This window comes from Lipotes vexillifer, unplaced genomic scaffold (genome assembly GCF_000442215.2).
Source record: "Lipotes vexillifer unplaced genomic scaffold, Lipotes_vexillifer_v1.1 scaffold91, whole genome shotgun sequence".
NCBI classification, from domain to species: Eukaryota; Metazoa; Chordata; class Mammalia; order Artiodactyla; family Lipotidae; genus Lipotes; species Lipotes vexillifer.
In genome coordinates this window covers 984,119-1,056,207 of record NW_006777583.1, presented here as the reverse complement: position 1 = coordinate 1,056,207, position 72,089 = coordinate 984,119, and the positions used below count along the sequence as shown (strand labels likewise).

The 72,089-nt window shown below is 37.3% G+C and overlaps 1 protein-coding gene and 1 non-coding gene across 2 annotated transcripts; one reads left to right on the top strand and one right to left on the bottom strand.

Moving 5' to 3' along the window:
* Window positions 1-21,796: 21,796 nt before the first annotated feature.
* On the bottom strand, window positions 21,797-60,017 carry WDR36 (WD repeat domain 36). Its single transcript, XM_007451189.1, has 23 exons — window positions 59,637-60,017; window positions 58,329-58,356; window positions 56,592-56,692; window positions 55,029-55,146; window positions 53,082-53,214; window positions 51,548-51,602; window positions 50,146-50,278; window positions 49,406-49,581; window positions 48,969-49,089; window positions 48,398-48,463; window positions 47,342-47,428; window positions 45,990-46,135; window positions 40,916-41,030; window positions 40,250-40,415; window positions 39,355-39,463; window positions 37,276-37,355; window positions 31,177-31,284; window positions 28,383-28,480; window positions 27,804-27,949; window positions 25,448-25,567; window positions 25,179-25,260; window positions 23,245-23,432; window positions 21,797-22,117 (listed from the first exon to the last, which is right to left on the bottom strand). Exons 1-23 carry the CDS (start codon window positions 59,796-59,798, stop codon window positions 21,968-21,970), a joined length of 2,688 nt encoding a protein of 895 aa, XP_007451251.1. The 5' UTR covers window positions 59,799-60,017; the 3' UTR covers window positions 21,797-21,967.
* Window positions 34,979-35,051, top strand: TRNAG-CCC (transfer RNA glycine (anticodon CCC)). The gene has a single exon. It is a non-coding gene; the product is annotated as a tRNA-Gly (tRNA).
* Window positions 60,018-72,089: the final 12,072 nt, after the last annotated feature.

The window sequence follows — 72,089 nt, the reverse complement described above, 5'->3', positions numbered from 1 at the left end:
ATATATACAGGTCTTGTTTTTTTAATCCATTCAGCCAGTCTGTGTCTTTTGGTTGCAGCATTTAAACCATTTACATTTAAGGTAATTATTGATATATATGTGCCTATTACCATTTTCTTAATTGTTTTGCATTTGTTTTTGTGGGTCTTTTTCTTCTCTTGTGTTTCCCGCCTAGAGAAGTTCCTTTAGCATTTGTTGTAAAGCTGGTTTGCTGGTGGTGAATTCTCTTAACTTTTGCTTGTCTGTAAAGCTTTTGGTTTCTGTGTCAAATCTGGATTGTTAAAGTCCCCCAGTATTATTGTGTTACTGTCGATTTCCCCTTTTATGGCTGCTAGTTTTTGCCTTATGTATTGAGGTGCTCCTATGTTGGGTGCATAAATATTTACAATTGTTATATCTTCTTCTTGGATCGATCCCTTAATCATTATGTAGTGTCCTTCTTTGTCTCTTCTGATAGTCCTTATTTTAAAGTCTATTTTGTCTGATATGAGAATTGCTACTCCAGCTTTCTTTTGGTTTCCATTTGCATGGAATATCTTTTTCCATCCCCTTACTTTCAGTCTGTATGTGTCTCTAGGTCTGAAGTGGGTCTCTTGTAGACAGCATATATATGGGTCTTGTTTTTGTATCCATTCAGCCAATCTGTGTCTTTTGGTGGGAGCATTTAGTCCATTTACATTTAAGGTAATTATCGATATGTATGTTCCTATTCCCATTTTCTAAATTGTTTTGGGTTCGTTATTATAGGACTTTTCCTTCTCTTGTGTTTTTGTCTAGAGAAGTTCCTTTAGCATTTGTTGTAAAGCTGGTTTGGTGGTGCTGAACTCTCTCAGCTTTTGCTTGTCTGTAAAGGTTTTGATTTCTCCATCAAATCTGAATGAGATCCTTGCTGGAAAGAGTAATCTTGTTTGTAGGTTTTTCCCTTTCATCACTTTAAATATATCCTGCCACTCCCTTCTGGCCTGTGAGTTTCTGCTGAAAAATCAGCTGATAACCTTATGGGAATTCCCTTGTATGTTATTTTTCTCTTTTCCCTTGCTGCTTTTAATATTTTTTCTTTGAATTTAATTTTTGACAGTTTGATTAATATGTGTCTCGGCATGTTTCTCCTTGGGTTTATCCTGTATCAGACCCTCTGCGCTTCCTGGACTTGGGTGGCTATTTCCTTTCCCATGTTAGGGAAGTTTTCAACTGTAATCTCTTCAAATATATTCTCAGACCCTTTCTCTTTCTCCTTTTCTTCTGGGATCCCTATAACTTGAATGCTGGTGTATTTAATGTTGTCCCAGAGGTCTCTGAGACTGTCCTCAGTTCTTTTCATCATCCATTTCTTTTTGATCTCATTCTCTATGACAAAATTTAATATCCTCAAATAAAGGGGAAAACTCACATTACATCTGGCATTATCTTTACAATGCTCCTTTCTACATTGTGGTATGAAAAGGGGGAAATGTCTAGCTTTGAATTTAGCTTAATGCAGCTCACTGAAATAAGTATATAAAACAATTTTAACAGAAGCCTAGCACACAGAACATATATTAACATATCTATACCTTTATTTGCCTTCTCAGACATATTTCACTATGCAATAATTCTCTTATTTTCAAACAGGCAACACTGAATTTCTCTATGTATTTCCTTGTAAATCTGTACCAATTTTATACACAATTGGCTGTACTCCAACTTTCTCAACTGTATTCTATGAAAGGTACAGGAAGGTCTTGGATGAAATATAACTGAACTTTTACAATTTAGTAAATTGTTAAGAGTTATTTAAGACCTTCTTCACTGTTTTGAATCATAATACAATTTCTGATTGTATCCCTGCTATCATTTCCTGATCCCATAAAAAGAAACAATGGAACAGCCAAGCTATTTCATCTTTACATAGATACCAGGTTATTACTGCTTCCTCAGAATTTTTTTTCCTACAAATAATTGTAACTCTCAGAGTTACTAGCACTAGACAGTTGACAGAACACATTTCACTACAAAATGGCATAGGACAGTTTTATGTCCTAGTTCCATTTATCTTTAGTGAAAATGATCAGATACACTTTTGGATGAACCAGCTCCATAGCTTCCAGCCATGGCTAAGAGGTATACAAATGCTCTGTTCTATGTTTATGTCATAGAAAGCAGGTGTGGTTTCAAGAATAAACAGAAAATTTCTGGTCAATTGTTGTAAGAGCTAAATGTTAATGATTCGCAATAAAACCATGATTTATATCAGATACTCCTTAGTATTCATATGGGCAATAAAAGTAGAGGCTAACACCCAGGTAAACTACATGCTATGGTCCAGGCAGTAAAGAGCTCTGTTAAAACAGGTCAATTAATTTAGCAATCTGAAGGCACATTTTGCAATTTACTCATCTAAAGGTAAAGATTTATGTCCATAGTCAATCACTGTATATATGCTGTCATAGTCAATCTGGGTTGCTATTAATAGAGTATCACAGACAGGGTGGCTTAAACAACAGACATTTATTCCCCATAATTCTAGAGGCTGGGAAGTCCAAGGTAGAGCCAGTAGATCTGATATCTGGTGAAGGCCCTCTTCCTGTTTTACAGATAGCTGTCTGCCTTCTCCTTGTATCCTCCATAGCAGAGAGGCGAGAGGAAACTAGCTCTCTCATGTCTCTTCTTATAAGGGCACTAATCTCATTATGAGGGTTCTACTGCTACGATCTAATTATTTCCTAAAGGCTCCATCTCCTAATACCATCACATTGGAGGTGGGGTGGGGGGTGGGGTTAGGATTTCAACACATGAATTGGGGAATACACAAATATTCAGTCCATAACAGATGCTGTAGGGCATGGATTAGTTTTAGGAATGTTGTTTGTGGTGGTGAAGGTGCCCAGTTAGTGACAACTGCCTTCAGCTGGCCATGTTCCAGGCCAGAGTGTCTTCTTCTCTTCTTTATTGAATGAGTGCTTGTTTTTTTAGGATTTTTGGTGTCCTGATAAAGAACAACTCTTAAGAAAAAAGTATCCACACTTGCACATAAGGCAAAAAGATTACTTCATGCCTTTTGAAAGCCATACTAGAGCACTGTCTAAGAAGCCATGTTGTCTAACAAGTGTCATCTGATGATATAAGGGAAGATGACTTGGACATATTTACTTTTGATTAAGGCCCTGACTCTGTAAAGCTATTTATTTACTTGGAGAACATAAGTACATTTTTTTTTTGTCCAGTAGAGATGCAAGTAATTTCTTTTCAGAAGAACAGATATCCCAAAGTTTGAAATGTACTGCTCTACAGAACAGTAACTAGTTTTGTATCTGAGGAATTGATCTTAGCTGTCTTTTACTTTCTTTCAGTCTTTTATATCCTCTTTGAACCAGCTTTACTTTCCTGATATTTCCATCATTAATGAGTGAAATATATCTTTCACATATGCTCATCATATATCTGTATGAGTTACATGTTTTAAAATTTTATCACACTCCTCTTCCCCACCCTACTGCAAATTAGGAAACAGATGAAAGTTTAGCAAAGCTGATATACTTAAAGATAACATACTCAAAATATGTACTTTCTTTACTAGAAAATTTGACTGTAGAACATGGCTTTAGAGCTGGAGCCAAATAGTTCTGTCATATTTCACTCTAATTTAACTCACTTGTTCATGCATTTCCTGGCAGAACTGGACAGCTTCAGCCCTCTCACTGTCTCCACTCTCCAATGGCAGGCCACTTTTACCCTGTGGCAGACTGTAGACAGTAACATTCTCTAAAGGAAGAGGAATGGAAAGAAGAGCTGAGCTGAATGTGCACAATTTCTCCTCCCATATCCATCAAACAGATAAGTCACTCATCCTTCCCTGGGGAGGAGTTAATGAGTAGGAGGGAAGAGGCCAGAATGAAGATTAAATGTTAGATCCCTGCTGCTACAATTCAGCATGTCTGATTATCCTACCCCCCAGTCTGGAGAAAAGCACAAGCCAAGTCTTTGCCATAATAAATCTAGTGTTTTCAACATACGTATTTAGCATCTTAACTACATACCAAGCAATAACACAGAATGCTTTTATATTGGGCCCTCATATAGAGGTATCAATCAGTTCAAATAATGTCAAAATAAGTAAGTTTTATTCAACTTTAACTTCTCGCAAAGCTCAGAGTTGGTATGCAAGCATGTGTTAAATGAACAAATGAGGCGTAGGGTTCGATTTCAGCAGATCAGGGGAAGTTGAAATTTTGCCTAAAAGCAAAACTGAGTCTATTCAAACAGCAAACCACATGTCTGTACCATGCAGCTAATGAATTAGTTCCTTGAAAGAATGGTGGCTAATCATCTTGGGGGTAAAAATAACATCTGAAGTATACTGATTTGGTCCTTCCTTGTGCCTCTGAATTGCATCCAAATTATCCCAAATCAATCAGAATCAGCATCATTAATGTCCTTCAATAAAGAAGATACCACATATTCCCATGGAAGAGAATTCCATGTCCCTCAAATCTTACAGCTAAGAATATTCAGAAGTCCATCTGAAATCCTCTCTGCTCTAAAACAAACTCAATCCTATTTTTTCTCCAGAAAAGGAATGAACTTTTGTTAGAGAAACCTCCCCTTTGCAAAATTTATGCCCTCCTTTCACAGTTTTGCATGAAATCTACTCCAGTTAATCTGAATCCTTTTTTTTTTTTTGCGGTACGTGGGCCTCTCACTGTTGTGGCCTCTCCTGTTGCGGAGCACAGGCTCCGGACACGCAGGCTCCGGACACGCAGGCTCAGCGGCCATGGCTCACGGGTCCAGCCACTCCGCAGCATGTGGGATCTTCCCAGACCGGGGCACGAACCCGTGTCCCCTGCATCGGCAGGTGGACTCTCAACCACTGCGCCACCAGGGAAGCCCCAAACCAGATGATTTATTTGGAGTAATCAAGTGAGGTAAATAATTATAAACTCTGAGGTGACAGTCTTTCTAAACCCCCTCAGAAATCTGCATGACACATATGTAAAATGATGACTCTGATTTCCTTTTGAGAAAAACACTTCCTCATAAACATAATTGAGTCTTTAGTAAGCTATTCCACCATTTTATCAGGCTACTTGCTTCTGGAGTATCACAGTTACTATAGAAAATATCAAAATATTTGTAAGCACTAGGGAAGAATAAGAGAGCCAATCATTTGGATGATTCTTAATTACTACTTAGGTTCCCCATGCCCTTTTAACTTTAGAAGTTTATGACTCTTGACTGCATGGCAGTATTGAGATATAGTCCTTTAGAAGTATTGAGAGGGAGAAAGGGTAGGGAGGGGTTGCTTACCTAATAGATCCTTGGTGCTGCAAGGGCAGAGAAATATATCATCATCACATTAGGTGATTGTCAGAGGAGAAAGTGGGACATGTTAGCAGATTCAAGATACTTTTAAAATGATAGACTGACAGATTCCGAGACTGCATTATCTATTAGCTTCTGTCAAGGATTTTATGCACGTGAGACCTGAGGTCACTGACAGTATATGATGATTCTAGCGTTCTCCACACTGATATCAATCAATAAAACACATAAAAAGCATTATGATGCATCACTCTGGATGAATAAAATAGCTAAAATAATGTTCAAGGGCTACTGCATCTACACCTAGACAAGAACTGCCCTGGGCTTAATCCATTTGGCTAATTAGTATGCTGGGCTCTTCTATCCAGACAACATATGTAAATTTTGGTCAGCTGCACAACTTGAGAGCAATGACTCTGAGTGGGTAAAAGTGAAAGTATTTGTGTCCCATGTGAATATCACCAAAGGGCATCCACTACAGAGGGAGCTTTCAGTAATCCAGTGGACAAGACACATACTGTGGATGTCAGCTGGCCTCTTTCCCCAGCCACCCTAGTGTTTGTTTAAAGTGCCCATGTTACAAAATGGCCATGGAGGAAGGGATGAAAGCAATGTATAGGCTTTAAAACATGCATAGGCTGATATGACTACTGCTACTGTTGAGTGCTTTGCTTTTGCACAGCAGAGACTAATGCTGAGCCCTTAATATGCCTGTACTTCCTGAGAGAACCAGCCAGCCATACAGTGGCAGGTTAATTATATTGGATTTCTTCCATCACGGAGGGGACAACAATTTGTTCTCACTACAATAGACTCATATTCCAGATACGCATTTGTGTTCCTTGCTTTTAATACTTCTGCCAGCACCACCATGTATGAACTTACAGAGTGCCTTTGTCACCACCATGGCATTCCCACAATATTTTTTCAGGTCAAGAAACTCATGCCATAGCAAAAGAAGTACACCAAAGGGCTCATGCTTATGACATTCACTGATCTTACCATGACCCTGAAACTTCAGAAGAACGTGACCTGATAGACTACTGGAATAGTTTAGTGAAGACTCAGTTATGATGCTAGTTTAGAGACAATGCCCTAAAATAGGATGGATATTATCTTGCAGAAGGCAGTGTATGTTTTGATTCTACAACCAATATATGGTGCTGATTCTCCCATAATCAAAATATCTGAATCTGAGAATTAAGTGGTTGTGAAAACGTGGGAGTGACTGACCTATTACAGTGAATAACCCTCTCTCGGGGTGCTTGGTTCCCTTCCCCTCAACTTTCAGCATTTCTGGTTTGGAAGTCTTGGCTCCTAAGGGAAGAATGCTTCCACCAGGGAACAAATCAAACTGAATTGGAAGTTGAGACTCTACTTACCTTCTAGGCTCCTTGTGCCACTGAACAAACAGGCAAAAGGAGACAAAGGAGAGGGTCTACTGTCTGGGTGATTTTTCATGATTACCACAGGGAAATTACATTGCTACTATTTCCCTGCGGGTAGGGAAGACTGGGATTCTCTCCAGAGTCCTGTCAGGCTCCACCAATAAGAGGCTGCTGAAGAAAGACTACAAGACGAGAAGCTGGAGTTGGAAGAAGAGACATTCTCTTTCTTGTTTGCTTTCTGCTCTATTCAGCAGACCTCTAGCAACACTCTTTGATCCAGAAGCAGCAGTTTATTCCAGAAGCAATGGCTGATTCCAGGTTGCAGTTTTTCCAGACTACTAGGGCCTCACAGCCTCACAGTATTCACTCAGAGTCAACAGCACCAGTTGGCCAAAGCAGCCTCCTTAGAGATCTGTTCTATCTCCTTTTGGCACCTCCTCCAAGTTCCTGAGGCACAAGTAACCAGCCAGGCTGCACCACTGTCCTCAGCATTCTGAGTTCCAGATCCAGGGCACCAGTAGTATTTGGACAGGATGCGTGCCTCAGAGATCCTACTAATCCCTGCTACTCAGAAGCCCCTTCTAAATTTTAACAATTCCAACCTTTCCTCCCTGTTTCTCTGATCCTACAAATGGATAGTTTCTGAATAGACTCTGACTGAACTGCTTGTCAGTAGCTTCTCCTTTAGTATAAACAGACCTAAGGAAGCATCTAATAATGAAGAGTATTTTCTAAAGTCTGTTTTCATCAAAACCTTTCAGATATTAAGTGTCAACCTTTGCATCAGATCCCCATGCTGTATGCTTTTTCATACTTTTCATATATAATTTTCATTGCTGGGAAAAAAATGAACTAAGTTAGTTAAAAATATGTGTTCATGTGTTTAAATTAAACAGTATTTTTAGAAATAAGTAGACAATCTGAGGATAAAGTCCTGCACAAAATAAATAAACAAGGGGAAAAAAAGTCAAGGACTGATAAAATACACACAGATAAACTAGTGTTGACAAATGGTGTCTACAAGGCATAATGGAAGGAAAATCTCTGGTTCTTTGCATGTGACAAAAGCGTAATGTCGCTGGCCTACAATGAACAGAATATCAAGAATAAGTAAGGATAACTCCAAGGAAAGACAGTGCAGATGTCAACAAAGACTAAGATACCAGACCATCCAATACATTATAAAGACATGGTGTACAAAGAGGCAGATGTACACAGCTAACTGGGGCCTCGGGTGCAAAGACCACCTCAAGGGAAGCATTAGGTAGGCATCTGGGTGAAATCAGAAGGAACAAAGGAAGAGGGGCTTACAATTGTGAGAAAATTTGTAAATCTAGTCCTGTATGTTTGAGAACTTTTGGGGCATTACAGACCTGCTGTTTCTCTCTCTGGAAAAAGGTGGAGGCTCACTCAGTGATGCCATTGTGACTCAGACAGGGATTGGGATCATGTATTAACCTATTTCTCAGACTGCTCCCCAAACTAGGAAGGTTAGGCCTCTCAGAAGCCAGAATAGAATAGGGAATCAACTCTCAAAATAACCTTATGAGGTAGAATTCTTTTTATCCTCTCTTTACAGATGAGGAAATTGAGAGTCAAAGAAGCTAAGATCTCCCAGCTGGCAAGTGGCAGAGCTCTGCTTAGAAGCCAGGTGCTTCTGACTCCAAAGTCTTCTAATGTCATACTTTGTGCCCAACTGTAAGTTCGAAGTGGAGACAGTTTAGTGACTGCAGAATGGCCCAAATATGCTATTTGGGCATAAGGATTATTTTTTGCTAAAGACTCGAAAAGCAGTAGGTGTAAGAAAGGTGCTTTGACCTCAGCTTTTATTCTTGAAAACAGAAGAGAAAACTCCCATGTGAAAGATGTCCTCCCTGTACTAGGGGAAAGAAACATTATCACCAGAGACTGGGAGTCAAGGCTGAGAGAATTCTGTATAAGCACACCTTATTAAAATACTTCTCATCTTCCTTTAGCCTCCCCATATATTTAATTACTTTCCCACAATTGCCTCTCTTCGTTCAACCTAGTATAAAAGCATTTAGGTTTTGTCACTTCTTTGGGTCTTCATTTCCTTATGAGGATTCCCATGGCACATGAATCTTATATGGAATAAATCTGTATGCTTTTCTCCTGTTAATTGGTTTGTGTCAATTTAGTTCTCAGGCCCAGCCAGAAACCCTAAGAGTGGAGTACTAACTACAACTGGCAATTCAGTTTTCCACAGCCAACAACTTTCTGGTCACTGAAAAAGTGCCAAATGATATAGGGTTTTTAAGCAGGCACTTTTGTGGCTGCTGTTTTTGAAGGAAGGAGAGGAAGAGATATATTTTTAAGTTGCTATAATTAGGCTTAATGAGAAAAACATGGATTACTCTATATTCTATGTTATTTACATTTGTCTTCTTTAAAAATGTAGCATTTCATTTAAAAATGTAGCATTAGTTAACTGTTTCTGGAAAGTGGCGTGACATGTTTTCTCTCCTTAAAACATGTCATTTCTCTGTCACTTCGTCTAATGGAAAGTAAAATTTATAGATATGTCTTTATTTTTAAAAGTAAACATTCTTTTTTCTGAATGTAGCATATTTTCATGCAGATGATACTGAGATGGCTTTCAGTTCAATATAAACCCCTGGAAAATGTTCTAAAATCTTCCCTAGCATCTTCTTTCTGATATTAAGTTACTTAACATTTTTAGATGAGAAAAAGAGATAGAATCAGCTGTTTGCCATCCCTTGATTGAAAAGTCCTTTCGATCCTTAATTTTCACAAGGTGTTGCTGCTTACAGATGAGGTGCTGAGAAGACTGACTCATCAGCACTTTGACCACACATCCTGGACTAGACCTGAGTAAGACTGCTTTAGTTAGTGCTGAATGAACATGGGACTCTGGGAATCAGCAGAGGGCACTCTGATTCAGGCAAGGTGGGGCGATGTTATCATGGGTCTATGCATATGCCCCAAACTCATCAAAACATATACATTACCTGCAATTTTTTATATCAATTATACTTCAAAAAATACACACAACTATGTGAGCAGCTACTATGCTCATAATGACTTAGCAGAGTGAGGACCTGAGGGGGGTGGGGCAGCTGAGAGCAACGAGACCAGCCGGCACCACCCCTTGAGTTGAAAGGAAGTCTGGAATTTAGGCTGCTATTAAAAAGCAAATTTATACAGGAGAATACTGTCAGACCTTGTCACAAATGTCACCTTTGGCTTTAAATCTTCCCTTCTAGATTGTTTTCTAAGAGCCACATTGCTGCCAATTCTAGAAGTGTTGTGTTCATCACTCATAGCTACTCAGAAATGGTGAGCCAGGCTCACAAGGCAGAATAAGCGGGACTATTTGGACCATTTTCATCCCTTAATATCCATTCCCTTTCATTTCATACTAAAATATTTGACCACTGTTAAACTATACACCAAATTTCATTTAAATCATATTTAACTCATAACTCAATAAGAACAATCTCCAGAAGAGAATGAATGATGTAGTTTTTGTTTGTTTTTGGTTATTATGAACCAAAGACAGTGTCTATTGCCAATGTAACAGCAATGTCTGCCATTTCTTCCCTTCTAATAGTACCCCAATTTCATATTTAGATAGTGCCCATTGCTCTCTTTCCCAGCCCTTGGAGATAAATCATGTTTGGTCTAAGTTAATCATTTCTCTTTATCAGTGACTGGCCAAGTGGTAGTCATGTGAGCCAGTTCTGTCCAGTGATACTTAGGGAGAATCTATTTGGGTGGTGATTAGGGGTCTTTCCTATTAAAAGAACAAAGTCTCAAAAGAATAAATAATTTTGCTGATCTCCCTTCTTTCATGCTTGGGAAGGTTTGATAGGCCTGATGTCTACAGTTGTTGGCAGCCATCCTGAGACCACAAAATGACAGATATGAGGAATTATGTTCCTGTCATAAAAATGAAGCAGGGAAAGCAGGAGAACAAAACAAAGCAACACAAAAAACCCCCTAAACAAACAAAACCCTATGCCTTTTACAGCATCACTGAATAATTGAACCAATGTGAAAAACTACCTACCTCTAGACTTCTTGATGTATGAGAAAAATAATTCCCCATTTGTTCTAATCATGGTTAGTTGGGATTTTGTTACTTAATCCTCAAATCATTTATAACTGATAGAGAATTGTTTCTCCATTTAAGGGAAAGGGTGAGTGTGTTTTTATTTGTATGAAAGATAGTATTTTATTATTGTTGCTGCTGTTATTGTTGCTGGGAAGAAGGGTGTGTGTTGGACAGCCAAGGGAAGAACTATAGGGATATCTAGCCTACTTTTTCACTCCAAATACCTCCTGAACATTCTTCCCACTTAAAGTCCCTGGATCCCCAACACAGAATCCAGAACCTCACTCTCTTGGCCTCCCTTGTGGCTTGGATACAGGCATGAGCCTTAGACTGTTCCAATTGGATGTGTCCACATAATATGAATTGTAAGTCTTTGCCATGGAGGAGGTACTGTACAGAATCTGTTCCACTGAGAGTGGTGGCCAAGATCCCCAGCCTTCAGAGGTACCAGAGACACCCAGCACCCAGGGCTGGCCATGCAAGTGACTTGGGGTGATCTGGACATTGCTCTTAACTGCAAAGGCCACAAAAGATTTGGAAAGATTCCTAATGTTCTTTTTTTTTAAATTTATTTTTATTGTAGTTACTTTACCCTAATGTTCTTTAACATTTTTTTCTGCTGAAAATAGCTAAAATTGATTCTAAACACCTGGATTGATACATTTCATTATCTTAACAATTTTAGCACTCTTGATTTGTCACTTCATTGTCTTAGCCTAAAGTTTGCCATCTAGTCCTCACGGAACTCAACAGACCACTGATTCCAACTAAATATGACGTTGAATGGGATCTCAAAACCTGACAGCTGCCCTGGCCCCACTGGCCCTCTCAGAGAATCTAAGAGCAGTACTGATTCATATTCCATATCTTGGAATATCAGGTTTTAAGGCATTTTCAGATATGAGCATAAGGTATTGCATAGTTTATGCTAGCACCTTTCGGTGAGGTTATGTATTTCTTTAGCCAATTAATAAGGGCAGTAATTCTCAGCATTTTTGGTCTCAGGACTTCTTTACTCTTAAAACTTATTAAGGGCCTCACCAAGCTTTAGTTATATAGATTATACCTATTAATATTCCTGTATTTGAAATACCGAGATCAGAAAGAGGCAACTAACTTCTGAGTCTTATTACTAAAATGGTTTTTTGTAATATTTTGCTGACCCCCTAAAAGGATTTCAGGAACCCCCAGGCAACTGTATCACACTATGAAAACCATGGAATTAGGTATTTATTGTACACCTGTTGTGTGCACAACACTGAAATGGACTTTATACCGAATTTGGAAGTTCAGCTGAAGGTGACAGCACAAACAGAGGCAGATCTATGAGAACATGACCACCATGTTAACAGAAGAGGAGGAAACCAACCAGGCAGAGCAATTTGAAGATAACAGAAAACAATGAGAGACACCTTCCCATATGATCTAAATTTACCCTAAGTGTCTCTGGACAATGCTCGTTGTTCAGGGGTTTTGCTATATAAGAACTATAAGAAAAAGGCCTTTTGTTTCAAATAAAGAATAATTTTTTAAGGCTTAGTATTTTTTAAAGATAAACTTGGATTCAAGCGATACAAGGTGTGGTATATTTGTTGTGAGACTGTTACTTCCCAGCAGGAAGGAGAATGGTAATTTCCTTCTGTGGGCTCTGGTAAAGGGTAAAGTGATAAGCTAATGTGATACTGTGTCTCTATTAGACATTTAGTTCATGAGGAACCAAGTGGGTTATTTCTTTCTGCTTACCGCTGAAGAACAGTGAAACTCTCAGCCCCAATATTCCTCAAGCTTTCTGGGAAACTTCAGGCACACACCACACCGTTTATTTAGGTGTGGATCTCTTTTGCCAGTTGACCTTCCCACCACTTCCTGGAAGAACTCCAGGCTCAGCCCAGCGCCAGGTGAGTCATGGATACTTCCATGGGTCTCCTACATCCCAGCTCATGTCAACCAAGTGCCGAGAGAAGACGGGAACTGGAGAGTATCACCTCCTCTCAAAGAGCCAATGCTAGGGACTTGCATCCCCAGGCAAGTGTCATCAGCTCAAGTTTGAAGGTCTGGGTGAAGGTCCAGTAATTAGGGCAGCAAGCACAGTTGTAGCTCCAGTGGTGCTTTCTGGGAGGAAATGCAATTCTGGCCAGCCACATAGAATATATGTGCATAACAGGATGTATGTACATTTGGGTGGATGGATGTTAAGCTATATACATAAACAAATTTTATTTGAAAAACTAAATGAAAAGAGTAAAAAATAAAGTAAAATAGAGTAAAAGAAACCAAACAAACACCTAAATATAAAGAGTACTGAAATGTAAGCATACAACACCCAAAATCAACATTTTTATCTGATTTTGTCTAATTTTAAGTAAAAATACATAAAATATTGCAGAAAAGTTCGTTTCCTTTGTACTTAGTTCAAGGACCATTGGTCTCCACACTCGCCCAGAGGTAACAAAGAGCATGTGGCCACCCCTGACTTTCCACTGCCTCTTTCATCTCCCCTTGGTCTCTGAATTCTTGTCTCTCTCTACTCCACCACTGCCCTGGCCACCCACCTCTCTTTTTTTTAAGTTTTTTTTTTTTTTTTTGCGGTACGCGGGTCTCTCAATGCCGTGGCCTCTCCCACCGCGGAGCACAGGCTCCGGGCGCACAGGCTCAGCGGCCATGGCTCACGGGCCCAGCCGCTCCACGGCATGTGGGATCCTCCCGGACCGGGGCACGAACCCGTGTCCCCTGCATCGGTAGGCGGACTCCCAACCACTGCGCCACCAGGGAAGCCCCACCCACCTCTCTATGAGCTCTCCTGACAGTTGTCCTCTTCTCCACGCAGCCTGCCCGGGCTCACAGAGGCAGATGTTCGCCTCCTGTGTGGCTCATGTCTTGGAGTTTGGGGTCAAGTTGCCTTATTTGCGTCGGTATCTCCATCACCTTGTCCAACCCCACATAGGACTGTGAATGAACCACTGAGGAAAGGGAATGGGATGGATTGAGGGAAGCACACGGTCCCCACGTGTACCTATAATTTCCTCACCCGTTACAGTTCCCGCCCTTCACCTCACCTTGTCACCGCAGCAACAGGCATCCTGTCTCCACCTTCCCTTCGGGTCATACTGTGTCCAGTGTGCCAAGAGCGAACACTGGCACCCAGCCGCCTGGGGAGTGGCCCTCAGATCCATGAGCCCAATCTAACAAGTGGGGCCGGGCCGATGCCTCGCTTCCGCTTCCTCAAATCTGGCCGACTGGTACCAACCCGTTGTCTCCAGAGAACGAAGAGGTGGCGTCTTCTGAGAAAAAACGTAGGTGTTTTTTTCCCCCTTAATTATTTAATCTCATTATATGTATTGCTTTTCTAAGTTATAACCAAATCCTTTGTTAAAAAAGAACCGCAGCGAAACAGCAAGCAGGTGTTTCCTCACGTCGTACTCTCTCTCACGTAGGTATATTGCACGCTTAGAAGCTGCTTGAGACCTTCTGTCGTCAGGCACGCACGCACGCACGCACGCACGCACTCACACGGGGCCTGCGCTTTGTAACAAACTCCGGGCAGTCGCTGGTTTTGCGAAGTGCGGAGGCTTAGAAACGGTCTCTTTTGTCTTTGCACTAAAAGAGAGCAAAGGAAAATGGCCAACCAAGAGATTTTGAAAGAATGGTGAGTTAAAACTCAGCCCCACAAGGACCAGAGTCCTTGTATGTTGTTTTCTGAAGTAGTTCAAGAGCATAAAACAGCACCTGAGACAAGAGTAGGTGTTAAGTGAGTAGCATTTGATGAGGCAGAATGAGTAAGTCAGTGACTGAAGGAAGGAGCGAAACACTGTGCTGGGTGGGGAGGCTGTCACATTTTCGTATGTTATACTGCTTAAGAGACCCAATCAACAGGGCAAGGTGAATCCAGGCCGGAAAATCCTCGCACCTGCCACTAATTCGGCCACTGTGCTTGCATAATATTTACTCTAGACAGCAAGGTGTGGCTAGGAGTGAGGAAACAAAGCCAGAGTTGTGGGATAGAGGCCAGACTTGGAAAGTTCGGGTAGGGAAAAAGAGCCAAAATAAGTTGTAACTGGTTAGTCAGAGACAGTGGAAAAAATTAAAATGGTAACAAAACCTTTTGATTTGAAATATACATTCCTGGCTGTAATAGAAAATAAATGATATTGTTAAAAATTATTTGTCTAGGATTTGTGCCATTCTTATTTTTTCCCATGAACATTAAATCATTGTTATCTGCATGTCTGTGTAGATAAATCACTTTAAAAAAAATGGAGATGAAAACTAATGAATATTTTATGTACTCCTTTAGAGATATTTAGTAGAATTCAGCTGTAACTGGAAATTAGCATAATTGGAATTGGAAATTCAGCCTACAGTACAGACACTGAAAAAAATCCCACAGAATTCTGAATTTCATCCTAAACCATCATGCCACTGGATTCAGGGGTTGGGGGAAACAAATTTACCAAATAAAAGGTATCTCAGTGTCTTTCACATTAGTTTAGACTCTTTTGAATACACATTTTGTGAAATTTTATTTTCAAATTATCCACTAAGGCTTGCTTTCTTCTCAGTGGTTCAATCCACTCCCTTCTCCTTTCCAAGATGGCATGTGGATAAAAACCTTCTGTGTTGCCAGATCCTTTGCCTCTCCCTCCACCCACCACTGTCATCCCATTTAGCCTGTGCCTTAGGTGCACCCTGGGCGAGGATGGTGCAGTTACACTCTGCTATGGGGTCTTGGCTCACCGTGTCACAGTGGCTCTGCAGCCAGCCTGTGGACACTATACCCTCAGCTCTCCCTCGTTCCTCTCATGAACAGATGGAAAGTTCAGAGCTCTCCAAATGTCACCCACAGTCATGGAAAACTGTGATCTGTTACAGGCCTCTCTCCCTCTGCCTAAATATATCACCATACAGTCACCCTTAACTATGGTTCAAAGTTTAAGTAGGCTCATTGAAATTCTGTTTCAGGATTTGTTTAAAGATAATCACTTTCTAATTAGTTTAAGTGGAAAATATGTAAATTCAGAGCTGCTGGCAGCTGTATGTTTTCAAGTTTTGATCACTTATATTCCCAGCACAAATAAGATGCTGGCACATACTAAGTTCTCAATAAATATCTGATGAATCAGGGAATGAAGAAAGATCTTGACTGAACAGTTAACCATAATGAGAATAAAAAGGAGAGATGGAGAAAGGGACTAATTCCTATGGAACCCATGGATCCATCAATAGGTAAAGCCAATTTTTATCCCTGGACTTTGCAGATACTCATGTATTTGAGTTACGTTTTGGTCACTTGCAACCTAGTAATTAATAAAAAGGCATAATCCTAATATAATTTACACTAATAAATTTGAAAATCTAGATTAAAGTCATGATTTGTTAGGAAAATATAGTTTACCAACATTGGCTTGAGAAGAGACAGGAAGTCCAAATAGTTCAGTAACCACAGAAAAAATTAAGTAGGTAAAAATCACCATATAATAAAGACTTTATGCGAGGCTTTTTTCCCTTTTGACTAGACAAGTTTAAAAAAATATATCAAGGATAGCTGAATTCCATGAAGCAAACAAATGCACCAGTTTCATCTCACTTATAAAAAGTTCTATTCCAGAAATAAAAATGACTCAGTTAGAAATCTTTGAATAAAATTCACCAATTACAACAATTAGATGATTTTCCAATATATGCTGAAAAAAATCACTTGATAAAATTCTATACCTCTAGTTTAAATTTTTTAAAGTAGCAAATTAATAATAAAGTAGAACTTAACCAAGGATAGCTACCAGAAATTCAGAGCATACATTATCCTTAATGATGCAACACTAAAAGCATTTCCACTCAAGCCAGTAACAACACAAAAATCTCTGCTAAGCACTGCTAGTATCCAACATTCTGTGCCAGATTGCTAAAGCAATCCTAACTAAAAACAAGTGAAATATGAATACTGGATAGAAAATAAAGGCTAATCAATTGAAGAAGATGGGATTCTCTTGGATTTTCTAAGACTATACTGACAAACTTTTTTTTTTTTTTTTTGCGGTACGCGGGCCTCTCACTGTTGTGTCCTCTCCTGTTGTGGAGCACAGGCTCTGGACGTGCAGGCTCAGCGGCCATGGCTCACGGGCCCACCCGCTCCGAGGCATGTGGGATTTTCCCAGACCGGGGCACGAACCCACGTCCACTGCACTTGCAGGCGGACTCTCAACCACTGTGCCACCAGGGAAGCCCTATACTTACAAACTTTTAAGAGTTCTGCAGTGTCATAAAAGATCAACACATAAAAAGCAAATTGCTTTTACCATGACAGCAATAACCAACTATAAAATATATTAGGAAAAGCATATTTTACTATAACAACAAAAATAAAATCCCCAGAAAAGAATCTGTCAAAAAAATGTATTATTATATAAAGAAATCTTATGAAATCAAGAGAAGCCCACTCCTGGTTTTATGAAGATAGAGTTTTCTCAAAAAGAAATACTATTGTATGGTTGACCCTTGAACAACATGGGTTTGAACTGTGTGGGTTCACTTATACATGGTTTTTTTTCAATAGTATATACTACAGTACTACAAAATCTGCAGTTAGTTGAATCCACAATGCAGAACCACAGATATGGAGAAACCACAGGTATGGAGAGCCAACTATAAATTATGCTCAGATTTTGACTGCATGGAAGATTGGCACCCCTAACCCCCGCCTGTTTAAGGGTCAACTGTAATTCTTTTCAAATCAATACTATAAATTTACTGCAACTAAAATCAAAACTTCAAAAAGATATGCTCACCAATAGCCAAAAATTTTTGAAAAATATTAGGAATACTTTACCCCCATCTCTGAAAACATACCAGAAACTATAAGCAATGCATTATTTATTAGGAATATCAAATACCTTAATCAGAGAATTTAACACATAATAAAACAGCATCCCAAGTCGGTAAAAATGAACTTCAAATGGTTTTTGGACTTTTGAATAAGTGTAGCTGTTCCTTGCACCCTTCACAATTCCAGATGGAGATCTGGATGCATACATAATTATCTTAAAAGAAAATACAGAATATGCTCTATATTTTGAAATAAAAGTCATAAAAATACTTAGCAATTTTACTATATATAAAACATCTCTTTAAAAGAGACACCAAAAGTAAAGCTAAAGACTTAAGTGACTGCGGTACGCGGGCCTCTCACTGTTGTGTCCTCTCCTGTTGTGGAGCACAGGCTCTGGACGTGCAGGCTCAGCGGCCATGGCTCACGGGCCCACCCGCTCCGAGGCATGTGGGATTTTCCCAGACCGGGGCACGAACCCACGTCCACTGCACTTGCAGGCGGACTCTCAACCACTGTGCCACCAGGGAAGCCCTATACTTACAAACTTTTAAGAGTTCTGCAGTGTCATAAAAGATCAACACATAAAAAGCAAATTGCTTTTACCATGACAGCAATAACCAACTATAAAATATATTAGGAAAAGCATATTTTACTATAACAACAAAAATAAAATCCCCAGAAAAGAATCTGTCAAAAAAATGTATTATTATATAAAGAAATCTTATGAAATCAAGAGAAGCCCACTCCTGGTTTTATGAAGATAGAGTTTTCTCAAAAAGAAATACTATTGTATGGTTGACCCTTGAACAACATGGGTTTGAACTGTGTGGGTTCACTTATACATGGTTTTTTTTCAATAGTATATACTACAGTACTACAAAATCTGCAGTTAGTTGAATCCACAATGCAGAACCACAGATATGGAGAAACCACAGGTATGGAGAGCCAACTATAAATTATGCTCAGATTTTGACTGCATGGAAGATTGGCACCCCTAACCCCCGCCTGTTTAAGGGTCAACTGTAATTCTTTTCAAATCAATACTATAAATTTACTGCAACTAAAATCAAAACTTCAAAAAGATATGCTCACCAATAGCCAAAAATTTTTGAAAAATATTAGGAATACTTTACCCCCATCTCTGAAAACATACCAGAAACTATAAGCAATGCATTATTTATTAGGAATATCAAATACCTTAATCAGAGAATTTAACACATAATAAAACAGCATCCCAAGTCGGTAAAAATGAACTTCAAATGGTTTTTGGACTTTTGAATAAGTGTAGCTGTTCCTTGCACCCTTCACAATTCCAGATGGAGATCTGGATGCATACATAATTATCTTAAAAGAAAATACAGAATATGCTCTATATTTTGAAATAAAAGTCATAAAAATACTTAGCAATTTTACTATATATAAAACATCTCTTTAAAAGAGACACCAAAAGTAAAGCTAAAGACTTAAGTGACCAACTGGGAGAAAACATTGCAGCAGTCATAAAAGACTAATATCTATTCAGACTATATGAAAAACTCCTAACAAATCCATGAGATAAAAAGACAAATCATTCAACAGAAAAATGAGCAGTGTTGGCAAAAGGCAATTCACATGTCTAAAATAAATATATGAAAAGATGCCCATCTTCACTAGTGTCAGATTTTTTTAATATAAACAAAAATGGTAAATTTTACCTATTAGATTAATAAAAAATTCTTAAAAATCTAAATCAAATGTCCTTAGGGATATGGGGAGCAGGTACTCATTCCTTGCTGAGAAGCTGTAAATTGCTACCAGTCATTTTGGAAGCCAAATGAAGTATCTCTTTAAAACTGCCAAACTCTGGCCCAGCAATTCAAAGCTTAGGCATACACTAGAGAAATCCCTATATGCACATAGTCATATAGGATGACATCCTTTCAGCATTGTTTGTAAACAAAAAACGAAAGGGAAACTACCCTAGTGTCCATTATAGACTAAATAGCTTGTGGCACACTATACAAATGTAAACAGGTGAGATTAGGTGAGATTATACTCAAGTAAAGAAATCACATAGAAAAGCTGAATGATACACATATATTTATGTAAAAACTGAAGCTATACATTTTATTTCCTGTAGCTATACATAACATGTATATACATTCACAGAAAAAGGTCTAGATGGAAAGTTAATAACTGTTACTTCTAGGGAAGGTATTGGGATTGAAGGTGACTATAAAAAATAGACTTGTCGGGCTTCCCTGGTGGCACAGTTGTTGAGAGTCCGCTGCTGATGCAGGGGACACGGGTTCGTGCCCCAGTCTGGGAGGATCCCACATGCTGTGGAGCGGCTGGGCCTGTGAGCCATGGCCGCTAAGCCTGCGAGTCCGGAGCCTGTGCTCCGCAAAAAAAAAAAGACTTGTTTTTGATGGTTTTACAAGTAAAATGTAGTCATATACTACATTTGTAATTTAAAATGTAAAGAAAAAGCAATATGCAGACTGATACATTTTAAGAAAAAATATACACAAAAAATTATCCTTTGTATTTCTTTCTCCCTCCCTTCCTCGATGGCAAACATACAGGAAAGGTTTTAGAAGATTACCTGCCAAAATGATGCTTTAATACTACCTAAAGCTATCTCCAATAAAAATAATACACTCAACTCCTCTATTCTCACCTGAAAAAGAAAGCTCGGTTCAAGATTTGTCACAGCAATACAATTTCAGTTTAGAACTTGTTTTAGATATTTACTGTCTTCACATAGTACATAATTGTATACTGAAATTTTGCCCTATCTTTAGAATATAGTATTTGGGGCAAGGGGAAATAGTTTTTTGTTTTTTGTTTTTTAATTTTTTTAAGGTGTTGGGGGTAGGAGTTTATTAATTTATTTATTTTTGCTGTGTTGGGTCTTCGTTTCTGTGTGAGGGCTTTCTCTAGTTGTGGCAAGCGGGGGTCACTCTTCATCGCGGTGCGCGGGCCTCTCACTATCGCAGCCTCTCTTGTTGTGGAGCACAGGCTCCAGACGCGCAGGCTCAGCGGCCATGCTCACGGGCCCAGCCACTCCGCGGCATGTGGGATCTTCCCAGACTGGGATAGGAACCCATGTCCCCTGCATTGGCAGGCGGACTCTCAACCACTGCGCCACCAGGGAAGCCCTGGGGAAATAGTTTTTAAAGTTACAACTTAAATCATTATTAACATTTAAGTCGATGGCTTAAGTTTATATACATTTCTAAAAGAACAAAGTACCAAACCAGATTGGCTTATTTCCTCAGCCGTTTACTAATTCTACCTTTCACCATTAAACAAAAACACTTTGATAGTTAAAGTTATCGTTGATCATCTCCTTGTGAGGACTTCCTTCTGGAGATTATTCTGTAAAGCTACATCCTAATTAGAATAGAATAGAATTGGTGTTCAAATACAACCAGCTGAATTTTACGAATGACACTATTTTTGAGTGTAAAAACTAACAAGTTTTTGGAACAGTGTGCTTTTGAGAATTGCTTATTTTTAATTCACGTATTGAAATCTTGAACCACAAGAACAATGACGATGAGGAAAAAAAAGTACCAGAACTATCTGGTTTCACAATGGTTATGACAGAAAAGTACAGTCAGCAGTTTCTTCCCAAATAAAAAGGTCATCAGTGGGGAAGAAAAACCTTTGAAGGATCTCTTCAATGGAATTCGGAATTTCCCTCACCTATCCTAGGTATCTGTTCAACTGCCTCCTATAGCAAGTTGCCTTGTGAAAGTGCCTCTCATATAAAAGAATAAATTCCTTTAGAAAGGCTACAATGTAGAGAAGACTAACTAGGCCAGTGTTAGAAAATCTGGATCTGTTTCTGAGATCCTGAGCAGACCTCAGCAGTTTCCTCTTCTGCAATGCAAGAGGGCTGCACTGTCTGACACACCTTCCGGCTCTAACTATGTTTTCATCAAAGGCCACCAAGGAAGGAAACATGCCTTTTTACCTTATAGCATGAAGGCATTTTCATAACTGTTTTATGTATTGGTTTTATCTTCAGTTTAGCTCAGCAATATTCTACATTAAACACCCAGCGTACCTCATATGTTACAAATATTCAAAAAACACGAGCTTGGTGATGACAATTCAAAAGAAGTCATATCCAAGTAACTGATGTGAAGAGACTCAGAAAATAAATCATTTGAGAATATTCTTTATGTCTTTAAAACAAAAAATAGGTATAATTTTATTTCAAGAAAGTATTGAGCATTTAAAGTGGAGAATGACGGACTAGTTGGTAGTGCTGGCATTTATTTTCTTTTCACATTGACACTTGGAAAACAAGGTTGTAAGTTAAACTCAATCTCTTTAATATAAAAGTCTTTATTTAGTCACCTAAGTTTATTTTTACAACAAAGCACTTTTAATGTAATTTAAAACACACATGCTTTGACTGAAGAGTGATTGTAAATGGATCCAGTTTTCTTCCAACTGTGATGACAACTTAGTCATTTCCTCTAGAAGTACTGGCTCTGAAGGAAGCATTTTAAGGTGTAACTGAAAAGAAAAAAGATAGTTGAACATTTAATTTAAGAAAATTAAAATTTTGTTTATTCTGGATTTAACTGTTTTACTAAGGAAGCTCAGAAGGTACTATTCGTAAGTTTTTTCCTTAAATGCTGATTTATTACCATCTCCCATCTCCCTCTCCTCTATTATGAGTTCCTTTATGGTACTGTCACTCTTTTAATAGAATTCAAGTGGTCATCACTCTCCTCCACAGAAGGACAGTCCTGATACAGATCCAGAAACAAGGTCCCAGTTCTAACACTAAATCTGTATTTCTGTGCTTCTTTTAAGTTTCTCCTTTCATAGTAACCCATTGTTAATGAATGACCTATGGGCCCTTTGCTTTGTTTTCTAAAGATTTAAGTAAACATATTCAGGAAGGTAAATTTGGGAAAAAATATAGAAACAATTTATGGCATTTCTATTTTTTATTCTACATACTACTTTTCAAATAATTTAAAATAATTGGATCAAGTGAAAAGTTGTTTCAGATATTTATGGGATAAATGAAGAATCATATCTGCTATTACTGAAAATCAGCATCATCTACCTCCTTCAATACATTATACTACTGAGATAAACATGAGTTCTCTATTATATTAGTCATAAAAGCAACTGTCATTGTCAAATCATTTGAAACTCCTTCAACCAGGATAGAAGTAAATATTTTGATTTCAACAGTAGAAAAAGCAAAACAAAAAATAAACATAAAACCTGACTCTCTTCATGATCATTAAAAAAAACCCTGCCAAAATGTAACTACATTAAAAAGTTAAGTTTAGTATACTGATCAAATGGATGACACATAAAAGTCAGGGGGTTGAGTCAAAATTGTGTTGAAAAACAAAAGCCAACAAAAAACAATTACAAGCTGCTGCACTATCCAGCCATCCAGTATGGTAGTCACTAGGCACAGGAAGCTATTTAAATTAACTTAATTTCTATAAAGTGAAAAATTCAGTTTCTCAGTCACATTAGTCACAATTCAAGTGTTCAGTAGCCACACACGGTAAGTGTGGATATGGAACATTTCCATCTTTGCAGCAAGTTCTATCAGACAGCACTACTCTAGAGGAGGGCAAGCTGCGAAATACTTTTTTATATGTTAGACTTACCTTTAAAAACAACGCAAGGTATGCCTGGGCTAACTCAAAGTCACGCTTTTTGTCCAACATCATCCTGATCATTTTCAAGAAGCTCTTCATAACTTCTACAGAACCACCACAATCAGGAGACAAACTTCGCAGCTCTGTTTCAATTCCTGACGGGCCTAATTCTTTCAGAAGGTTAAGAGCAGCTTCATCTACATTAAGTTTTAATAAGAATCCAGTTATTATCTACAGTCATTTCTTTTAGGAAACTAGTTTACATTTCAAACCCAACATATACTTAAATTGCACAAGAAATTACTTCTATGGCTTTTTTTTTTTTTTGCGGTACGTGGGCCTTTCACTGTTGTGGCCTCAGTCTCAGCGGCCACGGCTCACGGGCCGAGCCGCTCTGCGGCATGTGGGATCCTCCCGGACCGGGGCACGAACCCGTGTCCCCTGCATCGGCAGGCGGACTCTCAACCACTGCGCCACCAGGGAAGCCCTATGGCTTAATTTTTGTTTTGCATTTTCAGTAAGCTTTTTTCCTATTAAGGCTGTTAAAATCTAAATACCTAGCAACAGACATTTTAATATGCTCATGAATCAGTCAAACAAATCCAAATGTAAGAAGGCTATAGAGGTACGTGGGCCTCTCACTGTTGTGACCTCTCCCGTTGCGGAGCACAGGCTCCGGACACGCAGGCTCAGAGGCCATGGCTCATGGGCCGAGCCGCTCTGCGGCATGTGGGGTCCTCCCGGACCGGGGCACGAACCCGTGTCCCCTGCATCGGCAGGCGGACTCTCAACCACTGCGCCACCAGGGAAGCCCTATGGCTTAATTTTTGTTTTGCATTTTCAGTAAGCTTTTTTCCTATTAAGGCTGTTAAAATCTAAATACCTAGCAACAGACATTTTAATATGCTCATGAATCAGTCAAACAAATCCAAATGTAAGAAGGCTATAGAGGTATACGCCAAGTTATTAATAGTATTTGCCACTGGGAAAAAGATGAGGTGAGGGAATTTATTTTTCTTTCTTTCTATTGTTATAAAAATTATAAAAATACCAGATGATTATTAAGAAACATTAACACTACAGAAATATATGTGGGGAAAGACTCCACCTTAATCTTACCCACCCCAAATCTACTTCTTTTCCCTAGAAGTAAGCACTCTTATTTCATATGCATCCTATGAAAACATATTCTATACACTTACAAATTTTATACGAGGTATTTGATATTACAATGGCAATGACTATGCTTTTAGCTTTCTGAAAAGGAAGAACACCAATGACAAAAGTCTAATTCAGTATATATTAAATAGTAGTGCTTTTTTTCTTTGTTCCCCCATAAATATAACAAGTTACTCCCTGTTTAATTCTGCTATTCTTTAGCCATCAGTACCATTCTTTGACTTTTGCCAGTGTGCACTCGAGTGACAGTGGTATGAAAACAAAGCATTTGGATCAGAAAACAAGAGTATAAGTCAAACAGGAGAATGTGATTTTTGTTAATTGCTTACAGCTCTTACTATCATTATTAGCTACAGTCTGTAGCTTTCAAAGTTTAAATCTATTGAAACACAATAAATTTTAAAATTACCTTTTTATGTGATAATTTGGTAATATCTGAAATTATCTAAGACAAACGTCTCTGCTGTATTACAAACTATATTGCAAACTGTATTTGTAAGTAAAAACAAAAGCAAAAAAAAATTCCAATTTTCCATAAAGAATGAAAGGTTCTCAAAAGATTATTATAATCTCAATATCATCTGAGTTTAGTGTCACTCATTTAATATAACACAAAGCTAAAACTACTTAAGATTAAAACCAAAATTTCAGTCCTTCTGGTTTTTACTTTCAGCTACTGAGAAATCTAATATTTCACTCAATTCTCTTCATATAAAGTAAAATAAACTGAAATACTTGGTAAAATATTTTATAATTTAACTTACATTTATTATTTACCAGTCCTTCCTCAAGTTTCAAGCAGAAATCTGATTTTTGAGCCAAAATTCCAAGATTTACCACTTTAGACTTAAACAAAAACAAATACACATTATTAAAAAACCACAAATGTAACAAAAAATTTATAGTTTATAATTAAAAGCTATCAGTAATTTACTCTATATCTGTAAAACTGGGTCTTGGTTAAAACTACAAATGTTAAACACAAAATACGCACCCCATATACTTAGAATGCTCCCTCCAATTTGCTTCTTACCTGTTGAGGATTACTATTTTGTTCAGGTGCAGCATATCTGGGTACAAGGCCAGGAACTGTTGGAATAAAAAACGGTGCTGATTTGGGTACTTTCGGTGGTTCCTTTGGTTTATTCTTTTTCTAATTAAGAGAAAATGAGAAAAGGAAAGAAGACTAGTAAGCAATTAAGTATTTAATTCCCACTTAATTTTTAAAAAGTCCAAAAAGTAAAGAAAGGAATGAAACTTTTTCAGACTAGTTTGCTAAAATAAAATCCCAACCAACCAAAACCACATATATCCTTAAACTGGGATTCCCAGTGCAAACCTCCAGTATTCTTGCTGATAAGGCAGAAGGAAAATGACAGGGTTCAGGAGAAGCTCTAAGGCAAAAACAGCCCATTTTCCTGAAACATGAATATTTACGTGAAGAAGTAACAAGTATTTTTGAACTTCCTTTTTACTGAAATACAACCATTTCTGCAAAATAGGCTAGAAAGCAAAATTTACATAAATGCTCAACAGTTTTTCAAATATCTTTTCTCCAAAAGAAATTTGGAGCCAGTTAGTTAGACTCCACCATTAGAAGTAATTTGGTGAAATTTTTCTGTGAAGCATAGCCCTCATTCTTCTATTTTGTTGGAATTTTTATTTTTCCTTAGTACTTTGTGCTTTTAAAAAGAGAATACTGTTGCTCATTTATAAAATATTTCAAGTGTCAGCAAAATTCTATCATGAAAACCTCCCTTGGAATTCCCACTGACAGAATTCAGTTTTGGTGACTACACTGTTACAGATCACTATCTCAGGAACATATGGTAAACTGCCTAATAAAGGAGTCGCACAATTTTTTACACTATTCCTCTTCCATTCTTTAGGAAGCCTGGGGTGCTGCTTTTTGAAAGAAAGCCAGGGATACTTGTGGCCTCCTGGAGGCACAGCATAAAAGAAAGTTGTTACATGAAAGCCAGACAAAGCACTGCCACTAGCAATGAAAGCACAGCCCTTCTTTGTGATGGTAGAAAGTATAGTAAAAGTCACAGTTACTCTTCTAACTCATTGTTCTTGAGTTAGAAGGCTGACGGTCACTGAGTTGTAAATAAAAACAAAGGGCTTTGGAGAAGTTCCACTGGGCTCTGGAAATCACCTAATTTCATAAAGAAAACCTAAAGTAGAAAAGTTACCCACAGGACAAAAATAAAAATTCTAACCTCTTTCATTCAGAAGGAAATAAAAATATTGGAGGTGTCAGCATATTTCTCTCATAAAGAGCATTCACTCAGGTTTCTGGATGTTTTTGTGCAGAACAAACTACATCTGAGCAGCAGATATTTTGTCCCTTTATGGCTGACAAACTAGACAACATAATGGAGAGAGATTTCATAACTATGTGCCTGGACAGCATACCTTTATGCTGATGCCCAATCTTTCAAAAAGTGAGCAAGTAAAAAGAAGCACTTTTAAATTCTGTGAGTCAAATTAACATGTGAAAACCTCTCTCTTTTCTTACCCAAGACACACACTTTTCTTGTGCTAAGTTATTAGTTACAAAAATACTTGCTGCACCTTGTCATAGCTATGTCAGTGTTCCTTACACTTTTTTTAATGCCAGCCCTTAATGTGACTTAGTACGCACATAACCTCTGGTGACTGTATGCATTTCATAAAACAATACTTACCCTAATTATCAAAGAATAGTCTCTGAAATTTTCTACTCTAGTCTGTACCTTTCAATTGCTTTTGCTACTCACAAATAGGGGTCATGAAACATGCTTTTAAAAAATTAATTTATGCCATAATTGTCCATTTTTAATGTAAAATTGTAAACTCAAGGACAAAGGGCCTAAGTTTTTTTCCACTGCTGTCTCAGGACACTACCCCATACCTAGTTCATATTAAATTATGTGCCTGAACCCAACAGCAAATCTTATAGCTGACAGAGCAGGGTGTGGTATGATAAAGGGTGACTGAAGCTTACTTTTAAAAAGACCAGTGAAAGTATTCTAATCCCCAAAATGTCTAGGAATAGAAACATCACACATTATGGCAATTTTTTTTTCTTATTTCAGAGGTTAAAAAAGTAATTTATTAGGCTGGGCTTAAAACATCCAATTTCTAATAGCTCTGTAGTTGCAGGCTATACTTTTGCTATATCCAAAGGTCCTTGATTGCCCTCAAAGTTGATACCTATATAGAGAGAAAATCTTGCGATAATCATACTAGATTAAACAGCATTTAACCAAATGGTATTCTCTTTACTACCTTAGGCATCACCTGCTCCTCCTAAAGCCCTCAAAGTAAGGGAAGCTATCTCTACTAAAGAAAATACTTTTGGAATGTGTATTTAGGGGCCAATATTAAGTGTACTATAGTATTACCTTAATAACATCAAGATTTAGAAGATTTTTCCACCGGGATTCAGGAAGGAGTGACAGAGTCACCAGCTGCTCATTCAACTGTTCTGGGGAGTCATATTCTATCATTTCATCACTTGGTTCTGTGGTTTCTTCTAATAATTCTACATCTTAAAACAAAAAATTTTCAGGTAAAACAAATTAATGCTGAATGAGATTTTTATCATATAAAAGCAAATTAGTTCATTCTAAATGAACTAATTAGTTCATTTAGAACTAATTAGTTCCATTAGTATTTCATAACATGTTCACTCAATATAGTCTTGTAAAATCTTTCTATTTATTTAGCTTATCTTCTTATTTTCTCATATTAACTACAGTTCCCATCACCAGACTCAAAACATTTCTCCACTGGTATACTATTTGATACCAATACCACATCAATTATATCTTTGCATAAATTCATGAAGTCATTCAAAATATGTCATATAAGCTAAAAAATACTTTGATTGAATGCATTAAATTTTGCCTTCAGTAGCAATATCCTGCACGTTAGGTTTATTATATTACACTTCAAAAACTACTTTACTATTTTGTGATTACCTTGGGTTTGACAAGTACCAGGAAGCATCACTACTGAAGGAACATAATCTGTGGGAAGTGGCCGTAATGAAACAACTGAATACAGGGAAATATTGGACCTGAGAAACAAAAACATAATATTGTAAAACTTATAAAAATATGTTCAGGGAAACTTCAATTACTGGTAATAATCTCCACAGTCTTGAACTTGGCTATAAATTCTGATCACTTGTAAATTAAAAAAAGATCTCAAAAATAGATAGTATTAATTTGAAAATGCTGATTCATATCATAGATGTCATCACAAGAAAGGTGTGCATACACATTATTAATGGAGTCTTTATTTCTAATGTAGCACAAAAAACTATTGGGTTGGCCAAAAGGTTCGTTCGTTTTCTCCCCTAAGATGGCTCTAGTAGCACTTAGTTGTCTTCAACTTCATTCGAAACAATTTTGTTAGATTGTATGTGACAGCTGTCATATCAGCGTGCATTTAAAAAAAGACTTAGCAAATTGGTGAATTTTTGTGTAGCCATTTTAATATTGAAAATGGAAGGAAAAAAAAAACATTTTTGGCATATTATGCTTTATTATTTCAAGAAAGGTAAAAATGAAACCAAAATGCAAAAAAAGATTTGCACAGTGTATGGAGAAGGTGCCTTGACTGATAGAACGTGTCAAAAGTGGTTTGCGAAGTTCTGTGCTGGAGATTTCTTGCTGGATGATGCCCCACTGTCAGGTGGACCAGTTGAAGTTGATAGCGATCAAATAGAGACATTAATTGAGGACAATCAACGTTATACTAGGCAGGAGACAGCCAACATACTCAAAATGTCCAAATCAAGCACTGAAAATCATTTGCACCAGCTTGGTTATGTTAATCGCTTTGATGTTTCTGTTCCATGTAAGTTAAGCGAGAAAAAGCTCGATCGTATTTCCGCATGTGATTCTCTACTTAAACGTAAAACGTTTTAAAAACATTCCGTTTTTAAAACAAATTGTGACAGGCGATGAAAAGTGGAACTGTACAATAATGTGGAACGGAAGAGATCGTGGGGCAAGCGAAATGAACCACCACCAACCACACCAAAGGCCGGTCTTCATCCAAAGGTGATGTTGTATATATGGTGGGAATGGAAGGGAGTCCTCTGTTATGAGCTCCTTCCAGGAAACCAAACAATTAATTCCAACAAGTACTGCTCCCAGTTAGAACAACTGAAAGCAGCACTCGACGAAAAGCATCCAGAATTAGTCAACAGAAAACACATAATCTTCCATCAGGATAATGCAAGACTACATTTGTTTCTTTGATGACCAGCAAAAAACTGTTACAGCTTGGCTGAGAAGTTCTGATTCATCTGCCGTATTCACCAGACAATGCACCTTCGGATTTCCATTTATTTCGGTCTTTACAAAATTCTCTTAATGGAAAAAATTTCAATTCCTTGAAAGACTGAAAAGGCACCTGGAACAATTCTTTGCTCAAAAAGACAAAAAGCTTTGGGAAGGTGGAATTAGGAAGTTGCCTGAAAATTGGCAGAAGGTAGTGGAACAAAAGGGTGAATACATTGTTCAATAAAGTTCTTGGTAAAAAATGAAAAATGTGTCTTTTATTTTTACTTAAAAACTGAAGGCACTTTTTGGCCAACCCAATATTTATTTGAGAGATCAGTAATGGCTAATACTTTTATAAGGTAACATAACATGCATATATTTATGTTGCTTTGACAAATGGCAACCTTCATGTAAGGAAATTATAAATGAAGTAAAGATGGACTGAGAGAATTAAGTCAGAGAGAGAATATGCTGATCAGATTCTTGGGGGGTTGCTGAACAATCGTGGATTTCTCCTTTCTAGAATGGTCCTCTAAGTGCTACCTGACCCTGCACCATGGCCTTGGATGACTAATCAAGATGTGGATACCTGTCCCAAAGTGGGCTAATCAGATTCTGTCTCCCAAACATAATGAATCTGGAATGGAAAATAAAAATTGGAAATATCAGATTCTGAGTTAATAGCTGTACTATATGCTCTTGTTGCTGAGGTACCACAGCTACCATTCTTCTCTTGTCTTGATGGTTCAAGCCTCAAAGATTCCAGGAGATACCCCATTTTGCTTATTAAGATGGCCAGAATCTATTTCTATTATATAGTGAATTTACTTTCATATCCTAAAAAGCCAATTAGAAAATCTTGTAATTAGAAAAGGAATTCATTTTTTCCTCTTCCTCAATAATAAGAGTTAAAAGGATTAGGCATCTAAACTCAGAAAACAAACAAAAAATTTTCTAGACCCAGATAATGGACCATTTATTTTGAACTCTTCTGTGTTCATCACCATTAGAAGACCACCATTAAGATCTGTACATGGCTATGAAAAGTTATGCAACTAAAATGAATCTTAGAAAGCATTCTGCCCACACTTATGCCTTATTTTATAGATAAAGGAGTCTGAAGTTGAGAAGTGACTAGCCAAGGTCATAAAGGGGTATTGAGGCAGTGGCAGGAAGACCAGCCTGGCTGGGGATATCCTTTTTCTAAGATTTTTAAACTCACTTATCCTTTCCACAAATAAAAGCCAAATGGTATAACAGATAAAAATCAATCATGTGGTTTAGAATACACACTTGAGCAAAGCTATCTAGATTATCAAGCAGATGTTGACTTAGTCATAGACTTATGGTGAACTATGTGACATTTCCATTTTATAAGTTAAAAAAAAACCTAAAGGGCAATGTTAGCAACTATGATTGTCTGACAATATCATCTTCCTTTTCCTTCTTACCCCAAAGAGAACTGTACACAAGAACTTACCATAGATAAATTCCAAGGTGGTCTACATGGGAAGTGGCCAGAAAGTCTCCAGTAGGGGACATAGTAACATTAAGAGGAGCTGAGTCCAACAAAAAGCTGTCTATAAGGCTAGAGAAAGAATCAAGATGTTAAAATATTTGAACTCTACCAAAAAGGATATAATTCACAAAATACATTTTTGCTAAAAAAACAAAGGGTAAGAGACACAGAAATTTTTTTTTAAATCACCAATACCAGAAAGTCATCACTAACAAAGAGCTTTGTTAACTAAGTTACTATGTGAAAATAATCTCCTTAATGAGAAAGACCCAGAGCAGAGCACTAAATAGACCAATTAACTGGAGAAAGAGTTTCAACAACAGGGAGAATACAGGAGGAAATGCTGTTTTTCTGGAATGCCATTTTGGCAGACTTGGAAACAATTCTAAAGATGTCACACATTTAAAATAGATTATCAGTACTCTCCTGTATTTGTTATTTCAGTGAAAATAATAAAAGGTGTAGGCAATAGAAGAAAGTAATAAAATCGTTATAAATAATAAGAGAATGGTAGTAGAAAAAAATTTGAGCAATTCTGTTTTTCAAATAGGTAACCATGCTATATATGAAACGTGAAAATTCAGTCTGTAGAGCATAATAACCATAAAGCAGCTTATAGAAACTAGTCTCACAGCTTCAAAAAGGTGTGAGCAGGGGTTGAAATTGGGGAGGAAAAGGGAGCAATCACACTCAAGAAGACTCAGAATAGGCTTCTCAGAAAACTGTGTGAGGTGAGCCTTACAAATGGACAGGAATTCAATGGATGTTGATGGTAAAGAAAGCATCTTCTGGATGAGGGAAATGTGGAGGGCAAGGTGACGGAAAACAGTGTCTAGCGAGGAGTGCAGTTTGGTCTTGAATACCAAACATCTGAGTTTGTTTTTGTCTTTTAATAAATGGAAAGTCACTACAGGCTTTTGAGCAGATAGTGCTGTAATCTTCACTGTCATAAGAAAATCTGCTAGTAGAATATAGAATGTATCTGAACAGAAAGAACAGTGAGATTATGGTAGTAGTCATCTAACAAGCAGTGAAGATTTGAACTAGGATGGTGGAAGCAGGAAGTTTAACGAGGTGAATTTAAGGAGCAAAAGAAAGGCCTAACACATTGGCATCTTGCAGAAGAGGCTTCTTAGGCTGGCTAAGAGTGTGAATACCTTGTATACTTTAAGAGGAGTATACTGGTTTTAATCAGGGCTGTTTTAAAAACTACTTTACTCACTGAAGCCAATACATTATCCATGAGAAGGCATGGCAAGATGACTGAAGCTCAGAATCTACATTAAATAAACCAAATTATTTCAAGAAAGCAAATGACAGGAGTTAACACCTTTTTTAGTGCGCCATGCTAGGAAGTATCCTAAGCACTTGTGCCTACTAATTTAATCCTCACGACCCTATGAGGCAGATCCGTCCTAACTATACACATTAGAAAAATGAGGCCCAGTAAGACTTAAAAACTTGCTCAAGGTAGAAAGTAACTGAGCCATATCTGTCACCAAGCAGTCTGCACACTTAATCACTATAAGCTCAGTAAAACCATTATGGAAACTAAAGATACAACAGTTTGATAGCACACACACCCAAAAGATGCCTACACTGGTGATTCATGAAGCACACTCTGAGCAGCTCAAAATGAAGACTTTCTAATGGAAGCATTAAATGACTTATATCCATGATAAAATCTCTCTCAATGTGTTCACAGAGTGATTAACAATGTGAACCTTAACTAATGAATGCAAGGTAGTAGGATAAGACTAAATTTAGGAGCACTATAAACAAACCAAAGTGTGCTCAGGACAATGACTGATGTTTAATTTTCACTTATGGGGAAAAAAGGTGAGTAATAATCTGTCTGATTTCTGCTCAGCCCTTCTTTGGAAACTCACAAGAACAGCTGCTCTTGGGGATCAAAGGAATTGGGGAGAAGGACGATTGCTAAACACTTATTATATACCAGAGACTGTAAAATTATTTGTTAATTCATTTAATGCAAACAACCCAGAGCAGAAACTTTATCTCCATGTATACTGATGATTAAACCCAAACTCAGCAATTTCAGATCTTACCATTTCTTCTTTGTCTTAATATTTGTTCACTACAAGTGTAAGTGTGTGAGGGGTGAAACTCCCTAACATGTTCAGAATCTGTTAAAAAGAGAAGTCTACTGCTTGAGCAAATTTATTTTACTTGATACTATAACTGCTTTGGCAAATTCATTGTGCAATGTGACTTCCACAGCTGTTGTGTGTGGGTAGGCTGGCCTTCCATTATGTAAAAGCATCAAACAGAGGAAGGTTGTTTCCACATCCACAGCATATTTTACATGGCCAAATTAGTTCATAAAGCTTAAGTCTACAGGCTTAATCCCAGACTTAACTACCATATAGTCTCCTGCTAATCCTACAAAATGAAGTCTCAGGTAAATTATGTTTTTTGAGAGAAAAACTGAAAAAAAATTCCCATTTTAAGGGATCAGATTTTCAAGTACAAAGCTCCTCATAAACAGAGGTAACATTAACCCACTTCTGATTATATTCTAAACAAATGCAGAGAATGTCTAGATGTTCAATCTCCAAAGTGACAGAATCACCTTACAAAGGAAACTTTAATGAATAGAATAAAGGGGTAGTTTTGCCTCAGTGAGAAATGCAAAACAATGTTCTACTGCAATTATTCTCATGTAATGCTCCTTAGAAAGCAAGGTCAGGGGAATGAGACAAAAAAAAAAAAAAAGCAAAATTCTATTAAAACTATTTAATTTTATATTTTTCTCACTCCCAAAAGAGTTCAACCTAAACTTCTAGGAGATTAAAAGCAACCAGAAATTACAGGTGGTAGTGGTAGGGGATGACAGATAATTTCAGGGATAAAAAATTTCAACTCTGGGGACTTCCCTGGTAGTGCAGTGGTTAAGAATCTGCCTGCCAATGCAGGAGACACGGGTTTCAATCCCTGGTCCGGGAAGATCCCACATGCCACAGAGCAACTAAGCACATGCACAACTGCTGAGCCTGTGCTAAAGCAGTATTTTATCAAAATAATAAAAAAATAAATAAAATTTTAAAAAAAGAAAAAAAATTTCAACTCTGCTTCTCTGAGAATCCTACAAACACAAGAAAATTTTCAGCACTTAAACAAAAAAACCTTTACAGTAAACAGTTCAGTACCTATGCAATTTGTTTTAATTATTTTTTTGGCTGCATTGGGTCTTCGTTGCTGCATGCAGGCTTTCTCTAGTTGCGGCAAGCGGGGCTACTCTTTGTTGTGGTGCACGGGCTTCTCATTGCTGTGGCTTCTCTTGTTGTGGAGCATGGGCTCTAGGCACACGGGCTTCAGTAGCTGTGGGGCGTGAGCCAGTAGTTGTGGCTCACGGGCTCCACAGCACAGGCTCAGCAGTTGTGGTGCATGGGCTTAGCTGCTCTGCGGCATGTGGGATCTTCCTGGACCAGGGCTTGAACCCGTGTCCCCTGCATTGGCAGGTGGACTCTTAATCACCGCACCACCAAGTAAGTCCCTGCAATTTGTTTTAGATAGGCACAATTCCAGATGGATACATCTGTATGTTACCACACACACCAAAGGTTTACTCATACGTATCACTTTTTAGCCTTCGTAATGAGTATATTCATTCTTTACATATTTAACATGTTATGTAAATGATAAAACTGCTTACTGAAGAAAAAACTAGGACTCTCCAAAGGTTGCCATACTAATTATGTTTAAAAAAAATAGGAGAAATCAAAAAACCCAACAGAGGACTTCCCTGGTGGTCGAGTGGGTAAGACACTGCGCTCCCAATGCAGGGGGCCTGGGTTCGATCCCTGGCCGGGGAACTAGATCCTGCACGCATGCTGCAACTAAGAGTCCGCATGCCGCAAAAGAAGTCCACATGCCTCAGTGAAGATCCCGTGTGCCGCAACTATGACCAAGCACAGCCAAAATAAAAAAATAAATATTAAAACAAAAACAAAAAAACCCAACAGTTACCTATGGTTGTATGATTAAATACTGATCCTTACTTCCTTACTATCTTCTACATCAAGAAAACCAAATCATCCTTAGAACATATGACACAACCCAAGCAAGGCTGATATCACAACTACTGGGAAATGTCTTTCCCCTATGCTTATTACAGCAAAATCTCATTAACAAACTATGTCGCCTTGGGCAAATCACTTAACTACTCTCTGAGCCTCCGTTTCCTCATTTGTAAAAGAGGGCTAAAAAACAGTACCTATACCTAATAGGATATTAGAAAAGATGAAAAATAAAAGCATATCAAGTGCCTAGCAGCTCATGGTAAATGTTAGCTTGGCTGCAGTTAGGCAGCAGCAGTTGTATGATACTGCTTTTCAACCTTTCTCATTTGCTCCACTTCAAATCTTAACCAAAAAAATAGTTTTTTCTTTATTAAAAATATACTTTGGTCCAATCATTATATTTTCTTTTAACAATCCCTATGTGACTCACTTCTTGCTCTGGTGTTTCTCCCAGCTTAATGCTTCTGTATTCACTTAAAATTGCCTGTGTTCACCGAAAAATAAGATACCAGAGTTGAAAATCTATCAGATTTGAATCTGTTCATCTTTTTACTAAAATAAGAAATTCAGCAAAAAAGGCTAATGCTGAGTCAGAGACTGGTGGCTTTGAACGTGACTTTCAGATCCTAATTCTTCCATTCCAAAAAAAACCTTACCACTTAAAAAAAATATTTTGCCAATGTAGTACTACTGAACATTAACCTGTCTCTCCCATCTAACATGAACTTAAACTACTAAAAAGGAAAATGAAAAGGGCATTGTGTCAACTCTATTTTCTGTACAACTTTCCTACTGTAAAGTAATTCAAATTATAATGTTCACTTTTAGATAGAAGCAAAAGTCCAAGAAGCAAAAGACTAATCAATATTTCTAATGGTACCTTTAGAAAAAAGTTGTTTCTTTTTTTTTTAATTAAGAAAGTACCAACTTGAGGTGAATGTTTTGAAGCTGAAGGACACAGGCAACTAATTATATTTTGCTTTACTCTATTTTAAGTACAAAAGAGACACACCTGTGGACCAAATTCCCTAGTTATTAGAGTTGGACCCATTACTGACACTCTTGCTGTGCATATTTCCAAATCCAGTATGTATGCTATATAGACAGCTCTGCCTCATTCCTTTATCAAACTTAAAGGGAAATAAGTACATCAGGGTTTTTCCTTTCTAAAGGTCAAATTGCTTTCATGTATGAGCTTATCTAATTCCTGAGAAAGAAGAGTAGTAGAATTGGACAAAACTTAGTTTAGGAACATTTCAAAAGACTGAAAAGTACTAGCTTCCTTCTCATCTTTCTCACGTATCTCTTTCCTTATAGTATGTTCCTTTTCCCATCACTCCTTTCAAACTCAATCTAAGCAAGTCTATGTTAAGTGATATGATTTCAAATTTTATCTATTCCTACATAATTTTTAACAACAAAGTACTCTCTCAAATTACTGAACAGAATTAATGTTTTTTCTTCAAGTGCTGTTTTAGTAGGAAGTTTCAATCTATGACAGATTTCTGAACACTACTGGGTTTTACCGAAATCTTAAGACACACATTTTCATTACTTTAAGGTATCTAAATGTCTTTTTTCAAGAATTATGTTAGAGACAGAAAATATATAATACACACAAAGTGTTCTGATCTCTTAACTAAATTCAGTATCAACAACAACAACAAAAACAAAAAAATACTCAAAATAAAAGTTTGTAGTCCTAAAGTATGATCTCTACTTTGGAGTATCAAAAAGGCCAAATGTGCTTTCTTAAGGTTTATGCACCTCACTTCTATATCTCAATTTTGCAGGAATAGAGAACCTAAGAGGTTGGATTTTCCTATTATCTTTTATGGCACTAATCTCTGCTGTCTGAGATCAAAAACACTACAAGGATAAAATATAATCAGGTTAGAAAAATCCCCAAATATATTCACATTCAAAAAGTACATAATCCATTAACAACAGGTAAAAGTCACATGTAATGACAATGACTGAGAAAACCTCTGATAAGGTTAGAGATTTAAAAACTCACCATCCAGATGGAAGGTCCCAAGTTCTAATAGAGCAATCCATTGAAGCACTTATTAACCAACGACCATCAGGACTGAAAGCCTTCAAATTTAAAAAAAAAAAAAAAAAGAATGCATATTTAAATATATGTGTGTGTGTATATGTATGTATTTCTGTATGTATGTTTGTGTCTGTATATTTAACAGCTTAAAGAATACAAGAAATGAAAAGATAATGCATGCTTCATTAAAAAATGTTTGAAGTATAAAATTTACATCTTATTAACATAAAATACCATCTTATATACCACTGACTTGGATACAGCTAAGGACTAAGCTTTTACATGAATTATAAAAAGTTTTAAAAATGAACAGTTTCACCCAATTTTCAATTTCTACTCCATAATCTCCTATATTTATAGACAGTTAACAAACTGACTACTAATTGTTTTTAACATAAAACTGCAGTTCTGAGAACAATCTATTAGAAATATTTTGTGAGCCTGATTTCAATAATAAAGTATCTGTGAAAGCAACAAAAGCTCCATTTCCTTGAAAAGCATCTATATATTAGAATGGCTTTCTAAGAATGACTTTGAAGAATGCAAATTCTCTTAATATAGTGAAATTACTAAAGAAGTCCTTCAGCTTGTACTTATAGATTCAGTTAAAAGTCTTTTCTTCCTTAATGATGTTTTATTTCCAAAGAATAAATTAAAACCACAATAATCAGATTTTCAAAATAAATTTAAATAATAAACTACTTATGCCACCATGAAGAAGTATATCTTCTCTGTAGATAAAAATGGAAAAATAATAGCTCTCTTCCTGCAGCACATGAGCTTTAAACCAAGTCAAATGTAAAAGAAGACCCAAAAGGAAAAACTTTAAGGTTTATAATGGTAGTAGATTGTTCATCCAGGAGTGTAAACACACCATAGGGATTATGACCAACCATATTAGCAAATAACAGTGGGATAAGTGAACTCCAACTTGGTCATGGGGCTGCGATGATACTGTGGAAACTCAAACCTTAAGGTGCAGAGAACTCAATTTACAGAAGGATAGTGCAGATAATAAAGTATGGGAAAATGACTTTGATAGGTGAAGTCATGTTATAAATGCTCATAGGTTTAATGGAACAGGAGTAATTTGTTATTGACTAGGGGAAACTCCAGACGTATAACTCAAAAGTAAAGTTTGAAAAGGAAATAGGAAGAGCGAGATGGCATTGACAGATGTTTTCAAAAATGCAATTTCATCAAAATTACTCCACTCCCACCCCCATTTCTACAGATGCTGTCACAACAAATTCTGTTGATGGGTAGTTGTGCGAATCTCTTATCTGCAGAATAACACAATTTCCTGACCATTAACCCCCCACCCCTGATTTTTAAGGAAACGGGGGTAAACATTGCAAATTCAGATTTTTGGTGTGAGAACTGATAAGTAAAAGTAGCTGTTAGGAGTGTCACTATGTAGGATTTTCTTTTCTTTTCTTTTTTCTGTTTCAAGTAAATAAAGGTATCTGCAATTGATGCAAAGTCTTCAACTTACACTTTTTAAACTAGAGTACTTATTACCATATTTCTCACTATAACAACATAATAGTAACCTAAAACACATTTTTATTAATTAAACTCTTTTGAAGTTAAGATATATAAACTATAGAAATAATACTAAACTACAATGAACCAAGAATCAGATATTCCAGGTCTCCTATTAATTCATTATGAATGTAGAAAAACAGAAATGAGTTCTCTCAGCTTAGTTTAATATTAAGTCAAAAATGATACACTTATGTTTCAATGATTCACTCTCCAAAGTATATTCTGGCCTTGTTTAAAGAGAAAAAAATGAACTCTGGGATTTATACTTTAATGGCATTAACTTCCTGAGCAATATTAAACTTCTTTTAATTCTAAATTTTCCTTAAAAATCTCTTTTTTGAAAATTAGTCTCCTAATTATTCATTTTGAACATCTCCTCATATGATGAGTTTAATGCTATTAAAAGGTAAGTTTCAATTATTTGAACTTTTTAAACCTAAACAGAAATAGAAATGAATCAAGTTTTATTTAAACATCTGAAGTTTGTTTTACCATGTCATTTATTTGGCCTTGGTGTCCAGAAAACTCTCTGACAATCTTCCTAGTTTCTATGTCCAGAACAGTAATGGAGAAGTCGTCCAAGGCGAGTCCCAGAATGCCACTAGCAAGATAAATGCAACAGTTTTAATGAACAAGCAAACAAAAACCCTTGAACTAAAATCTCACAGTCATTTAAATTTTGTTAATCAAGTATACCTTTGGGGGAAATTAAGCAAAATGCTGTTCTTTTATATGAAAAGTCTGTTTTTTCCCATTTGGTAAATTACCTATAGTTGACCACTTTACATGAGGGTTAGGGCACCACCCCTCTGCAGACAAAAATCTGCATATAACTTTATAGCTGGGGGACTTCCCTGGTGGCACAGTAGTTAAGAATCCGCCTGCCAATGCAGGGGACACGGGTTCGATTCCTGGTCTGGGAATATCCCACAAGCCACGGAGCAACTAAGCCCGTGCGCCACAACTACTGAGGCTGCACTCTAGAGCCTGCGAGCCACAACTACTGATGCCCACGCATCTAGAGCCCATGCTCCGCAACAAAAGAAGCCACCGCAATGAGAAGCCCATGCACTGAAACGAAGAGTAGCCCCAGCTTGCCGCACCTAGAAAAAGCCTGTGTGCAGCAACAAAGACCCAATGCAGCCAAAAATAAAATTTAAAAAAAAGATGATATTAACTTTACAGTTGGCCCTCCATGTCCATGGTTCTGTATCTGTGGACTCAACCAACAGTGGATCATGTAGTGCTACAGTGAGTATTTAGTGAAAGTTGTGTATAAGTGCACCTGCACAGTTCAAACCTGTGTTGTTCAAAGGTCTACTGTACTTAAATTAAGAACTAAAAACATCAAGAAGAAAGTCCATTATCATTAAAAGAAAAACTTTACCTGTCTCTATGTAGCAGCATCATATTTGGAGATGAATCAAGGCTCACAGAATGAATTAAAACTTTGTTTTTAAAGTTCCAGAACTTGAGTACTCCTTCACTACCAGTTGTAATTGTCAACTGGTTTAATCCATCCACTGCAACACCTCTAACAGATCCTTTATGGGCTTTAAAGCATATGTTAAAAGAAGAAATAAGAATTGCAACTGACTCTCTGAACACTACACAAACAGTGATTCCATTATTTAAATATCTAAGTTCCCACTATTTAATACCCCTAAAATCTTTAAATTAATATGGATTGTAGGGAGCAGAGAGAAGATTATTATACCACTTGAGTAATAACAAAATCCATCAGGTTGATGCCATGAAGATTTCAAAAAATAGTTAAGATTTCTGCTTAATGCAAGAAGAAAAAAAAAGAACCTTTAATTTCTATAATATCCACTTTCCCCTAATACAACTATGACTTCATTCTCTTTATTTCAACATGGTGTTTCAAATAGATATAATGGCAGTATCTGCCACATATGGCTGATGATAACCCATATACAACTTTAGCAAAATGACTGGCACTCAAGAATTTAATAAATGCCAGCGACAGTTATTAGCCTTTTATCTATATTACTTTTTTAAAAAATAAGAAAAATAAAAATAAATTCAATACCTTGATCCTTGCCAAAACTTCCTCGGTGTATACCCGACTGCATGTTATATACATCTACAGCTCCTGATGAGAGACCAATCACAGCAAAGTTTCCACAAGAAGTTATATCCACTGCCTTAAGGGAAAAACAATTAACACAAATGACACAGAAAATAGCTAACATTTTTATTGTACTTTATGGTTTCCAAAGTATTTTTTTAATCTACTAATTATCTCATTTTAAAAAAAAGAATGATAAATGAATTGCTTCGTTAATTTTCTTAAACACAATGTAATTATATTTGGGTATATTAGAAATATCTGTTTGATTCTATCTCCATTCTCTAAGAAGTATGGAGAAATCCATACTTCCAAGACAGCAAAACATAACCAAAGTTAACTCAATTGAAATTCACTCAGGAGAACGGTATATCAACTGGTCTTCAATTTTTAATTTATTCACAACAGTACTAAAGTCAAAGCATTCCATTGCCTAATTTCTCATTACCTTACTTTTGTAATTGCTTTTATAGCGGATATAAAACTGGAACCACATCAGTTGGGATGTCCAATGAAAAAGCCCAAAATATTTTAATTACAACATATTAGGAAGGAAATACATGAGATACTACATGGAAAACATTTAGTTTATAATCAGTTTCTGTAAAATAAACTCATATTTTAATACTTAAAGTAGCAATATTATATTAAAAAGATGTCTTTTTTTCTGTTAAAAACGAGACTGGCTATGTGGTGGGTCATGCTCAGAGAAATCCATCATTGCCACTGCATCAGTCAGATGTCACCCACCTAAGAGTTAATTCAAAAGACTGTTGAATTTATGCCTAAAGAAACAGATGACTTCTAAGACCTAAAAGAAAATATTCAAGAGGATATTTAACTGTGCAAAGCAGCATAAGACTGACACACCACTGAGTCAAGATATCTTTACACAGCATCCACAGAAGTATGCTCCACTTACATCTATATTTTTCTAGACAATTATAGCTTATTACTTAAAAAAAGTTTTAGATAGGAAATTATGGACTAACCTTATAAAGCATTCTATCTTCTCAAATAGAACACTAACATAATTTTACCTATTTTGAACAACTCATAAATGTTTATGCTATGTTACATATTTATACTCTCAGGAACTAATAAAGATACTAGGCTATAACCTACAAGTAATGGCCCCTGAGGGCCCTGCTATACAGTAGTCCCCCTTATCTGCAGGGAATATGTTCCAAGACTCCCAGTGGATGCCTGAAACAGTAGACAGCACCAAACCCTATATATACTATGTTTTTTCCTGTACTAATGGGCAGGTAGTGTATAGAGCATGGACACGTTAGATAAAAAGATGATTCACGACAGAGAGGGACAGTGCTACTCAGATGGCATGCAATTTAAAACTTATAAATTGTGTACTTCTGGAATTTTCTATTTAATATTTTCAGATCAAAGTTGACTGCAGATAACTGAAACCATGGAAAATGAAACCATGGATAAGGGGGGACTGCTGTACTTTCTGGAACTTGCATATATTTTAATAGGATTTATTGTTGTTAATGGGACTGCTTCTGGAAGTCTCCTTTTACTTATTTATTCATTCTAACCTATACACACACACAATGTTCTATGAGTGATCATTATAGGCTATGAGTTAAGAACATAGGTTCTAGGAGTGGTCCTAGGTTCAAATCCCAGCTCTTCCATTTACTAGTTTTACTGATCTCAGGCATATTACTCATTATAGTAAGCCTCAGCCTCAGTTTTACTGCCTATAAAAAGAGGCTAACAATACTCCATATCATAGGACTGTTGTGAAAATAATGTAATATTGATATGTGCTAGGCAGAGAGCCTAGAACAAAGTAAGCACACAAAAAATGTTAGCTGTAATTATTATTACCACTACTATTACAATAGCTACTCAAAACTTTGCAGGTAAACTTAAGAAGTTTAAGATAGACTCTCTGTGGCTTAGATATAAAAGCTTAAGAGTAGATTTTTGTACTATGGAGAACAGAGCATACATACTGACAAAAAAAATGTGTACAAAATAGGATCAAGTGTGGTTATACTTTAAATATGCATTTTCAAAAGCAGAGGCATCTAACAAACTAATAGAACTAATAGATAAGTTCAGCAAGGTTGGTAAGATACAAGATCAATGTGCAAAAATCAATTATATTTCCACACATTAGCAATGAACAATCCGAAATGAAATTAAGGAAAGAATTCTATTTATAACAGTATTGAAAAGAATACAATTCTAGGAAAAATTACCCAAAGAAGTATGAGGCTTGTATACTGACAACTACAAAACACTGCTAACAGAAATTAAAAATCTAAGGGCTTCCCTGGTGGCGCAGTGGTTAAGAGTCTGCCTGCCGATGCAGGGGACACGGGTTCGTGCCCCGGTCTGGGAAGATCCCACATGCCACGGAGCGGCTGGGCCCGGGAGCCATGGCCGCTAGGCCTGCACGTCCGGAGCCTGTACTCTGCAGCGGGAGAGGCCACAGCAGGGAGAGACCCGCGTACCACCAAAAAAAAAAAAAAAAAAAAAAAAATCTAATTAAGTGGAAAGACATCACATGTTTATGGATCAGAAGTAATATTACGATGGTTAACACTCCTCAAACTGAGGTGTGGAATCAACAAGATCCCTATCAAAATCCTAACTGCCTTCTTGGCAAAAATTGACAAGCTGATGCTAAAATTCATATGGAAATGCAATAGACCAGAATAGCCAAAGCAATCTTGAAAAAAGAACTTGGAAGATTCAATCATCCTGATTTCAAAAAACTTACTAGAAAGGTACCATAATCAAGACAGTGTGGTACTGGCATAAAAATAGACATATAGAACAATTAAAGAAAACTGAGAATCCAGGAAAAAACCCTCACATTCATGTCAAACAATTTTTGGCAAGGGTACCCAGGCCATTCAATGGGGAAAGAACAGTGATTTGGGCAAATGATGCTGACATAACTAGATATCCAAATGTAAAGAATGAAGTTGGATGCCTACATGACGTCATACACAAAAATTAACTCGAAAAGGATTACAGAGCTAAATTTAAGAGCTAACATTATTAAACTCTCAGATGAAATAACAGGAGTAAATTTTTCATGGCCTTGAGTTAGGCAATATTTTTCAAAAAACCACAAGAAAAAAAAAAGGTTGGACTTCAAAATTAAAACCCCTTACGCTGAAATGACACCAACACGAAAAGGAAATGACATCACACAGAATGGGAGAAAATATTTGCAAATGACATATGTGATAAGGGACCTGTATCCAGAATATATGAAGAGCTATTTTTTCAACTCAAGAGGAAAAAGACAAATAACCCCATTAAACAATGGCAAAGAATTTGAATAGACATTTCTCCAAAGATGTAGAAATGGCTAATAAGCACATGAAAAGATGCTCAACATTGTTAAGTCATTGGGGAAATGCAAATCAGAAACCACAGTGATATACTACTTCATACACACTAGGACAGCAATAATCAAAAGAACAGATAAGCACAAGTGTTGGCAAGGACATACAGAAACTGGAACCCTTATATTGCTGGTGGGAATATAAACTTGTGCAGCCACTTTGGAAAACAGGTTGGCAGTTCCTCAAAAACGTTAGAGTTACATTATGACCTAATAATTCCACTCCTAGATGTAAATATAGAGAAACAAAAACATATGTCCACACAAAAACTTGTGCACTGATGTCCACAGAAGCATTATTTATAACAGTCAAAAACTAGAAACAATACAAATGTCCATCAACTATCAACGGCTAAACAAAATTTCAAAAGTCGAAAATGAAATATTATTCAGCAATAAAAGGAATAAAGTATTGATACATGCTACAACATGGATGAACCTTAAAAACATTAACCTTAAAAATGCTAACTGAAAGAAGCCAGTCACAGAGACCATATATTGTATGATTCTATCTGTGTGAAATGCCCAGAATAGGCAAATCTATAGATAGAAAGTAGGTTGTCGTTGCCTAGGTTGGGGAGATGGCGAAGGGGAAAAGTGAGAGGATGGGGCTTATTGGTAGTGGGTACAGAGGTTTCTTTCTGAGGTGATGAGAATGCTCTAAAATTAGACTTATTAGATTTTGGTGATAACTGCACAACTCTATGAATACACTAAAACCCATTAAATTGTACGCTTTAAATGAGTGAATTTTACAGTATGTGAATTATATATCACTAAAACTTATTTTGAAAAAGCAGAGGCAACAATTCTGCAAACCAAATTTGACATCATTTCTTTATACCTTAAAACCTGAACCCAATAGAAGACTTACATTATTATCAAAAGAAAACAAAATAAAATTTTAATAGAGGAGTAAGAAGTTATAGGTTAACAGTGACATTTAAAACAATATTTAAAAAAGGCTTAGACAGTACTCAATCAGACAAATATAAGAAATGAAGGATTTAAATTACTTCTACATCTTTAACTCATTAAAGATTTAGCTGAATCTTACTCCTACATTGAAAGAAAGAAAAGGAAGGAAGAAACCTTAAGATTCACTTTCATTGAATATAGTACTATATACTCAACATAATTCAGGTACGAAAGTATATTGATAAATGCTGAAATCCCCTTCAAAGTGTATCCTGACTAATCCTATATTAATCAAAAAATTAAAATAACCAATATACAACATCTAATTAAGCAAAACTTAACTTAAACTAATTCTCTCTAAGCTGGAAAACTTAACACTATTAGGGAAAAATTTTGAAATGTTAAACTATGTTCTTTGTTCTTTCAATGAATATTAGCATTAATAAACTTGAGTATAATAAGATAACCACAAGACAGTTTTACAGGAGAAGATGCCCTTAAAAACAAGTTCAGGGCCTCCCTGGTGGCGCAGTGGTTGGGAGTCCGCCTGCCGGTGCGGGGGATACGGGTTCGTGCCCCGGTCCGGGAGGATCCCGCATGCCGCGGAGCGGCTGGGCCCGTGGGCCGTGGCCGCTGAGCTTGCGCGTCCGGCAACGGGAGAGGCCACGACGGTGGGGGGCCCACATATCGCAAAAAAAAAACAAAAAAAAAAACAAGTTCACTTACTGTTGCAGTTATGTCATCTTTCTTCAGCTCTTTTGGCTTGAGAAAGTAAGCACCTATTGTAGATCTTTGATAGTTCCAGGTTGAGCAAGATAGCTTACCTTGATGGCAAGCAATGATACCATCCCAGTCACTTTCACGAGCTTCCTCTAAAACATAATTAAAATCATAAATCAAATTGCTTTTCATTCCCTCATTCATTCACGTATTTTATTTATTAAGCATTTAATATTCTATGTTGTAATCAGGCACTAGGGACAGGATGGTAAACAGGTAATTTCTGAGAGCAATGAGCTTCCAATCTAACAAGAGATTCTGATTAGAAGAAATTACAATAAAGTAAGATGGTATCTTGTAAGAACACTCAGGAATAGTTTACTAAGAGATCTGGGGAGAGTAATAAATGGTCCTTGAAAGAAGTAAAACAAGTAGAAATTAATTGGGTAATGGGGGGGGGGGGGCGTTGCTAGAGCAGAGAGAGGTTGAGACACACACACAGGCCCAAGAGTAACTTGTACAAAATTTAGCACAGCAAGTAAGTGTCTTGAGAGGGGTGGGAGGAGGACAAGGCCACTAGGTCACATTACCAAGGGTCTTGAAAGCCATGTGAAGGAGAGGAGGTTGCACCCAAAAGGTGATAAGGAGCCATGAAAGATTTTTAAGCATATAAATGACATGATTCAGACCTTTTAGAAAGACCACTCAGGCTCTAAGATAGAAAATAAACAGGAGGGGGGTTAAAGTTAAAAAAAAAAATTACCAGTCATCAGGTTGTTATAAATAACCTTGAAATGGAAATGGTGCCTATACAATTATTTCTATGATAGCTTTCGCTCAACAATCTTATCACTTATCTACCTTTTTCTTAAAATCACTTCTTCGAATGATGCACTGCTCAAATGACACAGTATACTAAGACCTCAGTGTGTTCAGATCTTTATTAAATTAGCCAGAGCTCTATGTTCTCAGTTCTCACCTTTTTACATTAGTGACTTTCTTATACCAGGCATGTAATAGAATAAATAGAAGAGCTACAAAATGAAATAGCAAATATTGTTTATTAATAGCTTACAGAGAACAAAGCCTAAATTATTAGATAACAAGTTCAAATTATAAATAACTCATTTTCAGTCTTCACACAAGACTAGCATGCACTTGGGATGCATCCTGGATTCTTACTAATATTTGCTGAAACATTTATTAAAATGGGAGAAATAAAGAAATATATTTTGAGTTACCCTCCGGATGCTTATTAATATTTGTAAAACCATTTATTAAAATGGAGGAAATAAAGAAATACATAGGAGGAAATAAATGACAGAGCAGAACTCGAAACACAGTATGAAGTTTCTTACCAGCTGCAAACTTTGTGATGGGTGGAAGTCTCACTGACATGACATTCTGAAGTCCTTTACGTTTGACTCTCTTTTTATTTATTAATCCTGTGGTTAGGGGAGAAGGGAATAGAGCTATGAATCCTTCTTAATGAAAAATGTATATATAAAAAAAGCTATTCATTGTCATATAACTATACACTTCAAGATATTCCCATTTAAGTCAGGTGCAAAATAAAGATGATGCTATTACCACTATTATCAGTAGTATTAACAATGACAGAAATATAAATGAACAGGCTGAAGTCACAATATTAGCAAAAAAATAAATATTAGCAAATTATATTAAAATATATAAAATACCACTGAATAATCTTAAATATGTAGGACCAATAGGAGGAAAACTAAAAAAACTTCACTGAGGAATATTAAAGACAACTTGAATGAGGATATATCATATTCCTAGATGTGACGATTCTTAAAAATATCAAATCTCTCCAATTTGATTCTAAGAAGAATTATTTTGGATATTGATTTAAAAATGATCCTGAAATCCATCTGGAAGTATATACATGCATGAATAGCCAGGATATTAGCTTGCAAAGAAGAGTAATTATAAATAAAACAACATTTTTGTTTAATAAACAAACTTTCAAATAACAGAAACCATGGGAAGGGATACAGAATAAAAGAGCCCTTTTTGCAAAAAGATGGGATGCTTCTTACTTTGATGCTTTCTCTAAGCTTCCTTCCATCTTTAAAATGTTATAGTCTGCAGATGGCTCAAGTTAGATCATCAATGTCTTTTCGGTGGCAGCAGTATGTTTTTACCACTTAAGATGTTTTTTACCGCCTAAGATATCTAACGCTTCAATAACCTTATAGTAGCACCTCAATCACTTCTATAGCAACATCTATCTTACGTATCTTACTACTACTCTTTCATACAAAGGATTTTTATTTCATCTGAAGAAAGAGGAAATTATCAATGAAACCTCCTCTGATTATCTTACAAAATCTTGAAATGATTTTTTGTGTGTGACCAACAGTTTTTTTTCCATCTTGCAAATGACGTACCATGTCCCAAGCTCTTGTTAAATTTTTCATGTACTGTGGAAAATGACTGAAGAGTTCCATCCTGACCTGTTGATATACAGAGAAAATGCCTAATCAAGCTTCATCGAAACAATGGACCATTTAAATCACAGCTCTTATAATATTAGATTCTACAAAAAGCTTGAAGTTAGTTTGCAGCACTTTAAAAGGCGAGCTGATTGCAACTACCTAATTTACCATATTCAACTGCACACAGAATGCCATTTAGTAAGAACAAAGGATAAATTGAGGTGCTAATAATTGCCAGTAGGTTATCTGTATAGGCAAGGGCCACATTTCTGGAATGTGCCCTTTCTGTCTCTGAGGATTAGTAAATAGAAAGACACTCCAAATAAAAGTAATAGCAGCTACAGTGTTCCCTCAAGTATTCAAAAACAATCACCTCATTTTATCCAGATTTCCAAGTCACTCAAAGGGACATCTGAATCTAAAACTGTGTAAATATCAAATAAATATTAAATACCTATTAAATATTGAACACTCTGCTCTCATTACTTGCTGAAATAAATTAATGCACAAAGCAGAAACTCACTTGCGCTAAGAATTTGTTGTCCATTTTGTCCATAATATCTTATTTTGGTAAGAGGAGCACTATGTCCCATTCTGAATCTCAAAAGCCGGCCTTCACCTGTGGGACCATCAAATATCCATATCTGCCAAGAAATAAAAAAGTAAGTTTCTTCCACAATGTTTTAAGTGATCTGCAAGGAGTCAAATCATCTCCTATACAAATGTGGCACTGGGTATTGCATGCAGACCACTGACCCTGGAGTGGGGGCTGGGGAAAAGCTAAGCTGTAACTCTCTCACTTTGCTAAAATCATGTAACCTGCTATGCGTTCCATTTCATCTATATCAATATCTTATCCCATATTCCCTTCATCTGCTAGGTTCCAGGCTGATACAGTACAGCAGGCTTATAATAACCGAAGGGTAGGACACATGAGCCAAGAAAGATAAGAATCAGTACCCTGAGAGCATTGTCAGCACCATTTGTGACAAGAAGTGGCTCTCTATGGAGAAATGTCAGTCCGGCAATTGCTGTAGAATGTGCATTTCTCATTTGATTGATTAACTTTTTGTCTTCTAGATCCCAGAGTCCAATATGGCCACATGGGCTTCCAGCTGCCATTACTGGATGACCATCTGTAGTTAAAATAGAATACATAAAGAAAAACATGCAACATAAAACAATTAAACTTAAGAATTTCTCTCTCCATCCTTTTAATCCATAAATATAAAGTTAAAAAAAAGGCTATACACCAATAATCTATCAATATTCCTTTGGCTCTTTATATTCCAGTATTTCATTCATTTCTATTAGATTAAATTATAAGAAAATATTAAGAAAATCTCTATGAGCTTCAAACTAATGCATTTCAAGTGTTCTTAATTTTCATCAATAAATAAATTAAGGACTTCCCTGGTGGCACAGTGGTTAAGAAACCACCTGCCAACGCAGGGGACACGGGTTTGAGCCCTGGTCCGGGAAGATCCCACATGCCGCAGAGCAACTAAGCCCATGTGCCTCAACTACTGAGCCCATGTGCCTAGAGCCCGTGCTCTGCAATAAGAGAAGCCACTGCAATGAGAAGCCCTCGCACCTCCGCGAAGAGTAGCCCCCACTCGCCGCAACCAGAGAAAGCCCCTGCATAGCAACGAAGACCCACCACAGCCAAAAATAAATTAAAAAAAAAAAAGTTAAGTTACCTGTGCGAAATGAAATCGAAGTAATAGGTCCCCAGTCTTGACGAAACTTCATTAATGTTTCATCAAACTTAATGTTGTGAATGATAATCTGACCCGACATAAGACCAACAGCAACAACATCCACAGCTGGTGCCTGAAAATTAAATTACTCAACTTTTTATTTTCTTAATCAAATTAAATTAATAGCTTTAATAATACTGACGATTACATCACTTATGTGTTATCAAATTATTAATAGCTTTAATAATACTGATGAGTGCATCATTACTTATGTGTTATCAAAAGAAATAATGGAATATCTAATCTAATAGTCTATGATTATAATCTTCATTTTATTTTTTGCAGTACGCGGGCCTCTCACTGTTGTGGCCTCTCCCGTTGCGGAGCACAGGCTCCGGATGCGCAGGCTCAGGGGCCATGGCTCACGGGCCTTGCCGCTCCGCAGCATGTGGGATCTTCCCGGACCAGGGCACGAAACCGTGTCCCCTGCATCGGCAGGCGGACTCTCAACCACTGTGCCACAAGGGAAGCCCTATAATCTTCATTTTATAAATGGTCTTACATACAGACTTCATAAATTTCTTTATTTTAGCACACAAGACCAATGTCCAATACCATTACAAAATGGAATCAGGCTAAACATGTTATTAATTTGCCATCAAGTAACTACTACGCATGAGACCCTGTGTAGAAGCTGGGTATACTAAAACAAGTATGATGTCTTGCCCTCAAAGGACCTAATCATCTGATACCTTTGGGGTCTTCTGGGTAGGTAAAAGCAGAGTAAGGCTGACGGTAGTGTGAGAGAATAAAGGAATGTATATAAACTGGGCAGGTATAAGCAAGTGATATTTAGAAAGACAAGGGTACATGGCTATATATGTGTCCAAAATAGATATAAGATTCTCTGCAGACATACAGTCATTCATTCATACATGTCCTATAGACTCATAAAAACAAAAAGCAGTTATTTCTGGAAAAGTCAAGCATTTAATGAATTATTAAGATTTGGGCCCCAATTATCTCAAGCTACAAATCTCAACATCCTGACAAATTTCTCCAAATGACCTAAAATCTCCCTTGCTTCACTGAAAAACTCATCTCCAGTCTTTACAAGGCACTGGACTACATGCTTACGAAATGATTGGTAAACATGGTTCCATAGCAACCACAGATTTAGAGCCTAATTCCAGGCAAAAAGGTTTCCACAAACGTTTATAGACAAAGGCGCTGTTTTCAATTACATTTCCAAAACACTATTTTTTACGGTAATATTTGTAAAGATACACTAGTTTATATGTTATTTTGTCTTTAGGTCCAAAAATATGGTTGGCCCCTGAAAATGAAAGATGCTACTACTATGAGCTTCATTTCTTCTTTGACTTAACAGAAAAATACTAACCTGCTGAAGCGCTGTCACTCCAACTTTCCATCCCGCAAATGTATACAGAAGTTTACTACAACAAGAAAAATAGTTGAAAGCTATTTTTTTTGGGGGGGGGTAGAAAAACAAAATCAACTACATATTAAAAAATGAAATAATAACAGGTGATATTTATTAAGTTCTTACTCTGCCCCACACTATTCTAAGTATATATATTAAAACAATTCCATGAGGTAGATACCACCATTTTCCAGATAAAGAAACTAAGAAACTTAATTATGTGAAAAAAATCAAGCTAAGATCACATGGCTAAAATTGACGGAGCCCAGAGAGACCAACTCCAGATCCTAAGCTGCTAAGAACTACTCTACTATGCAACATCTTTAAGAAATTAAATACAAAGAAAAAAAATACATGAGTAACCATGTTATATGACAGATATAACTTAAAATAAAATCTTAGAATATTAGCAGATCTCATTTTTCACTGCAACGTGTTCCTAGAAACATATCACAAAAGGGAATATATTATAATTACAATACTCCTTGTATGTTACATGACTGTTATACGACAATACTGACGCTGCTCTAAATTTCAGAATCAAGCCATAAATGATAAAGGATCCACAGAGCAGAGATATACGAAATTGTTATAATGACAAAGTACTTAAGCATATATTAAATTTTTTAAGGGGCACAGATTAGATCACTCAATGATTATCCAAGGGATACTTAATGTACAATAAAGAGTGTAAACATCACATAAAGAACCTAAAGAGATAACCTTAGGGCACAGAATATTTCAGTCATTATCCCTCAGCCTAGTGCAGAGTAGGTAGTCAATGATATTTATTAAACTGAACAGAAACACTGAATTAGAACTAGGATAAACATTAAACCTCTGAAAATCTTATTTCCCTTTTCGAATTTATAAGGGCTTTGGAAAGAACAATTTGGATGGTCAAATATTTTTGTTTGCCCTTTTAATGCTATACAAAGAAAGTGAGCTGCCACTTTTTTCTCTGGATAAACGTTCAAATAACAGGCAGAGGTATCCAAAATAATTTATCTAGACCCCAAGCTATACCAATAATATTAAGTAGATATCCGTCATGTCTGTGGTTGATGATCACTGTACTTTTACCCTGAAAACCATTCCTAAATGCTAGCACTAAATTAAACACTGATTTGCTTTGCCATCTTACCTTTTAGTTTACTGAGAACTAAAAGCTTCCCAGTGACAATCTCATAATTATCTTCTGATCCTGTGTACTAGAGCCTTCTTTACAGCTTTATGAATTCTTTACAGTGACTAAGGCCATTAGTATATACTTTTCAACGAGGATTTATGAAGCTGCCTACCATGTTCCAAGACCATATCCGAGCTTTCACATACGTGATGCCGTGAGTATAACTCCAAAAACAGGTATATTTACTGAAAGCCCTCCAGATAAATATATAAAGGCAAGGAGAATTGAGAGACTTAAGTACGCATCAGGGAGTAGTGATGAGGATTAGGTAAGAATCACTTATGTTCTAAATATTGTGCTTACTTGGATTTTACATTCCACAACTGGAGGCTTCCTTGTTCACTGCCAAGAAGTATTTTATTCAAGTAGGTACTCGGATGCAAAATTGCAGAAATTTTAAATACTGATTTATCAAAAGACAACTGCAGATATTCTTCTATGAAAGTAAAAGTTATAAACAATATGTAATTTTTTAATAAAATAGTTTAAAATATTTTTCATATACCCATATATTTAGCACTTAAAATCTACCATATCAAAGATTTATGTACTAATATAAATCAAAGACATATGCTAACCTATAAACATTCCCTGAGAAATTAAACAAATGTGATGAGGGTCAACTTGCAAATTTAACTTTGTCAAGAATTTTCTAAAAGTTCTAATATCAATACTGTTTAAAATTTCACTCAATGACAAATTGGTTTACAGGAATGAAAACAAGGGTTCAAAAAAAAAAAAATGACGCTAGGGATCAGACTTAGTATTTTTATAATTTGATCAAGAGGCAGCAAATGTTCCAAGTGAAGCACATGCACTGAGCTGAGCTATTCTAGGGAGTGAAGGACCAAATATCTAGAGAGCTTGACTGGCTCCTCAAACATGTAAAAAGTCAGAGGCAAACTTCAGTGAAAGGAGCAGTGCTTCTCACATTTCCACAGGAGAACCTCTAGCAGAGGAGAAGAACTTATAACCCTGTGGAGCAGAAAATGGCACAGCCAGCTGTCTCTCGCTGCAAGATCAAAACATTTTTTGAAATGCCATGTATGTTTAAAATTCCTATGTGTGAATTTTCTTTTCTACTTCACAGTTCATCCACGATGAAAACAATTTTTCACTAAATTTCCTAATAAATTTGAATATCAGAGAAGGTACATTTCTTTTACTCTTTAGTTTCACATACTATCTGGCTGCTACACACTCACAGGCGTATGTGTACCCCAGTTTAAGGAGAATAGATTAACAGGTGAGAATTACACAAATTTTACTTAAATACTATTTTAAAAGATTCTTGCCTCTGTTCGTAACTAACAGTTTTACTTAAGATCACTACAAACAGCTCCCTGAAGACACTGTGCTGCAGCAACAGCAACAAAAAGCTGGACATAAGGATCAACAGAAAGCCTACTGAACTCTAAGAATCAGGTTCTCTAATTTTATAAAAGGCCTTTTAACATCCATCTGCACAGGTACTACTTTTGGAATTCTGTTCCCTCCATCTGAGCAAAGACAAAACAAACAGTGACTAATCTGAACAAGAACATGGAATGACTCCCAGGAGGGCAATCTCTCTAGGATTTTTACTAAAAATAAACACATTACATCAAAAAATGAGTTAATCAAGAGGTAACAAAGGCTAAAAATGTAAAAGATTAAAAAACTTAAAAGCTTTAATTCATGACAGACCCCACAGTCTTTTACATGAAGAAAGCTGGGGATATTCTGGTGATAAGTTCCTAACCTTTGAAGATAACATGGTCCTATAAACATAGCTCAGTAACACTGTTTAAGAATATCACAGTTAAAGGACACTGACTCATATTCTTAGAAAAAGGATGTATATTTTCCTTCAGATTACTGGATCTTCAAGTTTACTATTATAATTTCACTTACTGAAAGTTGAAAATACAAACCAAGTATTACTCAGATGTGAACATACACCAAAATTCACCCCACAGAGAAAATAATATAACATGTCATTAAACTTGGAGAACTGCTGTACTAATACTGAACCAGTATTAGTTCAGAAAAACACATTAAGCAGGTTATAAACAGTTAGCTCAACTAGCTGACTAAAATTATTGATACTTACCCATTTTTTACTTAGAACCTTTTTCTTTACATGTATTAAAGATTCTTAAAATCTTTTTTACTGCTTTACTCCTCTGATATAGAAGTTATGCTTACATAGATACTTAATTTTAGTTACACACATACTACCCCAAGATAAAGCAATAAATTGGTTCTTACCTTCTGAATATATGTGCCAAATAATAAGAATACTGTCAGTATCAACAGAAATAACGTGATCCCCAAAGGGTTGCAAAAGATGGATTTCTGCCTTATGACCCTTAAAGGTATGCACTACCTACAATGTCAAAGTTCAAAGGAATTTCATATTATTATTCATTCATCATGTATTATTATTCATATTATCCAAAAAACAGGCTAATCCTGAAGATGCTCATGTTAAGAAATGTGGTCCAACTTTTGATTACCCAAGGTTAGATTAACAAATAGCAAGGAATCAGGCATTTTTACCTGCTCCCCCAGCCAGTCCAATAAGGAAACATGAACTAGGAACACAGAAATGAGATCTCTGAGGCTCAGCTTCTCAACTGAGCTTAGGAAGCATGCACACAGCTGGGTCCCTCACCCCATCCAATCAGCACAACTCCATGCTGATGGTATGTTCTAGAAGGCTGACCTCTACAGCCATCACCAGCTGGCTTCCACATGAGACAAGGGAGAGAGATATAGGATACTCCTTCCATATAGCTTTCTGTCTTGACACAGATATTCTTACCCTTACAGCAGCAGCTACATCCTCAATAACTACAGTCCCTTCCCCCATGGTTTCAGTTCCCACCAGGCTCCAGAAACACTATTTCTTCTCCTTGTCCCTTTGGCCCTAGGGATGGTAACCGCTTCCTACAGTTGATAGTCTCTGATACCTTTCTACCCCTACTTTCTATGTTTATCTCTCAGGGAAAACTACAAACTGCAATATTTTGCAAAAAAAAAAAAGACACTTTTCCTGACTCTCTAAAAATCAAAAAGACTCCCATTAAAGAACTTTATAGGTAAGTTGCCTTCCTCTGCCGTAGGTAGTGATGATGGAAAATGCTGGGAACAAACATCATCAGTCCAAGTTAAACTTTGAAAAGCACAGTGATTCTATCACTTGGCTATCTAGGCATCCCCATGGCCACTTTCCCTTTTCATTCTGGACCACTAGAGCCAGGTCGCCTCTCAAGTCAGCTGTTCCAGGACAAACTTAGAAATGAATGAGTAGATTAAGACAAGAAAAGATCCTTCCTTAGTAGAGAAAACAGAGAATCTAGCTTTCTCTATATAGGCAACAAGCACTTAGTTCTTAGAAAACGAGTCATGGGCTGTGTTGTTCATAATGAAAAAGTCAATCCACATAAAGCAGTAGTGCAAATACGAATCTCTTAGGAAAACATTTTCAAACTACTCTTAACTAAATCCTACCCTAACCAAATAAACAAAGTAGAAAACTCCAGAGACAGGACGTGGCTGGTCACAAAAATGTTTTACGAGCTGTGCAAATAATTCTAACACTGATCCTTGGCAAAGAAAACTGAACTAAAGCACCAGTTTTAACTAATTTTGAGAATTTGATGAAATCAACTTTCTCTTCCTCCAGAAAAGTGAATATACATTAAAAAAAAAAAAATGTCCAGAGTGTCCCAGATGAAGAATAACAACATTAAAGTTCCCTCAACTACCATGACAATCAACTACTGACCGCAAAAGACAAACAAATTAAAATAGTTCAGTGATACAAACCTCTTTATTACGGGCAAAGGCAGAGAAAACATTTCCATAAGCAGCAAAGACTAGCCTCCCATCAGCTGCCATACAACAGATATCCTGTGGAAGGGAGTTACCTAGGAAAAAGGAAATATAAGAAGTAAGGATTTTTAAGATCTTGGAACAAATAGAAACCTCAAGTATATGTATAACATTTTTCCTGACTATAATTTAAAAATATGTATGTATGAGAATCAGAGTATAAAATTTAGACTTCAATGTTATTTTAGACATCTAATAGTAACTATCACACTAAAAATATGACATCACCTTGACCTTCCCTAGAGAAGTGATGTCTGGTATTTGCAGACATAAAAACATAATCCTAAAGAAATGAGAAGAAGCTTTTGAGGTTATTTGGAAAAAAAAAAAATCCTCACTAAATACACAAAACTCTGGCAGATGGTCACCTAGCCTTCATGTGAATGCCTTCAGGAACATCAAGTTCCTAATAACTGCAGGAAAATTTTAAAAGTAAATCAAAACCTAGAACTCTAACTCTACCCTTTAGAGTAACCTAAAAAAACCTCCATATAATATTCTACATGCTGACCTTTCAAGTGAATAATATGGTTTCCACTCAGTCTTCTCCAAGATAAATATGCCTATCACCTCTAGCCATTTCTTATGGTAGGATTTCTTGATTCCTCTCTCACTGCCATGGTCACACTGGCCTTTTCTTTTTATTTCCTATTTTGGGGGCAGGAGGCTTAAAATATACAGAATCGCTTTAAGTATCTTTCATGCTGATATTCTGCTTTGGGATTTCATTTCCAAAATACTATTTTTATTGGTTTACCATTCGCTTTAGTATTTGACTTAGGTTTTAGTGCCCTTCTACTGTCTTCCATAATTTTAAAAATGTAAGTTTATCAGACATGTACACTGGATTCTTTATAGCTCTGTTTCTCTTACAAAGATCATATTTGATGGTGAAACTAAAATCTCTCAGCCCTGGCAAGCTCTTTATTCTATTAAAGAGTTTTCAAAAAAAAAAAAAAAATTCCTTCCATTGGAAAAATAATATCAAAATGCGGAAAAAGGGAAAACTCTTTCTTACAATAGAATGATAGAATCAGAAAATCACTCTGATAATCATCCTACTAATAACTGATTCAGGCAAGAATCATCACTAAATGATAAACCTAGCAGTAGTTGAAACTTTGTAGAGTAAAAGGACACTTACATGGTCTCAATGTACCTTACCACTTATTACATTTATTAGTTACAAAGGGTAAAACTTTAAAATGGAGCTGCCTGATAAATGTCACCTTAACCAAATGATCAAAGTTTTCACTGCCAGGAATAAGACTAACCAATAGCATGTGCCTCCTGATATGGTTCATTGAGACTTCAGCATCATTTCTGTTATTATTGCCATACTGCATAACCTGAATCTAATCATCAGGAAGCATTAGAAAAAGTCAAATTGAAGAATATTCTAAAAAAGAACTAGCCTATACTCTTCAAAAAATAAATGTTGTAAAACACAAAGAAAGTCTGATGAATTAGTCTAGATTAAAGAAGACCAAAGAGACATGACAACTGAAGGCAACACATGATCCTGTCTTGGACTTTTTGTTGTTGTTGTTATGTAAATTTACTATAAATACACGCTGGAGTCCTTGTTCTGCAAGTCTTAAATTATGTCAAAATTATAAAAAATTTTAAAATACTAAACATGCACAAATTCAGGATAAAGTCTATACTTACTTACTGCAACCAGACTAAGTTTCTGAACCTGTCTTAAAAAAAAAAGAAATAATTAAGTTTTTACTAACAAAAACAACTATAATAATCTAACATTTGAAGATTAAAATCTAACCTCATACATAAATTTGCTATTCTGTCCTTCCTTAAAAAGACACTTAACTGACCCTAATTTTCATTATTAGGAAAGCTTATATTTTCTACTATTTCATCAGATGGAAGGGTAGGTGTCACACATAGTTTTCTATATGGGTCATGTAGTAAATATTTTAACGCTTTGCATGCTGTGTGGTTTTTGTTGCAATTACTCAACTGATAATGTACCACGAAAGCAGCCATATATGACACAAAAACAAACGTGCATGGCTGTTTTCCAATACATTTGACTTATGGATATAGACTATAATTTTCAAAGTTTTCATATGCCATGAAATATTATTCTTCTCCGGATTATTTCCCAATCATTTAAAAACGTCAAAACCATTCATCTCAGAAGCACAGAGCTCAGAGGGGTATAAGGAGAAATTCATACCCTAGAGATGTGTAAGACTGAAAGAGCCCTTGAAGATGAATTAAATAATCTGTTTCTTAATCAAGAGTAGATGGATGTGTCTCCATCCCATGTCAAAATGTGATTATACTGCATCCTACCACTATGCAAATTTTACTTGCAGATTATGCTATATTAGAATAAACACAAACATACACAGAAAAATAAATAAATAAAAACGTCATGGGTCATACAAAAATAAACTGTTGGCAGAACTGGCTTGCAGGCTGCAGTTTGTGAACCCCAATTTATGGTTACTGATCCAGGTACGTGACTTTGAGAAAGTTACTTTGAGAAAGTTACTAAGGGGAAGTTTAGGGAAATTAGCTTGCTATCAAATGTGGACTGTCCCCTACAACATAATTAATCGCACCCCCTCCAGTTATCCCAATGTTTTTTAGCCTGTATTTCTAACCCAGCTCTTGTCGCGCATTGCACAAAATTGCTTGCAAGTCTTTCTAATGAAGAAGGTGGTGGCGCCAGGGAGTTTTTAAAATCACATTTACATCTTCAAGAGAACTTCAACAAATATTTACAGAACAAATACATTGCTATTGAACTGAAATGTTCTCTAGTACCTCCCCCTAGACAGACTGCCTCCGAAACTCTTCCCAAGCAGACTTCAAGGGCTAAATCAACACGTGGATGTAATACGGTGGCGAAAGCCCTTGGTAGGTGACGGAGGAGAGCGGGATTGCCACAGAAAGAGTTGGGGGCCGGGGAGGGTGATTCCCGGGAAGCGAGCGAAAGAAGTCACTCACGTCATACGTGTGGAAGCTTTTGCCCACGCACGTCGTCACACAGAATCGGCGCTTCAGCGCACTGAACCGCACCACGTGTGGAATGTCGTTGCTGAAAAGCCCCAAAGCCCGGAACCCCGCGAAAAGGGCGCTGGCAGTGCGGTCTCCTGCGCTCCGCTCCATCGCTGCCGCGGTGGGGTTTCCTCTGGGCTCCAGTCCCGGTGGAAACCGCGCACCCCCGCCCTCTGCGCGTCTCGTGGCACAATCCTTTGCCGGGTTCCCAAGCGCTTCCGGTCCCCGCTGCCAATCGCGTGAGCGGAGACTGTCTTCAGTGCATTTGAAAAAGAGCTCCCTGCGGAGCTCGAAAGGGAGGCGCGACTTCAGTTCCGCCGTCCACAGTCTTCAGCAGTTTAACGGTGCTCCCAGCTCTCCCGGGCCTGGAAGACACTCGAGTCACTTTTCAGCGGGACCTTTGGGGAGGAGAAAGACTGCGGAAGCAAGTACGAGGGCCAGGAGGGTGAAGGGGAAACCGAAGTGTTAACTCAGATCGAGTCAGGTTAAACGTGTGATTTTGAAAACGTGTGAAACGATGAGACTGTCAAGAAAATTTGAACACTGAGTGGATATTTGATGATATTAAGACATTAGACATTATTGTTTAAATATGTGATAGTAGTATTGTGATTATGTTTTTAAAGGTCCTTATCTTTTGGAAATATGTATTTATGGATGAAATTATGTATCTCGAGATTTGTTTTCAAAATAATTGGGAATGAGGTGCATGGTTTAGATGACATAAGATTGGTAATTATTTAATCTGGGGAATGAGTATGTGAGAGTTCATAAGCAGGAAGTTCTGCTTCCTTTTAAAATCAAAATTTCCCATAATAAAAATATTTTTGTTTGCTTTTTACTGAGTTTGTTTAAAGTAAAATATAAATTGGAATATTAATGGATTATTAATTTTTACCTGTGAGTCATGGAAATATGTACAAATGTTTTTAACTACTAGATAAACATTAAGAGTTCTCTAAATTTTGTGTAATGCACATATTACTTTTATAATCACAAAGACTTCTGTCTATATTGACAGTTTGGGGAGAAAATTGAAAAAGTCTCCTGTTCAGGACTTTGCAGTTCACAAAGCCTTTGATAACACCCATTATCTTAATATAATCTTCAAATTAAGACTGTGAGGTGTTTAGGGCAAAAATTATATTGTTGTTTTACAAATGAGGAAATTGATTCATTGGGATTAAATGATTTGTTCAGTTCCAAGATTATTTAGTGCCAAAATCCAGACTAGCACAAGGTTTAGAAAAGGATTAGGAGAGATCACTGAGGGGCGGCTGGAGGGTGGGAGAAATCATTCAGCAATCTGATTTTCAAGATCACATGATGGGCCACATGATGGGTGTGTGTTCGCATTAGATAAGAAACCTGAGGTTCCCAGAGATTACCTGACTTGTCCAGGGTCACTTAATTAACGGTAGTGTAGCAATTTGAATGTAGGCCTATCTGACAATTAGATTTATGTTCTTTGACCTACATCTGGACAATAATACAAAATTTTAAAAATTAGAACTGTCATGGAAAATCTAGTCATATGGTAGCAGTAGACGTGCATGTTAGCTGTTTTGCTGTGATCTTTTAAAGGGACCATGTTATGGGCTGATTGTGAGTTTTCCAGTTTTAGCAGTTGGTCAGAGTACATTTCTCCCCATCAGTTGCCTCCCTGAGTTTCTTGCTATTTAGCTGCCAGCAAAGTGTTTGAATGTGTAGTGGGAGAGAAGGACCTAGCCACTGCTCTTTTTACTTAGAGATGCCCCTAAGGATGGTAGTCCCAAGTTAGAATAAAAGAAAAGGTAGGGAATTCCCTGGCAGTCCAGTGGTTAGGACTCCAGGCTTCCACTGCAGGGGGCCCGAGTTTGATACCTGGTAGGGGAACTAAGATCCTGCAAGCCACGTGGTGGATGTAGTCGATCATTGACAAATGATCATTTTCAATTTGATTCAATGCATTGGGACTTCAGGATATTCAGGTAAATTAAAAGTATAGCTGTCGTGTTGTCATATCTAACTTTTTAAAAAGGGTTAAATATGACTTTTCTGATTAGTTTATATAATAAAGGCTATTTCTTTTTTGTTACTGGTATTGTGATTACCAGCCTCCAAGATGTCCTCAATGAATCTTACCTCCTGGTATTCACGCCCTTGTGTAGTTCCCTCTCACACTGAATAGGGTTGACCTGTAACAGGGCTAGGTCATAAAAAACATTGAAGCTTTTGACTTGCTCCTTCTTGGGTCATTTGCTCTGCAGCAACTCAACAGCCATATTGGGAAGATGCTCAAGCAGTCCTATGGAGTGTTTCACATGACAAGGAACTGAGGGCCTCCTGCCAGCCACCAGCACTACCTTGCTAGACATGTGAGTAAAGCATCTTCTCCATCCCCAGGAAAGCCTTCAGATGACTGCAGCCATGCAGACATCTTGACTACAACTTGATGAAAGACTCTAAGCCAGAATCACTCTCTTAAGCCACTCCTGAATTCCTGAGTCTCAACTGTTTCACATAATAAATGTTAATTGCTGTTTTAGGCCACTAAATTTGGGGGTAATTTGTTACACATTAATATATAACCAGTATATTTATACTTACCTTGCTAATCAAATTTAGAAATGCGTATAGTTCATTTCATCATATTGGCAGAAGCATGTCAGAAACCCAAGGAGGTTTCAAGATATTGCTTGTCCGCCCCCTTATTTCATAGATGAATGAACTACTAAGGACTACAACTGTGAAATTAGGTGATAAAAGAGCAGGCACCATATTATCAGTACTCCTTATTCTCAATCTAAGACTTTCTACCTTGGGGAGTTGTTCATTCTGGCTGCCCCAATTTTTCCTCTGCTGGTGGAAAATGTACACAAACATGTCTGTTGCTGGTTGAGCAGAACCACTAAAATACACGTTGCTCTGAGATGTTGTTAACCAGGGTAGAAATAAGAGATTTGCTGAATATGTCAGATCTATTTGTTCTACAGGTAAGCATGTACAATTCACTAAAATCTTGTAATGGCAATTCTGATCTAGAGTTTGGAGACTATAGGAAATGTTTGTTTTAGTCACCTTCCTTGAGAAATGTCACTTACATGTGGCAGCATAGAGAAACGTCTTTAGCAACAAACTGACACGCAGGCTCAGCGGCCATGGCTCACGGGCCCAGCCACTCCATGGCATGTGGGATCTTCCCGGACCGGGGCACGAACCCGTGTGCCCTGCATCGGCAGGCGGACTCTCAACCACTGCGCCACCAGGGAAGCCCTGAATCAGTTCTTTGATAGTGCCTATGGTAGCACTTAGCCTGAAAGAAGAGTCAGTTCTCTGGAAAGAGTATGCTTAGGATTTGCCATCAGTATAAGCATCCACATAACATTATCCTCTTCCATAGTCAGGCTGGAGCAGTTCTCTTTATTTTAAATATCCTTTTACTTCTTTTTTCAGTCATAGTGGGAACTCAAAGCTGAAGTTCTCCATAGCCATGAGCTAGGATTAGAGGACACATGGGCTATCAGCATCAGATGACAATATTGTAAAAATAACCTTCAATGTTCTGCTATTCTCTTGAGGACTTTTCTGACCCAAGTGCCAGAAATCCTGGCCCCACAATGATTTGCAAAATGTTACCTCCCCAAACGACATTGCCTTTCATGTAACAGCTTTTCCTAAATAATCCATGAAGTCTTTCCCCTGAATAGAATATCTGGTATGAGACTAGACCCATGTAGGCCCACTGACAGGCCACTGTCTTTCTTTTATCCTCATTTAAAAAAATATCCTATGCTACATTGATAGTAATAGAGACTTTTCTTCTCCATTCATTATCAGACCTTCCTGACACTAAGAGACTAAGAGAAATGGAAAAAAAAAAAAAAAAGAAAGAAAAGGAAAGAACAAATGGAAGAAATTAACCAGCAGTTACCGTAGAAGTTCTTAACTTGCAATGGATCTTCATGATGTAATTCTCTAGAGGGCAGTGTGAGCATGGTTTGTTGTCAATATGATTTGAGCAGATTTTAGGTACATAATAAACACAAAATGAGGATATTATGATTAGAGGTATCCACCAACCTGGAAAATTGATAAGAAGAATTGTGAGTGCATAATTCCCCATGCTTATCTTATTGGTACAGAATCAGCATCCACCAGTGCAAAAATGGTCTCCCCAGAAGCAATACCCTGCCAATCAAAGACCTCTCCAAAACTAGAAATTTGAAAGGAATAATGGATTCTTGTGGTTCTCTTTCTTACCTTTTTAAATTTACCCTGCTATAAATCTCAAAAGGCCATATAAAACTATATTCATGGGTCAGTTTAGAATTCTAAATAACTGAATACATGGCTGAATGTCTGACTAAATTATTGTCGCTGGTGGCGGTCAGTATGTGAAAGGATCACTGAGGCCCTACCACCCAGTATTCAGATTCAGAAGGAGAGGGGTGGACTACAGGTATCTGCATTTAACAAGCTTCCCAAGTGATTCTGATACCAGTAGTCCACAGGCCACTTTGAAACCTACTGACTGTTGAGGAAATGGCTGGTGAGAAAACAGTGATGCTGTTGGATACTGGCAATGCATGAGATCATGGAATGTGTGCTTCCAGCACTTGTTATCAAGGCTTCAAACTCTCTGGCACCAGTTGAGAAAGGGCTTTGCTGAAATTACATGGTCTTGCATGATGGAAAACCTCAGTCATATATGGTCCTGAATCTCACTACATTCACCCTGAATTCTTCAAGGAAGTTCCAGGGAGAGGAATAACTGAATCTCATTAAGAATTATTTGCAGCCCTTTAAGAATATTGAGACTATTATTCTACTCTTCTAGAGACTAAAGTTTATTTTCTAGAGAAGTGAACCCTAAGTAATACAGATTTGGACAGCAGGCACAGAAGGACGTTGCAGCTGAGACTGGCAGATGAAGTGAACATCACATACTGACCAGTGGGTCTCCCAATTTCTTCCACCCATGCTCCCAGAAAGCCAACCTTCAAGCCTGTATACACCTAGAAAATTGCAGGAAAACTGAACAGTTCCAAAGAAAAGACCTACAGATGCTTCCATTTGGTGATCTCATGCTGAAAATGCCTGTCACCTAAATAACCTACATTTTATTCAGGAAGTATTTATACAACATCTAATGAATGCCAGGCACTTCTAGATGCTTCTGATATCACCATAATCATATCAGATATACAAGACTTGTTTCAGGCATACAGATAATCAAAACATACAAAAACCTGTCCTCATGAAGTTCATCTTCTATGAAAGAGAGATAGACAATAAAGAAGAAGTAAATAATAACTTTGAAGGATGTTGATAAGTGTTCTGGGGGAAAAAAAGCATAGAGAGGGATAGATAGTGTCAGAGTTACAATTTTAAAGACTTTGCCAGGTAAATTCTCATAGAAAAGGTAATGTTTGAACAATATATTGGATAAAATATATTTTTTGTATCCTATATACATTATGAGTATGTAGGATACAAAAAATATATTAAACTTATATAACTAAATATTGACAATATTATTTAATACTTACATAGCATATGTATTTTCAAATAATGTTAATAAAACAAATGTCCATGTAATCACCATTCACATAAAGTAATTAAACATTGATAGTAACTTAGAAGTTTCCCAAGTAACTTTTCAACATTACATACCCAATTCTCCCTAATCATAAATAATCGTTACTAATTCTGTGATAATCATTCTTTTGCTTTTTAATTTATTCATATACCATAATTTATTTAATCAGGTCTTATTGTACAACATTTAGCTATTTATAATTTTTTACTATTACAAATTGGATCCCTGGATTGTAGTTCTGGTTAAGCTACTGTTTCTCTGGGTAACTATTACTTTCCAATTTTCCTGTGAATCAGATGCTTGCCTGCCACACATCAAGAAATTAGCAAAAAAGCAATAAATTAACAAATGTATGAGTGTGTGAATGAGTAATAATGAGTAAAACAGGTTATATTCTCAAATATGTCACACGATGTCTAGTCCTTAAGAAAAAAAGCAAAACAAGAGAGGACAGCTCTTCCAAAAAGCTTGGATGGAGAGGCTAAGGTAAAAAATCAGAACACTATAGAAGAGGTTATCTTTTAACATAAAGCTTTTATCAAAATATTTCAAAAATAAGAAATTGACTTTCCTAAGAAAACTCTTGTTTTGCCCCTACCCATCCTCCTTCATTCCCCTCATACCCTTTATTTCTCTATTGGTTGGAAATGTTCAGGTTGGACACACAACAAAATAAGCAAACTGGAAAACAAAGTGATCTGCCTAGTCTATGGGTGGAAAAAAGAGTGGGAGCAATATGGGATTATGTATAGAGCTAAAGGAAAAGTTAGAGAATGGTGCTTCAAAAAGGACAGCAGCCAGACCAGTTCCTGTTTTTTATTTTTAAATTTTCCTTTCTGTATTTATTTTTGCTATCCTTGCCCCTGCCATCTTGAGTCTACTCCTTTGGGATCAGGGAAGGAAGAGGATGTGAAGAAAATATCCCATTTAGATGGTACTCTTGGTAGTACTTTCTTGACTGTGAAATGTCCTCTGTCTCATGCAGCTTGACCAACTCTTGATCCCTTTCAAGAGCCCAGTAATTACAGGCTATTCTGACTAATCTCCCTCCCTCAGATTTCTCCTAATGAGAGGTAGGCATTATTTTCTATGCACTCTGCTTTATCTGGAAAGATACATAAGAGGATCTTCCAAGAACTGTCTTATATTTCATTTAGGTGGGCATGGATTTGAGCCTACAAGATTATGCAATTCAGCAAACTTGGAGTAAGTCGTCAATTTCACATGCTTGTACATAACCCTAGTCTCTATAATTGTTTTGTTTTGTTTTTGGAGCCACATACTTAGCTTGAGAATTGGAAGTGTTGGGAAACGCACCTCCCTCCTTGGTGAGATTGGTGAGAAAACCATAGCTCTCTCTACATCTACAGATTCTCTTCAAAGAACCCTCTAATTACTATCTAGCTTTCTCTTACTTTGGCTGTGATCCAGTTATAGTCACTAGATCAGGCTGGCAATATCTTAAGCAAGTCCTAAATGAATGTCTTGCGAGTTTTCTTTAGAAGGTTCATGGGCAGAGGAGAGTTATTTATCATTTATTGTTCTCAGCTTTGAGACTATAGAAAAAGTTTCACCCTGTAGTAGATCGTTTCCAAAAATGATCATGACATTATTGCCCATCCCACATGCCTGTAATACAGTGTGATCTTGACATTACTACCATAGAGTCTTGAGATCTCTATCTTCTCCTCTTGAACCTGGGTGGATCTTTGACTGCTTCAAACAATAAAGTATGGTAAGCATGCTACTATGTGACTCTCAAGACTAGATCATATGGGATTGACATATATACACTAATATGTATAAAATAGACAACAATAAGAACATGCTGTATAAAAAATTAAATAAAATTCAAATCAAAATAAATAAATAAATATTACAAAACAAACAAAAAAAGACTAGATCATAAAAATCCCTGGCATTGCCACCTTGCTCTCTGGGAATGCTCACTCTTGGAGTCAGCCTCCATTCAGAGAAAAAGCCCAACATAGTTCATGCGGAGAAACCACATAGAGAGGCCATGTGCAGTATTTCAGCCTGTCACCCAGCTGTGGTCTCAGCTGACAGCCAGCATGAACCATCAGGCATGAGAGCATGGGCTAGAATGTTTCAGCTCATAGCTGTCGAGTCACTCCCAGATTTCAATTCTCTCAACTGACACTCCATCCCAGCTGTGCCCTTTCTGAATTCTAGACCCAGAGAATCCGTAGCACAATACAGTGTTTATTTTAGGTCACTAAGTTTTGAGTGGCTTGTTTTACAGCAATAGTAACTTGAACACATTAAATACCTTGTTATAATAGTTATGCGATTACTTAAGCTCTTTTCTCTGCATAGTGTCCTCAAAGCTCCCCTCTGGATAGTGTCCTCAAAGCTCCCCTCTGTATAGCAAACATTCTCCCTTTTATTACTGGCCCAGTTCAAGTTCTGCCTCCTCTGCAAACCCTTCTCTGACTTTTTCAGTCCATGAGGAACTCTCTTTTCTCTGAATTCCTAAGTATCACTTCACTTAGTGCTTGTTTTCTGTGGTAGACACATACTTCTTTTCATTCTTAATTAACAGAATCCCCACTATGTTCACATAGCAGAGGGCCTCATGGTTCACTAAGGGTTAATCCCCTCCCCTGAGTAGGTGAATATTAATTAGTCTAATATAATTATGGTAATTAATATTTTTCTCGCCAGAGATTAGTTTAAGCAAAGGCTTGAGACCTAATTCTGGCCAATTAGATTTTAAGGGAAGTCTTTTGGGAGGTTTTGGGAAAAGGTCTGTCTGTTTAAACAAAAAGGTGGGGGGGACATAGTTGAAAATGGCTTTCTTCTGCTTAAAGTTATTGCATCTGCATATAAAACCTAAAAATTCTGCAATCACCTTACAACCATGGGGAGAAAATCCTGAGGAAAAGGCAACATGATGAGAAAACAGAGCAGAAAGACAAAAAGAATCTGAGTCTTTGATGATATATTTGAACTATTAAGTTACCAAACCCTGAAACCATCTTTTCTCATTATATGACATAGTACATTTTTCTCATTATTTAAGCCAGCTGAATGGAGGTCCTCTATTACACACAGAGATGGATTCTGTTTTCTGCTGAAAGTTCTAGAGTACTCAATTAAATGTGGCTTAAACAATAAAGCTATTTATTATCTCATGTTTCAAGGAATTTAGAGGTAGTATGGACCCAGAGTTGGTTCACTAACTCAACAATATCATCACAGACCAAGATACTTTCCAACTTTATACTTTGCCATTGTCAGTAAGTCAGTGATAATCTTCACTTCATGGTCACAAGGTGGATGTAGTCATTGTAAGCACAATATGCAGAAACAAAATATCCAGTTAAGAAGAATAAGGCAGAGACCTTCAAGATGGCAGAGGAGTAAGACGCGGAGATCACCTTCCTCCCCACAAATACATCAAAAATACATCTACATGTGGAACAACTCCTACAGAACACCTACTGAACGCTGGCAGAAGACCTCAGACTTCCCAAAAGACAAGAAACTCCCCATGTACCTCGGTAGGGCAAAAGGAAAAACAAAAAACACAGAAGAATAGGGATGGGACCTCCACTTCTGGAGGGAGCTGTGGAGGAGGAAAAGTTTCCCCACACTAGGAAGCCCCTTCACTGGTGGAGACAGGGGTGGCGGGGGAGGGGGGAGGAAGCTTCGGAGCTACGGAGGAGAGCTCAGCAACAGGGGTGCGGAGGGCAAAGTGGAGAGATTCCCGCACAGAGGATCGGTGCCGACCGGCACTCACCAGCCCGAGAGGCTTGTCTGCTCACCCTCCGGGGCGGCGGGGCTGCGAGCTGAGGCTCGGGCTTCGGAGGTTAGATCCCAGGGAGAGGACTGGGGTTGGCTGCATGAACACAGCCTGAAGGGGGCTAGTGCGCCACAGCTAGACGGGAGGGAGTCCAGGAAAAGTCTGGAGCTGCTTAAGAGGCAAGAAACAATTGTTTTGGGGTGTGCGAGGAAAGGAGTTTCAGAGCACTGCCTAAATGAGCTCCAGAGATGGGTGTGAGCCGCGGCTATCAGCAAGGACACTAGAGACAGGCATGAAACGCTAAGGCTGCTGCTGCGGCCATCAAGAAGCCTGTGTGCAAGCACAGGTCACTATCCACACCTCCCCTCCAGGGAGCCTGTGCAGCCCGCCACAGCCAGAGTCCTGTGATCCAGAGACAACTTCCCTGGGAGAACGCACGGTGCGCCTCAGGCTGGTGCAACGTCACGCTGGCCTCTGCCGCCTTAGGCTCGCCCCATATCCGTACCCTTCCCTCCCCGCGGCCTGAGCGAGCCGAGCCCCCGAATCAGCGGCTCCTTTAACCCCATCCTGTCTGGGCAAAGAACAGACGCCAGAGGGCGACCTACACACAGAGGCAGGGCCAAATCCAAAGCTGAACCCCAGGAGCTCTGCGAACAAAGAAGAGAACGGGAAATCTCTCCGTACAGCCTCAGGAGCAGTACAATCAACTTGATGTATACCCTGCATCTGTGGAATACCTGAATAGACAATGAATCATCCCAAATTAAGGAGGTGGACTTTGGGAGCAACTGTAGACTTGGGGTTTGCTTTCTGCACCTGATTTGTTTCTGGTTTTATGTTCATCTTAGTTTAGTATTTAGAGCTTATTATCATTGATAGATTGGTTTATTGATTTGGTTGCTCTCTTTTTTTAAAATATATATCTTTTTTCCTTCCTTTTTCTCTTTTTGTGAGTGTGTATGTGTATGCTTCTTTGTGTGATTTTGTCTATATAGGTTTGTTTTAACCATTTGTCCTAGGGTTCCCTCTATCCATTTTTTTTTCTTTTTTTTAGTATAGTTTTTAGCACTTGTTATCATTGGTGGATTTGTTTAATGGTTTGGTTGCCCTCTTTCTTTATTTAATTACATTTTATTTATTTATTACTTTTTAATTTTAATAATTTTTTTTATTTTAAAATAACTTCATTTTATTTTATTTTTTTCTTTCTTGCTTTTTTTTCTCCCTTTTCTTCTGAGGTGTGGCTGACAGGATCTTGGTGCTCTGGCTGAGTGTCAGTCCTGAGCCTCTGAGGTGGAAGAGCTGAGTTTAGGACATTGGACCACCAGAGACTTCCCAGCCCCACATAATATCAATCAGCAAGAGCTCTCCCGGAGATCTCCATTTCAACGCTTAGATCCAGCTCCACTCAACGACCAAGAAGCTCCAGTGCTTGACACCCCATGCCAAACAACTAGCAAGACAGGAATACAACCCAACCCATTAGCAGAGAGGCTGCCTAAAATCATAAAAAGTGCACAGACTCCCCCAAACACACCACCAGACACAGTCCTACCTACCAGAAAGACAACATCCAGCCTCATCCACCAGAACACAGGCACCAGAACACAGGCACCAGTCCCCCCCACCAGGAAGCCTACACAACCCACTTAACCAACCTTACCCATTGTGGGCAGACACCAAAAACAATGGGAACTACAAACCTGCAGCCTGCTAAAAGGAGACCCCAAACACAGTAAGATAAGCAAAAAGAGAAGACAGAAATACACAGCAGATGAAGGAGAAAGGTAAAAACCCACCAGACCAAACAAATGAAGAGGAAATAGGCAGTCTAACTGAAAAAAAATTCAGAGTAATGATAGGAAAAATGATCCAACATCTTGGAAATAGAATGGAGAAAATACAAGAAATGTTTAACAAGGACCTAGAAGAACTAAAAAGCAAACAAACAATGATGAATGACACAATAAATGAAATTAAAAATTCTCTAGAAGGAATCAATAGCAGAATAACTGAGGCAGAAGAGCAGATAAGTGACCTGGAAGATAAAATAGCAGAAATAACTACTGCAGAGCAGAATAAAGAAAAAAGAATGAAAGGAATTGAGGACAGTCTCAGAGACCTCTTAGACAACATTAAACACACCAACATTCGAATTATAAGGGTCCCAGAAGAAGAAGAGAAAAAGAAAGGAACTGAGAAAATATTTGAAGAGATTATAGTTGAAAACTTCCCTAATATGGGAAAGGAAATAGTTAATCAAGTCCAGGAAGCACAGAGAGTCCCATACAGGATAAATCCAAGGAGAAACAGGCCAAGACACATAATAATCAAACTATCAAAATTAAATACAAAGAAAATATTAAAAGCAGCAAAGGAAAAGCAACAAAAAACGTAGAAGGGAATCCCCATAAGGTTAACAGCTGATCTTTCAGCAGAAACTCTGCAAGCCAGAAGGGACTGGCAGGACATATTTAAAGTGATGAAAGGGAAAAACCTACAACCAAGATTACTCTACCCAGCAAGGATCTCATTCAGATTGGACAGAGAAATTAAAACCTTCACAGACAAGCAAAATCTAAGAGAAATCAGCGCCACCAAACCAGCTTTACAACAAATGCTAAAGAAATTTCTCTAGGCAGGAAACACAACAGAAGGAAAAGACCTACAATAACAAACCCAAAACAATTAAGAAAATGGAAATAGGAACATACATATAGATAGTTACCTTAAATGTAAATAGATTAAGTGCTCCAACCAAAAGACATAGACTGGCTGAATGAATACAAAAACAAGACTAATATATATGCGATCTACAAGAGACCCACTTCAGACCTAGAACACATACAGATTGAAAGTGAGGGGGTAGAAAAAGATATTCCATGCAAATGGAAATCAAAAGAAAGCTGGAGTAGTAATTCTCATATCAGACAAAATAGACTTTAAAATAAAGACTATTACAAGAGACAAAGAAGGACACTATGTAACGATCAAGGGAACAAGCCAAGAAGAAAATATAAAAATTGTAAATACTTATGCACCCAACATAGGAGCA

Excerpts from the sequence above, each read along its gene's own strand:
- WDR36 (XM_007451189.1), bottom strand. The coding sequence starts at position 59,798 with ATGGAGCGGAGCGCAGGAGACCGCACTGCCAGCGCCCTTTTCGCGGGG. Across the intron at positions 47,429-48,397 it reads TAACAAGAGCTTGGGACATG|GATTAATAAATAAAAAGAGA; the intron begins GTACGTCATTTG and ends CCCTAACCACAG. Across the intron at positions 25,568-27,803 it reads TAAATCTTGATGTTATTAAG|AAAAAGAATAAACCAAAGGA; the intron begins GTAATACTATAG and ends TCTCTTAATTAG.